Genomic DNA, 63,114 nt, shown 5'->3' with positions numbered 1-63,114 from the left:
TTCCACTTGGGCCTTTAAGAATGAGGCTTCTGTTGAACAGATTTGCAAGGCTGCAACTTGGTCTTCTCTTCATACTTTTTCCAAATTTTACAAATTTGACACTTTTGCTTCTTCGGAGGCTGTTTTTGGGAGAAAGGTTCTTCAGGCAGTGGTTCCTTCCGTATAAAGAGCCTGCCTGTCCCTCCCGTCATCCGTGTACTTTAGCTTTGGTATTGGTATCCCATAAGTAATGGATGATCCGTGGACTGGATACACTTAACAAGAGAAAACATAATTTATGCTTACCTGATAAATTTATTTCTCTTGTAGTGTATCCAGTCCACGGCCCGCCCTGTCACTTTAAGGCAGGTAATTTTTCCATTAAACTACAGTCACCACTGCACCCTATGGTTTTCCTTTCTCTGCATGTTTTCGGTCGAATGACTGGTAATGGCAGTTAGGGGAGGAGCTATATAGCAGCTCTGCTGGGTGAATCCTCTTGCACTTCCTGTTGGGGAGGAGTTAATATCCCATAAGTAATGGATGATCCGTGGACTGGATACACTACAAGAGAAATAAATTTATCAGGTAAGCATAAATTATGTTTTTCTATGATCTTAGCAGAAGTAACTAAGTTCCACTGCTATTCTCACATATGTCTGAGGAGTGAGGTAACTTCAGAGGGAGAATGGCGTGCAGGGTATCCTGCAATAAGGTATGTGCAGTTAAGTTTTTCTAGGGATGGAATTTGCTAGAAAATGCTGCTGATACCGGATTAATGTAAGTTAAAGCCTAAATACAGTGATTTAATAGTGACTAGTATCAGGCTTGCTATCAGAGGTATATACTCTGATTAATGTGCAATATAAAATGTTTGCTGGCATGTTTAATCATTTTTATATATGCTTTGGTGATAAAACTTATTGGGGCCTAGTTTTTTCCACATGGCTGGCTTTTTTTTTGCCTAGAAACAGTTTCCTGAGGCTTTCCACTGTTATAGTATAAAAGTTACAGTTGGTGCAGTTAAATTTACAAACTGTGACATTCAGCTTCCCTCAGCAGTCCCCTGCATGCTATAGGACATCTCTGAAGGGCTCAAAAGGCTTCAAAAGTAGGAGCTGTGGCAGTTGTTATGACTGTTTAAAAAACATATTTTTCGTTTTGTTAATCTGTTTTTAGTATTAAGGGGTTAATCATCCATTTGCAAGTGGGTGCAATGCTCTGCTAACTTGTTACATACACTGTAAAAAATTTGTTAGTTTAAATGCCTTTTTTCACTGTTATTTCAAATTTTGGCAAAATTTGTTTCTCTTAAAGGCACAGTAACGTTTTTTTTATATTGCTTGTTAACTTGATTTAAAGTGTTTTCCAAGCTTGCTAGTCTCATTGCTAGTCTGTATAAACATGTCTGACATAGAGGAAACTCCTTGTTCATTATGTTTAAAAGCCATGGTGGAACCCCATAGGAGAATGTGTACTAAATGTATTGATTTCACTTTAAACAATAAAGATCAGCAGTTATCTTTAAAAGAATTATCACCAGAGGATTCTGACGAGGGGGAAGTTATGCCGACTAACTCTGCCCACGTGTCGGACCCTTTGACTCCCGCTCAAGGGACTCGCGCTAAAATGGCGCCAAGTACATCAGACGCCCATAGCGATTACTTTGCAGGACATGGCGGCAATCATGGACAATACCCTGTCAGCGGTATTAGCCAGACTGCCTGAATTCAGAGGAAAGCGCGATAGCTCTGGGGTTAGACGTAATACAGAGCGCGCAGATGTTTTAAGGCCCATGTCTGATACTGCGTCACAATATGCAGAAGCTGAGGAAGAGCTTCAGTCTGTGGGTGACGTCTCTGACTCAGGGAAACCTGATTCAGATATGTCTACTTTTAAATTTAAGTTTGAGTACCTCCGGGTGTTGCTTGGAGAGGTTTTAGCTGCTCTGAATGACTGTGACACAATTGCAGTGCCAGAGAAATTGTGTAGACTGGATAAATACTACGCGGTGCCGGTGTGTACTGACGTTTTTCCAATACCTAAAAGGTTTACAGAAATTATTACTAAGGAGTGGGACAGACCCGGTGTGCCGTTTCCCCCCCTCCTATTTTTAGAAAAATGTTTCCAATAGACGCCACCACACGGGACTTATGGCAGACGGTCCCTAAGGTGGAGGGAGCAGTTTCTACTTTAGCAAAGCGTACCACTATCCCTGTCGAGGACAGTTGTGCTTTTTCAGATCCAATGGATAAAAAATTAGGTTACCTTAAGAAAATGTTTATTCAACAAGGTTTTATCCTGCAGCCCCTTGCATGCATTGCTCCTGTCACTGCTGCTGCGGCGTTCTGGTTTGAGTCTCTGGAAGAGGCCTTTCAGACAGCTACTCCATTGACTGAAATACTTGACAAGCTTAGAACACTTAAGCTAGCTAATTCTTTTGTTTCTGATGCCATTGTTCATTTGACTAAACTAACGGCTAAGAATTCTGGATTCGCCATCCAGGCGCGTAGGGCGCTATGGCTTAAATCTTGGTCAGCTGACGTGACTTCAAAGTCTAAATTACTTAACATTCCCTTCAAGGGGCAGACCCTATTCGGCCTGGTTTGAAGGAAATTATTGCTGACATTACTGGAGGTAAGGGTCATACCCTTCCTTAGGACAGGGCCAAATCAAGGGCCAAACAGTCTAATTTTCGTGCCTTTCGAAACTTCAAGGCAGGTGCAGCATCAGCTTCCTCTGCTACAAAACAAGAGGGAACTTTTGCGCAATCCAAGCCGGCCTGGAAATCTAACCAGGCCTGGAGCAAAGGCAAGCAGGCCAGAAAGCCTGCTGCTGCCTCTAAGACAGCATGAAGGAACGGCCCCCAATCCGGCAACGGATCTAGTAGGGGGCAGACTTTCTCTCTTCGCCCAGGCGTGGGCAAGAGATGTTCAGGATCCCTGGGCGTTGGAGATCATATCTCAGGGATATCTTCTGGACTTCAAAGCTTCCCCCCCACAAGGGAGATTTCACCTTTCGAGATTATCTGTAAACCAGATAAAGAAAGAGGCATTCTTACACTGTGTTCAAGACCTCCTAATAATGGGAGTGATCCATCCAGTTCCACAGATGGAACAAGGACAGGGATTTTATTCAAATCTGTTTGTGGTTCCCAAAAAAGAGGGAACCTTCAGACCAATTTTGGATCTAAAGATCTTAAACAAATTCCTCAGAGTTCCATCGTTCAAAATGGAAACTATTCGGACAATCCTACCTATGATCCAGGAGGGTCAGTACAGTCCTAAGGTTTGCCTTTCTAGACAGGCATTACCAGTTTGTGGCTCTTCCCTTCGGGTTAGCTACAGCCCCAAGAATTTTTACAAAGGTTCTGGGGTCTCTTCTGGCGGTCCTAAGACCACGGGGCATAGCAGTGGCCCCTTATCTAGACGACATCCTGATACAGGCGTCAAACTTCCAAATTGCCAAATCTCATACGGACATAGTGTTGGCATTTCTGAGGTCGCATGGGTGGAAAGTGAACGAGGGAAAGAGTTCTCTATCACCCCTCACAAGGGTTTCCTTCCTAGGAACTCTGATAGATTCTGTAGAAATGAAAATTTACCTGACGGACTCCAGGTTATCAAAGCTTCTAAATTCCTGCCGTGTTCTTCACTACATTCCGCGCCCTTCGGTGGCTCAGTGCATGGAAGTGATCGGCTTAATGGCAGTGGCGATGGACATAGTGCCATTTGCGCGCCTACATCTAAGACCGCTGCAATTATGCATGCTCAGTCAGTGGAATGGGGATTACACAGATTTGTCCCCTCTGCTAAATCTGGATCAAGAGACCAGAGATTCTCTTCTCTGATGGCTATCTCGGGTCCATCTGTCCAAAGGTATGATCTTTCGCAGGCCAGATTGGACAATTGTAACAACAGATGCCAGCCTTCTAGGTTGGGGTGCAGTCTGGAATTCCCTGAAGGCTCAGGGATCGTGGACTCAGGAGGAGAAACTCCTCCCAATAAATATTCTGGAGTTAAGAGCAATATTCAATGCTCTTCTAGCTTGGCCTCAGTTAGCAACCCTGAGGTTCATCAGATTTCAGTAGGACAACATCACGACTGTGGCTTACATCAACCATCAAGGGGGGACCAGGAGCTCCCTAGCGATGTTAGAAGTCTCCAAGATAATTCGCTGGGCAGAGACTCACTCTTGCCATCTATCAGCGATCCATATCCCAGGTGTAGAGAACTGGGAGGCGGATTTTCTAAGTCGTCAGACTTTTCATCCGGGGGAGTGAGAACTCCATCCGGAGGTGTTTGCTCAATTGGTTCATCGTTGGGGCACACCAGAATTGGATCTCATGGCGTCTCGCCAGAATGCCAAGCTTCCTTGTTATGGATCCAGGTCCAGGGACCCAGAAGCGACGCTGATAGATGCTCTAGCAGCACCGTGGTTCTTCAACCTGGCTTATGTGTTTCCACCGTTTCCTCTGCTCCCTCGACTGATTGCCAAAATCAAACAGGAGAGAGCATCGGTGATCTTGATCGCGCCTGCGTGGCCACGCAGGACCTGGTATGCAGACCTGGTGGACATGTCATCCTTTCCACCTTGGCCTCTGCCTCTGAGACAAGACCTTCTACTACAAGGTCCTTTCAATCATCCAAATCTAATTTCTCTGAGACTGACTGCCTGGAGATTGAACGCTTGATTTTATCAAGGCGTGGCTTCTCCGAGTCAGTCATTGATACCTTAATACAGGCACGAAAGCCTGTAACCAGGAAAATCTACCATAAGATATGGCGCAAATATCTTCATTGGTGTGAATCCAAGAATTACTCATAGAGTAAGGTTAGGATTCCTAGGATATTGTCCTTTCTCCAAGAGGGTTTGGATAAAGGATTATCAGCTAGTTCTTTAAAGGGACAGATTTCTGCTCTGTCTATCCTTTTGCACAAGCGTCTGGCAGAGGTTCCAGACGTCCATGCATTTTGTCAGGCTTTGGTTAGAATTAAGCCTGTGTTTAAACCTGTTGCTCCTCCATGGAGCTTAAACTTGGTTCTTAAGGTTCTTCAAGGAGTTCCGTTTGAACCCCTTCATTCCATTGATATCAAACTTTTATCTTGGAAAGTTCTGTTTTTGATGGCTATTTCCTCGGCTCGTAGAGTCTCTGAGTTATCAGCTTTACAATGTGATTCTCCTTATCCGATTTTCCATACAGATAAAGTAGTTCTGCGTACAAAACCTGAGTTTTTACCTAAGGTAGTTTCCAACAAGAATATCAATCAAGAGATTGTTGTTCCATCATTGTGTCCTAATCCTTCTTCAAAGAAGGAGCGTCTTTTACATAATTTGGACGTAGTCCGTGCTTTAAAGTTTTACTTACAAGCGACTAAAGAGTTTCGTCAAACATCTTCCCTGTTTGTTGTTTACTCTGTACAGAGGAGAGGTCAAAAGGCTTCGGCAACCTCTCTTTCTTTTTGGCTTCGGAGCGTAATACGCTTAGCCTATGAGACTGCTGGACAGCAGCCCCCTGAAAGGATTACAGCTCATTCTACTAGAGCTGTGGCTTCCACCTGGGCCTTTAAAAATGAGGCTTCTGTTGAACAGATTTGCAAAGCGGCGACTTGGTCTTCGCTTCATACCTTTTCAAAATTTTACAAATTTGATACTTTTGCTTCTTCTGAGGCTGTTTTTGGGAGACAGGTTCTACAGGCAGTGGTCCCTTCCGTTTAAGTACCTGCCTTGTCCCTCCCTTCATCCGTGTACTTTAGCTTTGGTATTGGTATCCCACAAGTAATGGATGATCCGTGGACTGGATACACCTAACAAGAGAAAACATAATTTATGCTTACCTGATACATTTATTTCTCTTGTGGTATATCCAGTCCACGGCCCGCCCTGTCCTTTTAAGGCAGGTCTAAATTTTAAACTACAGTCACCACTGCACCCTATGGTTTCTCCTTTCTCGGCTAGTTTCGGTCGACTGACTGGATATGGCAGTTAGGGGAGGAGCTATATAGCAGCTCTGCTGTGGGTGATCCTCTTGCAACTTCCTGTTGGGAAGGAGAATATCCCACAAGTAATGGATGATCTGTGGACTGGATACACCACAAGAGAAATACATTTATCAGGTAAGCATAAATTATGTTTTTATAATGACCGTATCAGATCTGCACTTGTGCTATATGCGGTATGTAAGCTGTATGTCCCTCCTGGTTATGGTCTGTACTGTATGTAAAGTGCGCTAGAGTGTAGTTGTTTTATAATGACCGTATCAGATCAGCACTTGTGCTATGTGCGGTATGTAAGCTGTATGTCCCTCCTGGTTATGGTCTGTACTGTATGTAAAGTGCGCTATAGTGTAGTTGTTTTATAATGACCGTATCAGATCAGCACTTGTGCTATGTGCGGTATGTAAGCTGTAAGTCCCTCCTGGTTATGGTCTGTACTGTATGTAAAGTGCGCTAGAGTGTAGTTGTTTTATAATGACCGTATCAGATCAGCACTTGTGCTATATGCGGTATGTAAGCTGTAAGGACCTCCTGGTTATGGTCTGTACTGTATGTAAAGTGCGCTAGAGTGTAGTTGTTTTATAATGACTTTATCAGATCAGCACTTGTGCTATGTGCGTTATGTAAGCTGTAAGTCCCTGCTGGTTATGGTCTGTACTGTATGTAAAGTGCGCTAGAGTGTAGTTGTTTTATAATGACCGTATTAGATCAGCACTTGTGCTATGTGCGGTATGTAAGCTGTAAGTCCCTGGTTATGGTCTGTACTATATGTAAAGTGCGCTAGAGTGTAGTTGTTTTTATAATGACTTTATCAGATCAGCACTTGTGCTATGTGCGTTATGTAAGCTGTAAGTCCCTGCTGGTTATGGTCTGTACTGTATGTAAAGTGCGCTAGAGTGTAGTTGTTTTATAATGACCGTATTAGATCAGCACTTGTGCTATGTGCGGTATGTAAGCTGTAAGTCCCTGCTGGTTATGGTCTGTACTGTATGTAAAGTGCGCTAGAGTGTAGTTGTTTTTATAATGACAGTATCAGATCAGTACTTGTGCTATGTGCGGTATGTAAGCTGTAAGTCCCTGGTTATGGTCTGTACTGTATGTAAAGTGCGCTATAGTGTAGTTGTTTTATAATGACCGTATCAGATCAGCACTTGTGCTATGTGCGTTATGTAAGCTGTAAGGACCTCCTGGTTATGGTCTGTACTGTATGTAAAGTGCGCTAGAGTGTAGTTGTTTTATAATGACCGTATCAGATCAGCACTTGTGCTATGTGCGGTATGTAAGCTGTAAGTCCCTGGTTATGGTCTGTACTGTATGTAAAGTGCGCTATAGTGTAGTTGTTTAATAATGACCGTATCAGATCAGCACTTGTGCTATGTGCGGTATGTAAGCTGTAAGTCCCTCCTGGTTATGGTCTGTACTGTATTTAAAGTGCGCTAGAGTGTAATTGTTTTATAATGACCGTATCAGATCACTACTTGTGCTATGTGCGCTATGTAAGCTGTAAGTCCCTGGTTATGGTCTGTATTGTATGTAAAGTGCGCTAGAGTGTAGTTGTTTTATAATGACCGTATCAGATCAGCACTTGTGCTATGTGCGGTATGTAAGCTGTAAGTCCCTGGTTATGGTCTGTACTGTATGTAAAGTGCGCTAGAGTGTAGTTGTTTTATAATGACCGTATCAGATCACTACTTGTGCTATGTGCGGTATGTAAGCTGTATGTCCCTGGTTATGGTCTGTACTGTATGTAAAGTGCGCTAGAGTGTAGTTTTATAATGTCCGTATCAGATCAGCACTTGTGCTATGTGCGGTATGTAAGCTGTAAGTCCCTGGTTATGGTCTGTACTGTATGTAAAGTGCGCTAGAGTGTAGTTGTTTTATAATGACCGTATCAGATCAGCACTTGTGCTATGTGCGGTATGTAAGCTGTAAGTCCCTGGTTATGGTCTGTACTGTATGTAAAGTGCGCTAGAGTGTAGTTGTTTTATAATGACCGTATCAGATCACTACTTGTGCTATGTGCGGTATGTAAGCTGTATGTCCCTGGTTATGGTCTGTACTGTATGTAAAGTGCGCTAGAGTGTAGTTGTTTTATAATGTCCGTATCAGATCAGCACTTGTGCTATGTGCGGTATGTAAGCTGTAAGTCCCTGGTTATGGTCTGTACTGTATGTAAAGTGCGCTAGAGTGTAGTTGTTTTATAATGACCGTATCAGATCAGCACTTGTGCTATGTGCGGTATGTAATCTGTAAGTCCCTCCTGGTTATGGTCTGTACTGTATGTAAAGTGCGCTAGAGTGTAGTTGTTTTATAATGACCGTATCAGATCAGCACTTGTGCTATGTGCGGTATGTAAGCTGTAAGTCCCTGGTTATGGTCTGTACTGTATGTAAAGTGCGCTAGAGTGTAGTTGTTTTATAATGACCGTATCAGATCAGTACTTGTGCTTTGTGCTGTATTCAAGCTGTAAGTCCCTCCTGGTTATGGTCTGTACTGTATGTAAAGTGCGCTAGAGTGTAGTTGTTTTATAATGACCATATCAGATCAGCACTTGTGCTATATGCGGTATGTAAGCTGTATGTCCCTCCTGGTTATGGTCCGCACTGTATGTAAAGTGCGCTAGAGTGTAGTTGTTTTCTAATGACCGTATCAGATCAGCACTTGTGCTATGTGTGGTATGTAAGCTGTATGTCCCTCCTGGTTATGGTCTGTACTGTATGTAAAGTGCGCTAGAGTGTAGTTGTTTTATAATGACCGTATCAGATCAGCACTTGTGCTATGTGCGGTATGTAAGCTGTAAGTCCCTCCTGGTTATGGTCTGTACTGTATGTAAAGTGCGCTAGAGTGTAGTTGTTTTATAATGACCGTATCAGATCAGCACTTGTGCTATGTGTGGTATGTAAGCTGTAAGTCCCTGGTTATGTTCTGTACTGTATGTAAAGTGCGCTAGAGTGTAGTTGTTTTATAATGACCGTATCAGATCAGTACTTGTGCTATGTGCGGTATGTAAGCTGTAAGTCCCTCCTGGTTATGGTCTGTACTGTATGTAAAGTGCGCTAGAGTGTAGTTGCTTTATAATGACCGTATCAGATCAGTACTTGTGCTATGTGCGGTATGTAAGCTGTATGTCCCTGGTTATGGTCTGTGCTGTATGTAAAGTGCGCTAGAGTGTAGTTGTTTTATAATGACCGTATCAGATCAGCACTTGTGCTATGTGCGGTATGTAAGCTGTATGTCCCTGGTTATGGTCTGTGCTGTATGTAAAGTGCGCTAGAGTGTAGTTGTTTTATAATGACCGTATCAGATCAGCACTTGTGCTATGTGCGGTATGTAAGCTGTATGTCCCTCCTGGTTATGGTCTGTACTGTATGTAAAGTGCGCTAGAGTGTAGTTGTTTTATAATGACCGTATTAGATCAGCACTTGTGCTATGTGCGGTATGTAAGCTGTAAGTCCCTCCTGGTTATGGTCTGTACTGTATGTAAAGTGCGCTAGAGTGTAGTTGTTTTATAATGACCGTATCAGATCAGCACTTGTGCTATGTGCGGTATGTAAGCTGTAAGTCCCTCCTGGTTATGGTCTGTACTGTATGTAAAGTGCGCTAGAGTGTAGTTGTTTTATAATGACCGTATCAGATCAGCACTTGTGCTATGTGCGGTATGTAAGCTGTAAGTCCCTCCTGGTTATGGTCTGTACTGTATGTAAAGTGCGCTAGAGTGTAGTTGTTTTATAATGACCGTATCAGATCAGCACTTGTGCTATGTGCGGTATGTAAGCTGTAAGTCCCTCCTGGTTATGGTCTGTACTGTATGTAAAGTGCGCTAGAGTGTAGTTGTTTTATAATGACCGTATCAGATCAGCACTTGTGCTATGTGCGGTATGTAAGCTGTAAGTCCCTCCTGGTTATGGTCTGTACTGTATGTAAAGTGCGCTAGAGTGTAGTTGTTTTATAATGACCGTATCAGATCAGCACTTGTGCTATGTGCGGTATGTAAGCTGTAAGTCCCTCCTGGTTATGGTCTGTACTGTATGTAAAGTGCGCTAGAGTGTAGTTGTTTTATAATGACCGTATCAGATCAGCACTTGTGCTATGTGCGGTATGTAAGCTGTATGTCCCTGGTTATGGTCTGTACTGTATGTAAAGTGCGCTAGAGTGTAGTTGTTTTATAATGACCGTATCAGATCACTACTTGTGCTATGTGCGGTATGTAAGCTGTAAGGACCTCCTGGTTATGGTCTGTACTGTATGTAAAGTGCGCTAGAGTGTAGTTGTTTTATAATGACCGTATCAGATCACTACTTGTGCTATGTGCGGTATGTAAGCTGTAAGTCCCTGGTTATGGTCTGTACTGTATGTAAAGTGCGCTAGAGTGTAGTTGTTTTATAATGATAGTCTAAGATCAGCACTTGTGCTATGTGCGGTATGTAAGCTGTAAGTCCCTGCTGGTTATGGTCTGTACTGTATGTAAAGTGCGCTAGAGTGTAGTTGTTTTATAATGACCGTATCAGATCAGTACTTGTGCTATGTGCGGTATGTAAGCTGTATGTCCCTCCTGGTTATGGTCTGTACTGTATGTAAAGTGCGCTAGAGTGTAGTTGTTTTATAATGACCGTATCAGATCAGCACTTGTGCTATGTGCGGTATGTAAGCTGTAAGTCCCTGGTTATGGTCTGTACTGTATGTAAAGTGCGCTAGAGTGTAGTTGTTTTATAATGACCGTATCAGATCAGCACTTGTGCTATGTGTGGTATGTAAAAAGCCAGGATATGGTACTGGTCAGAAATGTCTTCAGGAGTTAAAAGTTGCTGGGGGAAAATAAACGTGTTTTACGTTGGAATGCTGGTGACAAATAAAAGGTGTCACCAGAGTTCAGATGTCCCTGGAAAACTGCTCACTAGCCAGGCTCTAATATGTGACTAATTGACTGATATAGACTGGAATCACATGGGGTATCCTACTCTTAGGTGCGCTGCTCCCTACTATCTACTTGTAGACTGGAATCACATAAGATATTTTACTCTTAGGTGTGCAGCTTTCTATCTACTGGTAGACTGTAATCACATGGGGTATCCTACTCTTAGGTGTGCAGCTCTCTACTATCTACTTGTAGACTGAAATCACATGGGGTATCCTACTCTTAGGTGCGCAGCTCTCTACTATCTACTTGTTGACTAAAATCACATGTGATATCCTTCTCTTAGGTGAGCAGCTCTCTACTATCTACTTGTAGACTGGAATCACATGGGATATCCTACTCTTAGGTGTACAGCTCTCTACTATCTACTTGTAGACTGGAATCACATGGGCTATCCTACTCTTAGGTGCGCAGCTCTCTACTATCTACTTGTTGACTAGAATCACATGGGATATCCTTCTCTTAGGTGTGCAGCTCTCTACTATCTACTTGTGGACTAGAATCACATGGGATATCCTACTCTTAGGTGTGCAGCTCTCTACTATCTACTTGTAGACTGGAATCACATGGGGTATCCTACTCTTAGGTGTTCAGCTCTCTACTATCTACTTGTAGACTGGAATCACATGAAATATACTACTCTTGGGTGTGCTGCTCTTTACTTGTAGAGTGGAACCACACAGTGGCGTCACTAGGGTTGGTGTCACCCGGTGCGGTACGTTATGGTGTCACCCCCCCTCCCCCCAGAAAGCACACACGTACAAACACTCAGACACACTTAAAAACACACTTAGACACCCGCACAGAAACACTCAGTTGCACACACGCACAGAAACACTCAGTTGCACACACGCACAGAAACACTCAGATGCACACACACACATACAAAATATGTATGTAAACTGCACTGCATTATTTATAAAGCTCATGCCTAGAGATGTTCCCTGGCTCAGCAGAACATCAAATGAAAGATAAACAGAGCACTCTAAAAATAAATCACTAAAGAAAAGGTTTAGGCGCGCAAACTATGAAAATTCTGCTCTCTGACTCTGTTCCAAGTCTGTCAGAGCACAGCCCCGGGCCACGTGTCTACCGCTTCTTATGGCCAATCACCTCTGCACTCTGCCCACCCCCAGACCCCCACCTGCCCTCCCCTCCTACCTCTTCAGTGTGAACTTAGTGTACCGTAACTTTAGAGACCGTGTCAGTCATCCCCCTCATGATTTCCCAGTTCCCAATTAGAGAGACAGCACAGCAGTGAGTGACTCCACTGCTCCACATGCCACTGAGCAGTGAGCTCAGATAGGCAGGCAGGTTTAGGCTAGCAGCGCAACTTTGCAAGCCCCACAGAACGCCCACAACATTCATAGTGAAATTGGGCAGTGGAGGAGCAAAGTACAAACAAGCAAAAGCAGCCGGGAAAACTATTTGTGGAAATTGCAGCGCTGGCTCAAAAAAATTAAGTGTCTACAACTTCACAACTTCCCCAGTCCCACTGATGTTCACAAATGCTGGCCCCTCTAATAAAAATATATGCATCTCTACGTTGTATTTCTTTGAATTTCAATAAAATTAAAAAAAAAAATTTTTTTTGGTGGTGTCACCCCCTGGAGGGTGTCACCCAGGTGCGGCCCGCACCCCCCTAGTGATGCCACTGGAACCACATGGGATATCATACTCTTGGGTGTGCAGCCCTCTACTATCTACTTGTAGACTGCAATCACATGGGCTATCCTACACTTAGGTGTGCAGCTCTCTATCTACTGGTAGACTGGAATCTCATGGGGTATCCTACTCTTAGGTGTACAGCTCTCTACTATCTACTTGTAGACCGGAATCACATAAGATATTTTACTCTTAGGTGTGCTGCTCTCTATTATCACCTAGCACAGACTAAGAACATAAACATGCCACCGTCATTTGTACACTGTCACCCTAGCACAGACTGAGCACATAAACAAGTCACTGTCATTTGTACACTGTGGTCCTAGCACCGACTGAGCACATTAATATGTCACTGTCATTAATACACTGTGGCCCTAGCACAGACTGAGCAGATAAACATGTCACTGTCATTCATACACTGTGGCCCTAGCACAGACTGAGCACATAAACATGTCACTGTCATTAGTACACTGTGGCACTAGCAAAGACTGAGCGCATAAACATGTCACTGCCATTAATACACTGTCACCCTAGCATAGACTGAGCACATAAACATGTCACTGTCATTAGTACACTGTGGCCCTAGCACAGACTGAGCGCATAAACATGTCACTGCCATTAATACACTGTCACCCTAGCATAGACTGAGCACATAAACATGTCACTGTCATTAGTACACTGTGGCCCTAGCACAGACTGAGCGCATAAACATGTCACTGCCATTAATACACTGTCACCCTCGCATAGACTGAGCACATAAACATGTCACTGTCATTAGTACACTGTGGCCCTAGCACAGACTGAGCGCATAAACATGTCACTGTCATTAATACACTGTGGCCCTAGCACAGACTGAGCACATACACATGTCACTGTCATTAATACACTGTGGCCCTAGCACAGACTGAGCACATGAACAAGTCGCTGTCATTAGGGCACTGTCACCCTAGCATAGACTTAGCACATAAACATGTCACTGTCAATAGAACTCTGTGGCCCTAGCACAGACTGAGCACATAAACATGTCACTGTCATTAGTACACCGTGGCTCTAGCACAGACTAATCTCAGTGTCACTGTGCTTATCCAGTAATGCTTATTCCTGTTTCTCCTCCAGCTTTATGTTGCCACAGAAGCAGTCCTGATCACCATACTGGGAGCTACGCCGCCTTACCACTGGGAGACTGATGGCCTTGTGAGAAACTTTAACCAAGAGAATGAGACACAAAAACAGTTATCTGGGAGTTCGGGGGCAGCAACCAACCTAAGCCTGAGGAGCCTGCACTTTGATGGCAACTTTACGTCTATTGCATCTGAGGTGGGAGATCTGTAATGTCATAACCTAGTTGTTCCTCCCCTTCACCTGTCCTGCTTCTTATATGCGTAGGGTTCCTCCCCCTTCACCTGTCCTGCTTCTGATATACGTAGGGTTCCTCCCACCTCGCCTGTCCTGCTTCTGATATGCGTAGGGTTCTTCCCCCTTCACCTGTCCTGCTTCTGATATACGTAGGGTTCTTCCCCCTTCACCTGTCCTGCTTCTGATATACGTAGGGTTCCTCCCACCTCGCCTGTCCTGCTTCTGATATGCGTAGGGTTCTTCCCCCTTCACCTGTCCTGCTTCTGATATACGTAGGGTTCCTCCCCTTCACCTGTCCTGCTTCTGATATGCGTAGGGTTCCTCCCCCCTCACCTGTCCTGCTTCTGATATGCGTAGGGTTCCTCCCCCCTCACCTGTCCTGCTTCTGAAATGCGTAGGGTTCCTCCCCCCTCACCTGTCCTGCTTCTGATATGCGTAGGGTTCCTCCCCCCTCACCTGTCCTGCTTCTGATATGCGTAGGGTTCCTCCCCCTTCACCTGTCCTGCTTCTGATATGCGTAGGGTTCCTCCCCCTTCACCTGTCCTGCTTCTGATATGCGTAGGGTTCCTCCCCCCTCACCTGTCCTGCTTCTGATATGCGTAGGGTTCCTCCTCCTTCACCTGTCCTGCTTTTGATATGCGTAGGGTTCCTCCCCCTTCACCTGTCCTGCTTCTAATATGCGTAGGGTTCCTCTTCTTCACCTGTCCTGCTTCTGATATGCGTAGGGTTCCCCCCCTTCACCTGTCCTGCTTCTGATATGCGTAGGGTTCCTCCCCCCTCACCTGTCCTGCTTCTGATATGCGTAGGGTTCCTCACCTTCACCTGTCCTGCTTCTGATATGAGTAGGGTTCTTCCCCCCCCCCCCCTCACCTGTCCTGCTTCTGATATGAGTAGGGTTCTCCCCCCCCCCCTCACCTGTCCTGCTTCTGATATACGTAGGGTTCCTCCCCCTTCACCTGTCCTGCTTCTGATATGCATAGGGTTCCTCCCCCTTCACCTGTCCTGCTTCTGATATGCGTAGGGTTCCTCCCCCTTCACCTGTCCTGCTTCTGATATGCATAGGGTTCCTCCCCCCTCACCTGTCCTGCTTCTGATATGCGTAGGGTTCCTCCTCCTTCACCTGTCCTGCTTTTGATATGCGTAGGGTTCCTCCCCCTTCACCTGTCCTGCTTCTAATATGCGTAGGGTTCCTCTTCTTCACCTGTCCTGCTTCTGATATGCGTAGGGTTCCTCCCCTTCACCTGTCCTGCTTCTGATATGCGTAGGGTTCCTCCCCCTTCACCTGTCCTGCTTCTGATATGCGTAGGGTTCCTCCCCCTTCACCTGTCCTGCTTCTGATATGCGTAGGGTTCCTCCCCCCTCACCTGTCCTGCTTCTGATATGCATAGGGTTCCTCACCTTCACCTGTCCTGCTTCTGATATGAGTAGGGTTCTCCCCCCCCCCTCACCTGTCCTGCTTCTGATATGAGTAGGGTTCTCCCCCCCCCTCACCTGTCCTGCTTCTGATATGCGTAGGGTTCCTCCCCCTTCACCTGTCCTGCTTCTGATATGCATAGGGTTCCTCCCCCTTCACCTGTCCTGCTTCTAATATGCGTAGGGTTGCCACCTTTTACCCAGCTAATTCCTGGACACTATGATGGGGTAGGGCAGGTGGTGTGGCGTGTGGGCGTGGCTTCACAAATTCATGCTAAAATATCTGGGGGGTTTTTATTTTGGTCTGTTATAGATTTCTACCTTTATACTGATGTATGTTTATTACAGAAGAGCCCTTATACTGATGTATGTTTATTACAGAAGAGCCCTTATACTGATGTATGTTTATTACAGAAGACCCTTTATACTGATGTATGTTTATTACAGAAGAGCCCTTATACTGATGTATGTTTATTACAGAAGACCCTTTATACTGATGTATGTTTATTACAGAAGACCCCTTTATACTGATGTATGTTTATTACAGAAGACCCCTTATACTGATGTATGTTTATTACAGAAGACCCCTTATACACTGATGTATGTTTATTACAGAAGACCCCTTATACACTGATGTATGTTTATTACAGAAGAGCCCTTTATACTGATGCATGTTTATTACAGAAGACCCCTTATACTGATGTATGTTTATTACAGAAGACCCCTTATACTGATGCATGTTTATTACAGAAGACCCCTTATACTGATGTATGTTTATTACAGAAGACCCCTTATACTGATGTATGTTTATTACAGAAGACCCCTTTATACTGATGTATGTTTATTACAGAAGAGCCCTTATACTGATGTATGTTTATTACAGAAGACCCTTTATACTGATGTATGTTTATTACAGAAGACCCCTTTATACTGATGTATGTTTATTACAGAAGAGCCCTTATACTGATGTATGTTTATTACAGAAGACCCCTTATACTGATGTATGTTTATTACAGAAGAGCCCTTATACTGATGTATGTTTATTACAGAAGACCCTTTATACTGATGTATGTTTATTACAGAAGACCCTTTATACTGATGTATGTTTATTACAGAAGAGCCCTTATACTGATGTATGTTTATTACAGAAGACCCCTTATACTGATGTATGTTTATTACAGAAGAGCCCTTATACTGATGTATGTTTATTACAGAAGACCCCTTATACTGATGTATGTTTATTACAGAAGACCCCTTATACACTGATGTATGTTTATTACAGAAGACCCCTTTATACTGATGTATGTTTATTACAGAAGACCCCTTATACACTGATGTATGTTTATTACAGAAGACCCCTTATACACTGATGTATGTTTATTACAGAAGAGCCCTTTATACTGATGTATGTTTATTACAGAAGAGCCCTTTATACTGATGTATGTTTATTACAGAAGATCCCTTATACTGATGTATGTTTATTACAGAAGACCCCTTATACTGATGTATGTTTATTACAGAAGACCCCTTATACTGATGTATGTTTATTACAGAAGAGCCCTTATACTGATGTATGTTTATTACAGAAGACCCTTTATACTGATGTATGTTTATTACAGAAGACCCCTTATACTGATGTATGTTTATTACAGAAGACCCTTTATACTGATGTATGTTTATTACAGAAGATCCCTTATACTGATGTATGTTTATTACAGAAGACCCTTTATACTGATGTATGTTTATTACAGAAGACCCTTTATACTGATGTATGTTTATTACAGAAGAGCCCTTATACTGATGTATGTTTATTACAGAAGAGCCCTTTATACTGATGTATGTTTATTACAGAAGATCCCTTTATACTGATGTATGTTTATTACAGAAGATCCCTTTATACTGATGTATGTTTATTACAGAAGATCCCTTATACTGATGTATGTTTATTACAGAAGAGCCCTTTATACTGATGTATGTTTATTACAGAAGACCCCTTATACTGATGTATGTTTATTACAGAAGATCCCTTTATACTGATGTATGTTTATTACAGAAGATCCCTTATACTGATGTATGTTTATTACAGAAGACCCTTATACTGATGTATGTTTATTACAGAAGACCCCTTTATACTGATGTATGTTTATTACAGAAGAGCCCTTATACTGATGTATGTTTATTACAGAAGACCCCTTTATACTGATGTATGTTTATTACAGAAGACCCCTTTATACTGATGTATGTTTATTACAGAAGAGCCCTTTATACTGATGTATGTTTATTACAGAAGAGCCCTTATACTGATGTATGTTTATTACAGAAGACCCTTTATACTGATGTATGTTTATTACAGAAGACCCTTTATACTGATGTATGTTTATTACAGAAGAGCCCTTATACTGATGTATGTTTATTACAGAAGAGCCCTTATACTGATGTATGTTTATTACAGAAGAGCCCTTATACTGATGTATGTTTATTACAGAAGACCCCTTTATACTGATGTATGTTTATTACAGAAGACCCCTTTATACTGATGTATGTTTATTACAGAAGAGCCCTTTATACTGATGTATGTTTATTACAGAAGAGCCCTTTATACTGATGTATGTTTATTACAGATCCCTTATACTGATGTATGTTTATTACAGAAGAGCCCTTTATACTGATGTATGTTTATTACAGAAGAGCCCTTATACTGATGTATGTTTATTACAGAAGATCCCTTATACTGATGTATGTTTATTACAGAAGAGCCCTTATACTGATGTATGTTTATTACAGAAGACCCCTTTATACTGATGTATGTTTATTAGAGAAGACCCTTTATACTGATGTATGTTTATTACAGAAGAGCCCTTTATACTGATGTATGTTTATTACAGAAGATCCCTTTATACTGATGTATGTTTATTACAGAAGACCCCTTTATACTGATGTATGTTTATTACAGAAGAGCCCTTATACTGATGTATGTTTATTACAGAAGACCCCTTTATACTGATGTATGTTTATTACAGAAGACCCCTTATACTGATGTATGTTTATTACAGAAGACCCCTTTATACTGATGTATGTTTATTACAGAAGAGCCCTTTATACTGATGTATGTTTATTACAGAAGAGCCCTTATACTGATGTATGTTTATTACAGAAGATCCCTTATACTGATGTATGTTTATTACAGAAGATCCCTTTATACTGATGTATGTTTATTACAGAAGAGCCCTTATACTGATGTATGTTTATTACAGAAGAGCCCTTATACTGATGTATGTTTATTACAGAAGACCCTTTATACTGATGTATGTTTATTACAGAAGAGCCCTTATACTGATGTATGTTTATTACAGAAGACCCTTTATACTGATGTATGTTTATTACAGAAGACCCCTTTATACTGATGTATGTTTATTACAGAAGACCCCTTATACTGATGTATGTTTATTACAGAAGACCCCTTATACACTGATGTATGTTTATTACAGAAGACCCCTTATACACTGATGTATGTTTATTACAGAAGAGCCCTTTATACTGATGCATGTTTATTACAGAAGACCCCTTATACTGATGTATGTTTATTACAGAAGACCCCTTATACTGATGCATGTTTATTACAGAAGACCCCTTATACTGATGTATGTTTATTACAGAAGACCCCTTATACTGATGTATGTTTATTACAGAAGACCCCTTTATACTGATGTATGTTTATTACAGAAGAGCCCTTTATACTGATGTATGTTTATTACAGAAGACCCTTTATACTGATGTATGTTTATTACAGAAGACCCCTTTATACTGATGTATGTTTATTACAGAAGAGCCCTTATACTGATGTATGTTTATTACAGAAGACCCCTTATACTGATGTATGTTTATTACAGAAGAGCCCTTATACTGATGTATGTTTATTACAGAAGACCCTTTATACTGATGTATGTTTATTACAGAAGACCCTTTATACTGATGTATGTTTATTACAGAAGAGCCCCTTATACTGATGTATGTTTATTACAGAAGACCCCTTATACTGATGTATGTTTATTACAGAAGAGCCCTTATACTGATGTATGTTTATTACAGAAGACCCCTTATACTGATGTATGTTTATTACAGAAGACCCCTTATACACTGATGTATGTTTATTACAGAAGACCCCTTTATACTGATGTATGTTTATTACAGAAGACCCCTTTATACTGATGTATGTTTATTACAGAAGAGCCCTTATACTGATGTATGTTTATTACAGAAGAGCCCTTATACTGATGTATGTTTATTACAGAAGACCCTTTATACTGATGTATGTTTATTACAGAAGACCCCTTATACTGATGTATGTTTATTACAGAAGACCCTTTATACTGATGTATGTTTATTACAGAAGATCCCTTTATACTGATGTATGTTTATTACAGAAGACCCTTATACTGATGTATGTTTATTACAGAAGACCCCTTTATACTGATGTATGTTTATTACAGAAGAGCCCTTTATACTGATGTATGTTTATTACAGAAGAGCCCTTTATACTGATGTATGTTTATTACAGAAGAGCCCTTTATACTGATGTATGTTTATTACAGAAGATCCCTTATACTGATGTATGTTTATTACAGAAGATCCCTTATACTGATGTATGTTTATTACAGAAGACCCTTTATACTGATGTATGTTTATTACAGAAGACCCCTTATACTGATGTATGTTTATTACAGAAGATCCCTTTATACTGATGTATGTTTATTACAGAAGATCCCTTATACTGATGTATGTTTATTACAGAAGACCCCTTATACTGATGTATGTTTATTACAGAAGACCCCTTTATACTGATGTATGTTTATTACAGAAGAGCCCTTATACTGATGTATGTTTATTACAGAAGACCCCTTTATACTGATGTATGTTTATTACAGAAGAGCCCTTATACTGATGTATGTTTATTACAGAAGAGCCCTTTATACTGATGTATGTTTATTACAGAAGAGCCCTTATACTGATGTATGTTTATTACAGAAGATCCCTTTATACTGATGTATGTTTATTACAGAAGACCCTTTATACTGATGTATGTTTATTACAGAAGAGCCCTTATACTGATGTATGTTTATTACAGAAGAGCCCTTATACTGATGTATGTTTATTACAGATCCCTTATACTGATGTATGTTTATTACAGATCCCTTATACTGATGTATGTTTATTACAGAAGAGCCCTTTATACTGATGTATGTTTATTACAGAAGAGCCCTTTATACTGATGTATGTTTATTACAGAAGAGCCCTTATACTGATGTATGTTTATTACAGAAGATCCCTTATACTGATGTATGTTTATTACAGAAGAGCCCTTATACTGATGTATGTTTATTACAGAAGACCCCTTTATACTGATGTATGTTTATTAGAGAAGACCCTTTATACTGATGTATGTTTATTACAGAAGAGCCCTTTATACTGATGTATGTTTATTACAGAAGATCCCTTTATACTGATGTATGTTTATTACAGAAGACCCCTTTATACTGATGTATGTTTATTACAGAAGAGCCCTTATACTGATGTATGTTTATTACAGAAGACCCCTTTATACTGATGTATGTTTATTACAGAAGACCCCTTATACTGATGTATGTTTATTACAGAAGACCCCTTTATACTGATGTATGTTTATTACAGAAGAGCCCTTTATACTGATGTATGTTTATTACAGAAGAGCCCTTATACTGATGTATGTTTATTACAGAAGAGCCCTTTATACTGATGTATGTTTATTACAGAAGATCCCTTTATACTGATGTATGTTTATTACAGAAGAGCCCTTATACTGATGTATGTTTATTACAGAAGACCCCTTTATACTGATGTATGTTTATTACAGAAGAGCCCTTTATACTGATGTATGTTTATTACAGAAGACCCCTTTATACTGATGTATGTTTATTACAGAAGATCCCTTATACTGATGTATGTTTATTACAGAAGACCCCTTTATATTGATGTATGTTTATTACAGAAGATCCCTTATACTGATGTATGTTTATTACAGAAGATCCCTTATACTGATGTATGTTTATTACAGAAGACCCTTTATACTGATGTATATTTATTACAGAAGACCCTTTATACTGATGTATGTTTATTACAGAAGACCCCTTATACTGATGTATGTTTATTACAGAAGATCCCTTATACTGATGTATGTTTATTACAGAAGACCCCTTATACTGATGTATGTTTATTACAGAAGACCCCTTTATACTGATGTATGTTTATTACAGAAGATCCCTTTATACTGATGTATGTTTATTACAGAAGACCCCTTATACTGATGTATGTTTATTACAGAAGACCCCTTATACTGATGTATGTTTATTACAGAAGATCCCTTATACTGATGTATGTTTATTACAGAAGACCCTTTATACTGATGTATGTTTATTAGAGAAGACCCTTTATACTGATGTATGTTTATTACAGAAGAGCCCTTTATACTGATGTATGTTTATTACAGAAGACCCTTTATACTGATGTATGTTTATTACAGAAGAGCCCTTTATACTGATGTATGTTTATTACAGAAGACCCCTTTATACTGATGTATGTTTATTACAGAAGATCCCTTTATACTGATGTATGTTTATTACAGAAGAGCCCTTATACTGATGTATGTTTATTACAGACCCCTTATACTGATGTATGTTTATTACAGAAGAGCCCTTTATACTGATGTATGTTTATTACAGACCCCTTATACTGATGTATGTTTATTACAGACCCCTTATACTGATGTATGTTTATTACAGAAGAGCCCTTTATACTGATGTATGTTTATTACAGAAGACCCCTTATACTGATGTATGTTTATTACAGAAGAGCCCTTATACTGATGTATGTTTATTACAGAAGATCCCTTATACTGATGTATGTTTATTACAGAAGAGCCCTTATACTGATGTATGTTTATTACAGAAGATCCCTTATACTGATGTATGTTTATTACAGAAGACCCTTTATACTGATGTATGTTTATTACAGAAGACCCCTTTATACTGATGTATGTTTATTACAGAAGATCCCTTATACTGATGTATGTTTATTACAGAAGACCCTTTATACTGATGTATGTTTATTACAGAAGACCCCTTATACTGATGTATGTTTATTACAGAAGATCCCTTTATACTGATGTATGTTTATTACAGAAGATCCCTTATACTGATGTATGTTTATTACAGAAGATCCCTTATACTGATGTATGTTTATTACAGAAGATCCCTTATACTGATGTATGTTTATTACAGAAGATCCCTTATACTGATGTATGTTTATTACAGAAGATCCCTTTATACTGATGTATGTTTATTACAGAAGAGCCCTTATACTGATGTATGTTTATTACAGAAGAGCCCTTATACTGATGTATGTTTATTACAGAAGACCCCTTTATACTGATGTATGTTTATTACAGAAGAGCCCTTTATACTGATGTATGTTTATTACAGAAGAGCCCTTATACTGATGTATGTTTATTACAGAAGAGCCCTTATACTGATGTATGTTTATTACAGAAGAGCCCTTATACTGATGTATGTTTATTACAGAAGAGCCCTTATACTGATGTATGTTTATTACAGAAGAGCCCTTTATACTGATGTATGTTTATTACAGAAGAGCCCTTATACTGATGTATGTTTATTACAGAAGAGCCCTTATACTGATGTATGTTTATTACAGAAGATCCCTTTATACTGATGTATGTTTATTACAGAAGATCCCTTATACTGATGTATGTTTATTACAGAAGACCCCTTATACTGATGTATGTTTATTACAGAAGACCCCTTATACTGATGTATGTTTATTACAGAAGACCCCTTATACTGATGTATGTTTATTACAGAAGAGCCCTTTATACTGATGTATGTTTATTACAGAAGAGCCCTTATACTGATGTATGTTTATTACAGAAGATCCCTTTATACTGATGTATGTTTATTACAGAAGACCCCTTTATACTGATGTATGTTTATTACAGAAGATCCCTTATACTGATGTATGTTTATTACAGAAGACCCTTTATACTGATGTATGTTTATTACAGAAGACCCCTTTATACTGATGTATGTTTATTACAGAAGATCCCTTTATACTGATGTATGTTTATTACAGAAGATCCCTTATACTGATGTATGTTTATTACAGAAGACCCCTTTATATTGATGTATGTTTATTACAGAAGAGCCCTTATACTGATGTATGTTTATTACAGAAGATCCCTTATACTGATGTATGTTTATTACAGAAGACCCCTTTATATTGATGTATGTTTATTACAGAAGAGCCCTTATACTGATGTATGTTTATTACAGAAGATCCCTTATACTGATGTATGTTTATTACAGAAGACCCCTTTATATTGATGTATGTTTATTACAGAAGATCCCTTATACTGATGTATGTTTATTACAGAAGACCCCTTTATACTGATGTATGTTTATTACAGAAGAGCCCTTTATACTGATGTATGTTTATTACAGAAGAGCCCTTATACTGATGTATGTTTATTACAGAAGACCCCTTTATACTGATGTATGTTTATTACAGAAGAGCCCTTATACTGATGTATGTTTATTACAGAAGACCCTTTATACTGATGTATGTTTATTACAGAAGACCCCTTTATACTGATGTATGTTTATTACAGAAGATCCCTTATACTGATGTATGTTTATTACAGAAGACCCCTTATACTGATGTATGTTTATTACAGAAGACCCCTTATACACTGATGTATGTTTATTACAGAAGACCCCTTATACACTGATGTATGTTTATTACAGAAGAGCCCTTTATACTGATGCATGTTTATTACAGAAGACCCCTTATACTGATGTATGTTTATTACAGAAGACCCCTTATACTGATGCATGTTTATTACAGAAGACCCCTTATACTGATGTATGTTTATTACAGAAGACCCCTTATACTGATGTATGTTTATTACAGAAGACCCCTTTATACTGATGTATGTTTATTACAGAAGAGCCCTTATACTGATGTATGTTTATTACAGAAGACCCCTTTATACTGATGTATGTTTATTACAGAAGAGCCCTTATACTGATGTATGTTTATTACAGAAGACCCCTTTATACTGATGTATGTTTATTACAGAAGACCCCTTATACTGATGTATGTTTATTACAGAAGACCCTTTATACTGATGTATGTTTATTACAGAAGACCCTTTATACTGATGTATGTTTATTACAGAAGAGCCCTTATACTGATGTATGTTTATTACAGAAGACCCTTTATACTGATGTATGTTTATTACAGAAGACCCCTTTATACTGATGTATGTTTATTACAGAAGATCCCTTATACTGATGTATGTTTATTACAGAAGACCCCTTATACACTGATGTATGTTTATTACAGAAGACCCCTTTATACTGATGTATGTTTATTACAGAAGAGCCCTTATACTGATGTATGTTTATTACAGAAGAGCCCTTATACTGATGTATGTTTATTACAGAAGAGCCCTTATACTGATGTATGTTTATTACAGAAGACCCTTTATACTGATGTATGTTTATTACAGAAGACCCCTTATACTGATGTATGTTTTACAGAAGACCCTTTATACTGATGTATGTTTATTACAGAAGATCCCTTATACTGATGTATGTTTATTACAGAAGACCCTTTATACTGATGTATGTTTATTACAGAAGACCCTTTATACTGATGTATGTTTATTACAGAAGAGCCCTTATACTGATGTATGTTTATTACAGAAGAGCCCTTTATACTGATGTATGTTTATTACAGAAGACCCTTTATACTGATGTATGTTTATTACAGAAGACCCTTATACTGATGTATGTTTATTACAGAAGACCCTTTATACTGATGTATGTTTATTACAGAAGACCCTTTATACTGATGTATGTTTATTACAGAAGACCCCTTTATACTGATGTATGTTTATTACAGAAGAGCCCTTATACTGATGTATGTTTATTACAGAAGACCCCTTTATACTGATGTATGTTTATTACAGAAGACCCCTTTATACTGATGTATGTTTATTACAGAAGACCCTTTATACTGATGTATGTTTATTACAGAAGAGCCCTTTATACTGATGTATGTTTATTACAGAAGACCCCTTTATACTGATGTATGTTTATTACAGAAGACCCTTTATACTGATGTATGTTTATTACAGAAGACCCTTATACTGATGTATGTTTATTACAGAAGATCCCTTATACTGATGTATGTTTATTACAGAAGACCCTTTATACTGATGTATGTTTATTACAGAAGACCCCTTTATACTGATGTATGTTTATTACAGAAGAGCCCTTATACTGATGTATGTTTATTACAGAAGACCCCTTTATACTGATGTATGTTTATTACAGAAGACCCCTTTATACTGATGTATGTTTATTACAGAAGACCCTTTATACTGATGTATGTTTATTACAGAAGAGCCCTTTATACTGATGTATGTTTATTACAGAAGATCCCTTTATACTGATGTATTTTTATTACAGAAGACCCCTTTATACTGATGTATGTTTATTACAGAAGAGCCCTTATACTGATGTATGTTTATTACAGAAGAGCCCTTATACTGATGTATGTTTATTACAGAAGACCCCTTATACTGATGTATGTTTATTACAGAAGACCCCTTATACTGATGTATGTTTATTACAGAAGACCCCTTATACTGATGTATGTTTATTACAGAAGACCCTTTATACTGATGTATGTTTATTACAGAAGAGCCCTTATACTTATGTATGTTTATTACAGAAGACCCCTTTATACTGATGTATGTTTATTACAGAAGACCCTTTATACTGATGTATGTTTATTACACAAGAGCCCTTATACTGATGTATGTTTATTACAGAAGATCCCTTATAGTGATGTATGTTTATTACAGAAGACCCCTTATACTGATGTATGTTTATTACAGAAGACCCCTTTATACTGATGTATGTTTATTACAGAAGACCCCTTATACTGATGTATGTTTATTACAGAAGACCCTTTATACTGATGTATGTTTATTACAGAAGACCCCTTTATACTGATGTATGTTTATTACAGAAGAGCCCTTATACTGATGTATGTTTATTACAGAAGACCCCTTTATACTGATGTATGTTTATTACAGAAGACCCTTTATACTGATGTATGTTTATTACACAAGAGCCCTTATACTGATGTATGTTTATTACAGAAGATCCCTTATAGTGATGTATGTTTATTACAGAAGAGCCCTTTATACTGATGTATGTTTATTGCAGAAGACCCCTTTATACTGATGTATGTTTATTGCAGAAGAGCCCTTTATACTGATGTATGTTTATTACAGAAGACCCCTTTATACTGATGTATGTTTATTACAGAAGATCCCTTTATACTGATGTATGTTTATTACAGAAGACCCCTTATACTGATGTATGTTTATTACAGAAGACCCCTTTATACTGATGTATGTTTATTACAGAAGACCCCTTTATACTGATGTATGTTTATTACAGAAGACCCCTTTATACTGATGTATGTTTATTACAGAAGATCCCTTTATACTGATGTATGTTTATTACAGAAGAGCCCTTTATACTGATGTATGTTTATTACAGAAGACCCCTTTATACTGATGTATGTTTATTACAGAAGATCCCTTTATACTGATGTATGTTTATTACAGAAGATCCCTTTATACTGATGTATGTTTATTACAGAAGACCCCTTATACTGATGTATGTTTATTACAGAAGACCCCTTTATACTGATGTATGTTTATTACAGAAGACCCCTTATACTGATGTATGTTTATTACAGAAGACCCCTTATACTGATGTATGTTTATTACAGAAGAGCCCTTTATACTGATGTATGTTTATTACAGAAGAGCCCTTATACTGATGTATGTTTATTACAGAAGAGCCCTTATACTGATGTATGTTTATTACAGAAGAGCTCTTATACTGATGTATGTTTATTACAGAAGAGCCCTTTATACTGATGTATGTTTATTACAGAAGACCCCTTATACTGATGTATGTTTATTACAGAAGACCCCTTATACTGATGTATGTTTATTACAGAAGACCCCTTTATACTGATATATGTTTATTACAGAAGAGCCCTTTATACTGATGTATGTTTATTACAGAAGAGCCCTTATACTGATGTATGTTTATTACAGAAGACCCCTTTATACTGATGTGTGTTTATTACAGAAGACCCCTTTATACTGATGTGTGTTTATTACAGAAGACCCCTTTATACTGATGTATGTTTATTACAGAAGACCCCTTTATACTGATGTATGTTTATTACAGAAGACCCCTTTATACTGATGTATGTTTATTACAGAAGACCCCTTTATACTGATGTATGTTTTTTACAGAAGACCCCTTTATACTGATGTATGTTTTTTACAGAAGATCCCTTATACTGATGTATGTTTATTACAGAAGACCCCTTATACTGATGTATGTTTATTACAGAAGAGCCCTTATACTGATGTATGTTTATTACAGAAGGCCTTTATACTGATGTATGTTTATTACAGAAGATCCCTTATACTGATGTATGTTTATTACAGAAGAGCCCTTATACTGATGTATGTTTATTACAGAAGGCCTTTATACTGATGTATGTTTATTACAGAAGATCCCTTATACTGATGTATGTTTATTACAGAAGATCCCTTATACTGATGTATGTTTATTACAGAAGACCCTTATACTGATGTATGTTTATTACATCAATTTGTTTGTGCTAAACAATACAAAGGTTTGCTAACTTGCAATTGCAGAAAGTCATAGAAATCAGTAGTTAATGAGACAGCAAACTAGACATATCTATGTTTGCCTGCATAGCGATTAAAGCTAAAGTCATTTTACCTTTATTTGTATTTCTCTTGTAAGGTGTATCCAGTCCACGGATCATCCATTACTTGTGGGATATTCTCCTTCCCAACAGGAAGCTGCAAGAGGATCACCCACAGCAGAGCTGCTATATAGCTCCTCCTCTAACTGCCACTACCAGTCATTCTCTTGCAGCTCTCGATAAGAAAGGATGTAGCTAGAGAGATGTGGTGTGTTTATGTAGTTTATCTTCAATCAAAAGTTTGTTATTTTCAAATGGTACCGGAGTTGTACTATTTTAGCCTCAGGCAGAAAGTAGAAGAAAAGTCTGCCTGTGGTCTTTGATGATCTTAGCAGGTTGTATCTAAGATCCATTGCTGTTCTCACACATAACTGAAGAGAGGTAACTTCAGCTGGGGGAATGGCGTGCAGGGTCTCCTGCTATGAGGTATGTGCAGTTAAAATGTTTCTAGAGAAATGAATATGATAGAAAATGCTGTTAATACCGGATTTATTTAAGGTAAGCCTTATTACAGTGATTTAATAACGACTAGTATCATGCTTGCTGTAAAAGGTAATATTCTTATTACTTTCTCACATTACTGAAAAATAAAACGTTTGCTGGAAGTGTTTGAACATTTTTTTTATACATATTGGTGATAAAAATTTATTGGGGCCCAGTTTTTTTCCACATGGCTGGCTAGATTTTGCCTAGGGATAGTTTTGTTAGGCCCTCTCACTGTGAATACAGGTTGGGTGGGGCCTATTTTCGCGCCTAAATGCCCATTATATTTTGCAGCTTGAGACATCCAGTTTCCCTGAAGGAGTCCCCTGAACACTTAGGACCTCTCTAAAGGGTTTTTGTGCCTTTCAAAGTCGTTATATGGGCAGGTAGGGCCACAGCAGAGCTGTGAAAAACGTTTATCGTTTTTTTTGTTCCGGTTTTGAAACTAAGGGGTTAATCATCCATTTGCAAGTGGTTGCAATGCTCTGTTAGTCTATTATACACCCTGTAAAAATGTCGTAAGATTTACTGCTTTTTATCACTGTTTTTCAATTTCTGACAAAATTTGTTTCTCTTAAAGGCACAGTACAGTTTTTATTTTTTGCTTGTTTACATTTATCAAAGTGTTTTCCAAGCTTGCTGGTCTCATTGCTAGTCTGTTTAAACATGTCTGATATAGTGAAAACTCCTTGTTCATTAGGTTTAGAAGCCATTGTGGAACCCCCTCTTAGAATGTGTACCAAATGTACTGATTTTACTTTAAGTTATAAAGATCATATTCTGTCTTTAAAAGATTTATCACCAGAGGAAACTGACAAGGGGGAAATTATGCCGACTAACTCGCCCCACGTGTCAGAACCTTTGACTCCCGCTCAAGGGACTCCAGCTCAAGAGGCGCCAAGTACATCTAGCGCGCCCATGGCGTTTACTTTACAAGACATGGCGGCAGTTATGGATCATACCCTTACAGCGGTATTGTCCAAACTACCAGGGTTACAAGGAAAGGAAAAAATACAGAGCTCTCTGACGCTTTAGTAGCTATATCTGATATCCCCTCACAATATGCAGAAGCTGAGGCAGGAGAGCTTCTTTCTGTGGGTGATTTTTCTGACTCAGTGAAGATGCTTCAACCTGATTCTGATATGTCAACATTTAAATTTAAGCTTGAACACCTCCGTGTGTTGCTCAGGGAGGTTTTAGCTACTCTGGATGACTGTGACACCATTATAGTGCCAGAGAAATTGTGTAGATTGGATAAATACTATGCAGTGCCTGTTTACACTGATGTTTTTCCAATACCTAAAAGGTTTTCGGAAATAATTACTAAGGAATGGGATAGACCAGGTCTACCGTTCTCTCCCCCTCCTATTTTTAAGAAAATGTTTCCAATAGATGCCACTACACGGGACTTATGGCAAACGGTCCCTAAGGTGGAGGGAGCAGTTTCTACCCTAGCTAAGCGTACAACTATCCCCGTCGAGGACAGTTGTGCTTTCCTAGATCCAATGGATAAAAAGTTAGAGGGTTACCTTAAGAAAAATTTTATTCAACAAGGTTTTATTCTCCAGCCTCTTGCATGCATTGCCCCAGTCACTGCTGCTGCGGCCTTCTGGTTTGAGTCTCTGGAAGAGGCCTTACAGGTAGAAACTCCATTGGATGATATACTTGACAAGCTTAAAGCGCTTAAGCTAGCCAATTCATTTGTTTCTGACGCCGTTGTTCATTTAACTAAACTAACGGCTAAGAACTCAGGTTTTGCTATTCAGGCGCGTAGAACGCTATGGCTTAAATCCTGGTCAGCTGACGTTACTTCAAAGTCTAAACTTCTCAATATTCCCTTCAAGGGGCAGACCCTATTCGGGCCTGGACTGAAGGAGATCATTTCTGATATTGCTGGAGGAAAAGGTCATGCCCTTCCTTAGGATAGGTCTAACAAATTAAGGACCAAACAAACTAATTTCCGTGCCTTTCGAAACTTTAAGACGAGCGCGGCATCATCTTCCTCTAATACAAAACAAGAGGGAAATTTTGCCCAGTCCAAGCCGGTCTGGAGACCTAACCAGGCTTGGAACAAAGGTAAACAGGCCAAGAAGCCTGCTGCTGCCTCTAAGACAGCATGAAAGATTGGCCCCCGATCCAGTAACGGATCTAGTAGGGGGCAGACTTTCTCTCTTCGCCCAGGCTTGGGCAAGAGACGTCCAGGATCCCTGGGCGTTGGAAATTGTGTCCCAGGGATATCTTCTGGACTTCAAAGCTTCTTCCCCAAAAGGAAGATTTCACCTTTCACAATTATCTGCAGACCAGATAAAGAGAGAGGCATTCTTAAATTGTGTTCAAGACCTCCTAGTTATGGGAGTGATCCACCCAGTTCCAAGGGAGGAACAGGGGCAAGGATTCTATTCAAATCTATTTGTGGTTCCCAAGAAAGAGGGAACCTTCAGACCAATCTTAGATCTCAAGATCCTAAACAAACTTCTCAGGGTCCCATCTTTCAAGATGGAGACTATTCGAACCATCCTACCTATGATCCAGGAGGGTCAATACATGACTACCGTGGACTTAAAGGATGCTTATCTTCACATTCCGATACACAAAGATCATCATCGGTTTCTCAGGTTCGCCTTCCTAGACAGGCATTACCAGTTTGTGGCTCTTCCCTTTGGGTTAGCTACGGCACCAAGAATCTTTACAAAGGTTCTGGGGTCACTTCTGGCGGTCCTAAGGCCGCGGGGCATAGCAGTAGCCCCTTACTTAGATGACATTCTGATAGGCGTCGAATTTCCAAATTGCCAAGTCCCATACGGACATTGTTCTGGCATTCCTGAGGTCTCATGGGTGGAAAGTGAACGAAGAGTTCTCTATCCCCTCTCACAAGAGTTTCCTTCCTGGGAACTCTGATAGATTCTGTAGAAATGAGGATTTACCTGACAGAGGCCAGGTTGTCAACTTCTAAATTCCTGCCGTGTTCTTTATTCTACTTCTCGCCCTTCGGTGGCTCAGTGTATGGAAGTAATCGGCTTAATAGTAGCGGCAATGGACATAGTGCCGTTTGCCCCCCTACATCTCAGACCGCTGCAACTCTGCATGCTCAGTCAGTGGAATGGGGATTACACAGATTTGTCCCCTCTACTAAATCTGGATCAAGAGACCAGGGATTCTCTTCTCTGGTGGCTATCTCGAGTCCATCTGTCCAAAAGTATGACCTTCCGCAGGCCAGATAGGACAATAGTAACAACAGATGCCAACCTTCTGGGCTGGGGGGCAGTCTGGAACTCCCTGAAGGCTCAGGGGTCATGGACTCAGGAGGAGGCTCTCCTTCCGATAAACATTCTGGAACTAAGAGCGATATTCAATGCTCTTCAGGCTTGGCCTCAGCTAGCGGCAGTGAGGTTCTGTAATGTCCCTTTAAGACATTCCACTTCCACCTTTTCACCTGCCTATAAAACCTCACTTCCTGAGATCTACTTTGCTTGATTATTTTGTTTGTTCTGATTGGAATACTTCACAGAAATCAAGTCACTCCTGCTATCATCTCAAACTGAGTGATATTGAACTTTTGCTTATTTGAATTTAACCCTCAAAAAGGAACTTTCTAACTAATTGCTGCTTTCTACTAAAGACACTTAATCTGCACAGCCATCTGAATCCATTTCATAGATTGCCTGTCAGTCTCTCTTCTAAAGTGCAGCTCCACCACAGTATTACAGAGGATTTTCTCACAACTCCAGCTGCAGCTGATTCATTCACCTGCTTCGCTAGGACTTCAACTCACCTTCCTTCCGGAAGCTACAGAACAATCTCTCAGCCTGACCAGTACTGCAACTAGCCACTCAGCTCTCAGGAAGAACTCCGGTCTCACTCCGTCATTACAGCGTTCCATGCTGCAAGGGAAAGCCAAGCACAGGCTACCGCAAGTATAACTCTGCTAATCAGATTCTCTCAAGTTGTTTCTAGTTCATATTATCAACCATACTTACTCAGTCTTTATATTAACAATTAATCTTATGCTAAAGAACTCTATTTTTGATCTAGCTATCCATATTTGCCTCTGTGAATTTATCAGACTTGCACACTTGTTTGTCTGAATAGAATCATATTTGTCTAGCAGCATTTCCTGTGAGTTCACTCTTAGCAAAACGCTTGAAGCATATTGCCAGGTTATAATTTGTATCTCTTGGCGTTTGCAACTAGCAACACACTACAATTCTAAAAGATACAATTTATCTTACATAATAATCAAGCCATAAATATAAATATGGACTCCCAAGCCATAAAAACAGAGTTTGAAACCTTAAACCAAAAAGTTGATTATTTGGCAAGAGCGCTCACAGACTTACAAGCTGAGAACACTGCTTTAAAAAATGTTTATAAGGCCAATTATAGATTATAGAGCTCTGAATGCAGTAACCATTAAAAACCGGTATCCACTTCCACTCATCCCTGAACTCCTTGAGCGCCTTAACGTTGCGTCTATATTTACTAAATTAGACCTCAAGGTGGCGTATAATTTGATCAGGATTAAAGATGGGGATGAGTGGAAGACTGCGTTCAGAACCCGCTACGGGCTATTTGAATACAGAGTCATGCCCTTTGGCCTGTGCAATGCCCCAGGTACTTTCCAATATTTCATAAATGAAATATTTAAAGATCTCATTGATATATGCGTAATAATATACTTAGACGATATACTGATTTACTCCAGAACAACATCTGAACACATAAAACATGTTAGGTGGGTGTTGACACGTTTACGCGAACATAGATTGTTCGCTAAATTAGAGAAGTGTTTATTCCACGTGCATGAGATAAAGTTTCTTGGGTATATCATCACACCAGATAGGATTCAAATGGATCCAGAAAAATTATCTGCAATAAAAGATTGGCCACAACCTAAAACAGTGAGAGCTGTGCAACGCTTTTTGGGTTTTGCCAACTTTTATCGCAAATTTATATTCAACTTCTCAGCTATTGTGAAACCTCTGACCAATCTAACAAAAACAAATACAAAGTTCTTTTGGTCAACAGAAGCCGGTGCATCTTTTAAACTCTTGAAAGAGAAATTTTCATCAGCACCCATCTTGTCAATCCCTGATCATACTTGTGAATTTATAGTAGAAACAGATGCATCAGACATTGGCATAGGAGCAATCCTTTCCCAAAGAACTAGTACAGATACTACGCTTCATCCAGTTGCCTACTATTCAAGAGTTTTGCAACCTGCAGAACTAAATTATACGATTGGCGACAAGGAACTGTTGGCCATTAAGACTGCTTTAGAAGTCTGGAGACATATCTTAGAAGGTACTAACAGACCATTCACAATATACACTGATCATAAAAATCTTCAATATTTACGCCAGAGTAGAACCCTCTCGTCACGACAGGTCCGTTGGGCATTATTCCTTGACAGGTTTAACTTTGTAATAACATACAGACCAGGACCTTTAAATTCTAGAGCTGATGCTCTTTCACGTGTATATGAACAAAATCAAAAGACAGAACATAACATGTGTCTCATACCTCCAGACAAAATTATAGGTAACCTCACACCATTTGAAAACGATATCCTCAAAGCTCTTCAAACTGATGACATACCAGACATCCCACAACTACAAAAAGACAAAACAGGACTTTATACTTACCATGACAAGCTCTATATACCTACACTACTTAGGACTTATATCTTGCAACAGTTCCATGATAACCCCCTTTCTGGACACCAAGGTATATATAAGACTAAGGAAGCAATTCAGAGATATTTTTGGTGGCCTAAGATGGCAGATGCCATTCAACAGTACATAGTATCATGTACAGTCTGTGCTAGAAATAAAACTCAGAAACTAAAGCCCATTGGACTACTCACACCTTTACCAATTCCGGATATTCCTTGGACAATAATTTCAATGGATTTTATAGTGGAATTGCCAGTATCTCAAAACCATAACACCATTATGGTGGTGGTCGACCATCTCACAAAATTAGCACATTTTGTTCCCCTACCGTCTTTGCCATCTGCAACTGACACTGCAGACGCATTCATAAAACATATAGTACGTCTCCATGGAATCCCTCAATCCATCATAACAGACCGAGGGACTCAGTTCACTTCACATTTTTGGAAAGCTTTATGTTCAGTTCTACGTATACGACCTAGATTAACAACTTCTTACCATCCTCAGGCTAATGGTTTAACCGAACGAATTAACGGGATTTTAGAACAGTATCTTCGTTGCTATATAACACATTTGCAAGACAATTGGTACTCTCTTCTCCCTCTAGCTGAATATTCATACAACAACTCAATATCAGCCTCGACTAAAGTCAGTCCATTCTATGCTACCTATGGTTACCACCCACAAAGCATTCCACTTTCGCGTATAGGTTCTACTTCACCAGCAGCCACTTCATATCTCATCAATCTCCAGGACTCTCTTATCTTACTAAAGGAACATCTACAGGTTGCCAAAGCCTCGCAGAAACATTACTACGATTTAAGACACAGAGATAGTCCGAATTACAAATTAGGTGATTTGGTATGGCTATCCACGAAATATCTGAAATTATCTGTTCCTTCAAGGAAGTTGGCTAACCAATACATTGGCCCCTTTCCTATAAAGAAGATACTCAATCCAACCTCTGTGACCCTACAACTGCCACCTAGATACAAGGTGCATCCCACGTTTCATGTGTCTTTGCTGAAACCATATACATCCAGCACCTTTAGGGGCAGGCCGAAAGAACCACCTCCGCCCATTCACTTGGATGACCATGACGAATTTGAGTTGGATTCTATACTCGACTCCCGTATGTACCGTGGTCATTTGGAGTACCTCATCCGTTGGAAGGGCTACGGTCCTGAGGAGGATTCCTGGGTACCAAGGTCTCATGTTCATGCTACCCGTCTCTTGGATGCTTTCCATAGGCGTTATCCTGCTAAGCCTGCATCCTCGGAGCGGATGCTTTGAGGGGGGGGATCTGTAATGTCCCTTTAAGACATTCCACTTCCACCTTTTCACCTGCCTATAAAACCTCACTTCCTGAGATCTACTTTGCTTGATTATTTTGTTTGTTCTGATTGGAATACTTCACAGAAATCAAGTCACTCCTGCTATCATCTCAAACTGAGTGATATTGAACTTTTGCTTATTTGAATTTAACCCTCAAAAAGGAACTTTCTAACTAATTGCTGCTTTCTACTAAAGACACTTAATCTGCACAGCCATCTGAATCCATTTCATAGATTGCCTGTCAGTCTCTCTTCTAAAGTGCAGCTCCACCACAGTATTACAGAGGATTTTCTCACAACTCCAGCTGCAGCTGATTCATTCACCTGCTTCGCTAGGACTTCAACTCACCTTCCTTCCGGAAGCTACAGAACAATCTCTCAGCCTGACCAGTACTGCAACTAGCCACTCAGCTCTCAGGAAGAACTCCGGTCTCACTCCGTCATTACAGCGTTCCATGCTGCAAGGGAAAGCCAAGCACAGGCTACCGCAAGTATAACTCTGCTAATCAGATTCTCTCAAGTTGTTTCTAGTTCATATTATCAACCATACTTACTCAGTCTTTATATTAACAATTAATCTTATGCTAAAGAACTCTATTTTTGATCTAGCTATCCATATTTGCCTCTGTGAATTTATCAGACTTGCACACTTGTTTGTCTGAATAGAATCATATTTGTCTAGCAGCATTTCCTGTGAGTTCACTCTTAGCAAAACGCTTGAAGCATATTGCCAGGTTATAATTTGTATCTCTTGGCGTTTTCAACTAGCAACACACTACAATTCTAAAAGATACAATTTATCTTACAGGTTCATCAGATTTCAGTCGGACAACATTACGACTGTAGCTTACATCAACCATCAAGGGGGAACAAGGAGTTCCCTAGCGATGTTGGAGGTTTCAAAGATAATTCGTTGGGCAGAGATTCACTCTTGCCACCTATCCGCTATCCATATCCCAGGAGTAGAGAACTGGGAGGCGGATTTTCTAAGTCGACAGACTTTTCATCCGGGGGAGTGGGAGCTCCATCCGGAGGTGTTTGCACAGTTGATTCAACGTTGGGGCAAACCAGAACACAATCTTGACGTGGTTTGTGGTTTTAAAGTTTTATTTACAAGCTACTAAAGATTTTCGTCAAACATCTGCATTGTTTGTTGTCTACTCTGGACAGAGGAGAGGCCAAAAGGCTTCGGCAACTTCTCTTTCTTTTTGGCTAAGGAGTATAATACGCTTAGCTTATGAGACTGAAAGGATTACAGCTCATTCTACTAGAGCGGTAGCTTCCACATGGGCTTTTAAGAATGAGGCTTCTGTTGAACAGATTTGTAAGGCGGCGACTTGGTCTTCGCTTCATACTTTTTCAAAATTCTATAAATTTGATACTTTTGCTTCTTCGGAGGCTATTTTTGGGAGAAAAGTTTTGCAGGCAGTGGTGCCTTCCATTTAAGCACCTGCCTTGTCCCTCTCTTCATCCGTGTCCTATAGCTTTGGTATTGGTGTCCCACAAGTAATGGATGATCCGTGGACTGGATACACCTTACAAGAGAAAACAAAATTTATGCTTACCTGATAAATTTATTTCTCTTGTGGTGTATCCAGTCCACGGCCCGCCCTGTCATTTTAAGGCAGGTGTGTTTTATTTTTAAACTACAGTCGCCACTGCACCCTATGGTTTCTCCTTTCTCTTGCTTGTCTTCGGTCGAATGCCTGGTAGTGGCAGAGGAGGAGCTATATAGACCGCTCTGCTGTGGGTGATCCTCTTGCAGCTTCCTGTTGGGAAGGAGAATATCCCACAAGTAATGGATGATCCGTGGACTGGATACACCACAAGAGAAATAAATTTATCAGGTAAGCATACATTTTGTTTTCCTATACCAATCAGAGATTTGTATTTACCTTAATATGCAGTTGTTGTTGTTGTTTTTTTAGTTTACTGTCACTTTAAAGGGACAGTCTAGCCAAAAATAAACTTTTATGGTTAAGATAGGGCATGTAATTTAAAACACGTTTCCAATTTACTTTTATCATCAAATTTGCTTTGTTCTCTTGGCATTCTGGGTAGGCTCATGTGCTAATTTCTAAGCCCATCTCTTATCTCAGTGCATTTTGACAGTTTTTCAGCGCTGGTTCATGTGTGCGCCTTATAGATAACATTGTGCTCACTCCCGTGGAGTTATTCATCAGTCAGCACTGATTGGCTAAATTGCAAGTCTGTCAAAAGAACTGAAATAAGGGGGCAGTCTGCAGAAGCTTAGGTACAGGTAATCACAGAGGTAAAATGTGTATTAATATAACTGTGTTATCCAAAACTAGGGAATGGGTAATAAAGGGATTATCCAAATGTTTTATTGTTAAAAAAAAAAAAAATATTGAGTAGACTATCCCTTTAAGAGCAAACATATTGCTTTCATGTCATTATCATTTTATATATATATATATATATATATATATATATATATATATATATATATATATATATATATATGTATTTATACACAGTGGAAAATAATCATACAATTAAGAGTGTGATTATTACACACCCTGAAAATAATGTACACAAAGCTTTAACCTTGTGTGATAGATTTGCTGTCAAGTGAGATGGTGCTTTGCCTTATCAGATGAGAACTCCAGCTTCAGCATGTCAGTCGCTTGCAAGCTATCTGACCTGCAGGCGCAACAGTTGTAAAAACTAATAAAGGGCAGCCTCACATTTCCCGTCAACTAAACTTCCCTTTTTATAGCCATGTGCGCCGGCATGGAAAGAAGAGTGTGCGCATGTTTACTGGGAGCGGTGACTGGCAGGGAGGGAAGAAGTTGCAAAAGGAGGAAAGAAATCTGTGATATTGGGAGGATTTTCCGGTACACGGGACATACCTCCCAATTCCGGAGCTTTCCCTGTAATACCAGGATGGGTGGCAACCCTAGCTATGCGCCCCCCACCCCAGATGGTTCCCTTATGTTGGAATAATTCTTAGTATTCTCAGTATATGTTAATCCAGCAGGGGATTAAATGGTACATTTTATAGCACACAATTGGGTGGGGTTTGGTTCTTTCTCTGCCTTTTCCTGTCCCCACTTTTATTTTTTCCATTTCCACAAATTTGTTACACGAAACTAATGTTTCCTCTTCCCCTTACAAGTGGTTGCTAGTGGGCAGCTCAGCGTATGAAGTCAGTGCAGCCAGCTCTGTATTTTTCGGGGGAGTGCTGATTGGCGTCATCTCGTTTGGACAATTGTCAGACCGTTTTGGGAGGAAACCTGTGTATGTGACAGGTGAGTGTGTCATACAGGTGTATCTCCTTGGGTTGGGTATATATTAGATCAGTTCTTTAGTTAAAGTATTGATTTATGAGGACTAAAGGAAGGGTATGAGTCATGTGCCTACAGGTAGTGTAAAATAAATGTGTACCAATGGAGGCATGGTCATTGGTTAAGTATCTGGTGAGTGGTGAGCTTTCGATAAGTATCTAAAGAGTGATCAGTGCTTGAGAAATCCCAGGGAGGGTTGGATTAAATGCAACATGAGTATGTGGAGGGAGTTGAGCGTCAGTTGAGTATGCGGGGAGGGGCTGGTGTAAGATTAGTATGTGAGGAGGGGCGAGTGTTATATTAGTATGTGAGGAGGGGCGAGTGGTATATTAGTATGTGAGGAGGGGCGAGTGGTATATTAGTATGTGAGGAGGGGCGAGTGGTATATTAGTATGTGAGGAGGGGCGAGTGTTAGATTAGTATGTGGGGAGGGGCGAGTGTTAGATTAGTATCTGAGGAGGAGCGAGTGGTATATTAGTATGTGAGGAGGGGCGAGTGGTATATTAGTATGTGGGGAGGGGCGAGTGTTAGATTAGTATCTGAGGAGGAGCGAGTGGTATATTAGTATGTGAGGAGGAGCGAGTGGTATATTAGTATGTGAGGAGGGGCGAGTGTTAGATTAGTATGTGAGGAGGGGCGAGTGTTATTAGTATATGAGGAGGGGCGAGTGTTATTAGTATATGAGGAGGGGCGAGTGTTATATTAGTATGTGAGGAGGGGCGAGTGTTATTAGTATATGAGGAGGGGCGAGTGTTATTAGTATATGAGGAGGGGCGAGTGTTATTAGTATGTGAGGAGGGGCGAGTGTTAGATTAGTATGTGAGGAGGGGCGAGTGGTATATTAGTATGTGAGGAGGGGCGAGTGTTAGATTAGTATGTGAGGAGGGGCGAGTGTTAGATTAGTATTTGAGGAGGGGCGAGTGGTATATTAGTATGTGAGGAGGGGCGAGTGGTATATTAGTATGTGAGGAGGGGCGAGTGTTAGATTAGTATGTGAGGAGGGGCGAGTGTTATTAGTATGTGAGGAGGGGCGAGTGTTATTAGTATATGAGGAGGGGCGAGTGTTATTAGTATATGAGGAGGGGCGAGTGTTATTAGTATATGAGGAGGGGCGAGTGTTATATTAGTATGTGAGGAGGGGCGAGTGTTAGATTAGTATGTGAGGAGGGGCGAGTGTTAGATTAGTATGTGAGGAGGGGCGAGTGTTAGATTAGTATGTGAGGAGGGGCGAGTGTTAGATTAGTATGTGAGGAGGGGCGAGTGTTAGATTAGTATGTGAGGAGGGGCGAGTGGTATATTAGTATGTGAGGAGGGGCGAGTGTTATATTAGTATGTGAGGAGGGGCAAGTGTTAGATTAGTATGTGAGGAGGAGCGAGTGTTAGATTAGTATGTGAGGAGGGGCGAGTGTTAGATTAGTATGTGAGGAGGGGCGAGTGTTAGATTAGTATGTGAGGAGGGGCGAGTGTTAGCTTAGTATGTGAGGAGGGGCGAGTGTTAGATTAGTATGTGAGGAGGGGCGAGTGTTAGCTTAGTATGTGAGGGGCAAGTGTTTGATTAGTATGTGAGGAGGGGCGAGTGTTAGCTTAGTATGTGAGGAGGGGCGTTTGTTTGATTAGTACACGGGGAGGGAAGAGTGTTGGATTAGTACACGGGGAGGGGCGAGTGTTGGATTAGTACACGGGGAGGGGCGAGTGTTGGATTAGTACACGGGGAGGGGCAAGTGTTGGATTAGTACATGGGGAGGGGCGAGTGTTGGATTAGTACACGGAGAGGGGCGAGTGTTGGATTAGTACACGGGGAGGGGCGAGTGTTGGATTAGTACACGGGGAGGGGCGAGTGTTGGATTAGTACACGGGGAGGGGCGAGTGTTGGATTAGTACACGGGGAGGGGGCGAATGTTGGATTAGTACACGGGGAGGGGCGAGTGTTGGATTAGTACACGGGGAGGGGCGAGTATTGGATTAGTACACGGGGAGGGGCGAGTGTTGGATTAGTACACGGGGAGGGGCGAGTATTGGATTAGTACACGGGGAGGGGCGAGTGTTAGATTAGTACACAAGGAGGAGAGACCGTGGGTGATGGGGAGCCCTTGCTCTTTCCTGTGTGGTCTGCATGACTGCCAGAGTCTTCTCACTGCATTCTTCTCTGGCATTTGAGGGTTACAGGACCCTCTAGATACCACAAGAGTAATGAACAGTAGTAACACTAGTGTGAGCTCAGGTGGGTTGTGTAGCTGCACTGGGGCCAGTGACTGTTAGCTAGTGGCTGAGCGTACAGAGCCCGCCCTCACCTACCCCTAGCTAAATAAAGGTTCTTCACCTCTAGAGGATGTTATTTAGCATTTTGGGCTCATATGGGAAACAAGAGGTTAATTACTAGAGCTCTGAGGTCACTATAACCGTATGCTGGCGGCTCTGACACATAATAATGTTACTGAGAGATGGAATGTATGACTTAACCCTTGCATAGCTGTCATCTTTACAAGGCAAATAGCTGTGTTACTAGTGTAGCAATGTGCTCTGCATGTGATGAGCACAACAGGCAAAATGTGTATACAATGGTCACTGATTAACCGCTAATAAGCGCCTCTCTCTACAGGTCTAGCGCTGGATGTCCTTTTCTCTCTGCTCAACGCTCTGTCTCCATCTCTCTCCCTTTTCCTCGTCACTCGGTTCATTGTCGGAGTTATGAATGGAGGAATGTCTCTCGTGGCCTTTGTGCTGCTTAATGAATACATCGGGTCGGCGTACTGGGCAATCGCTGGTAAATTACCTACCCATTTCATGCATTCAGTTACTGCTCGCTGTCCTGTTATATCCTCACACACTGCTCCCTGTCCTGTTATATCCTCACACACTGCTCTCTGTCCTGTTATACCCTCACACACTGCTGTCTGTCCTGTTATACCCTCACACACTGCTGTCTGTCCTGTTATACCTTCACACACTGCTCCCTGTCCTGTTTTACCCTCACACACTGCTCCCTGTCCTGTTTTACCCTCACCTCACACACTTCTCCCTGTCCTGTTATAACCTCACATACTGCTCCCTGTCCTGTTATAACCTCACATACTGCTCCCTGTCCTGTTATACCCTCACACACTGCTCCCTGTCCTGTTATACCCTCACACACTGCTACCTGTCCTGTTATACCCTCACATACTGCTCTCTGTCCTGTTATACCCTCACATACTGCTCTCTGTCCTGTTATACCCTCACACACAGCTCCCTGTCCTGTTATACCCTCACACACTGCTCACTGTCCTGTTATACCCTCACACACTGCTCACTGTCCTGTTATACCCTCACACACTGCTCCCTGTCCTGTTTTACCCACACACACTGCTCCCTGTACTGTTATACCCTCACACACTGCTGCCTGTCCTGTTATACCCTCACACACTGCTCCCTGTCCTGTTACATCCTCACACACTGCTCTCTGTCCTGTTATACCCTCACACACTGCCCCCTGTCCTGTTATAGCCTCACACACTGCTCCCTGTCCTGTTATACCCTCACACAATGTTCCCTGTCCTGTTATATCCTCACACACTGCTCCCTGTCCTGTTATACCCTCACACACTGCTCTCTGTCCTGTTATATCCTCACACACTGCCCCCTGTCCTGTTATACCCTCACACACTGCTCCCTGTCCTATTATACCCTCACACATTGCTCCCTGTCCTGTTATACCCTCACACACTGCTCACTGTCCTGTTATACCCTCACACACTGCTCCCTGTCCTGTTATACCCTCACACACTGCTCCCTGTCCTGTTATACACTCACACATTGCTCCCTGTCCTGTTATACCCTCACACACTGCTCACTGTCCTGTTATACCCTCACACACTACTCCCTGTCATGTTATATCCTCACACACTGCCCCCTGTCCTGTTATACCCTCACACACTGCTCCCTGTCCTGTTATACCCTCACACACTGCTCCCTGTCCTGTTATACCCTCACACACTGCTCCCTGTCCTGTTATACCCTCACACACTGCTCCCTGTCCTGTTATACCCTCACACACTTCTCCCTGTCCTGTTATACCCTCACACACTTCTCCCTGTCCTGTTATACCCTCACACACTGCTCCCTGTCCTGTTATACCCTCACACACTGCCTGTCCTGTTATACCCTCACACACTGCTCACTGTCCTGTTATAACCTCACACACTGCTCCCTGTCCTGTTATACCCTCACACACTTCTCCCTGTCCTGTTATACCCTCACACACTGCCTGTCCTGTTATACCCTCACACACTTCTCCCTGTCCTGTTATACCCTCACACACTGCCTGTCCTGTTGTACCCTCACATACTGCTCACTGTCCTGTTATACCCTCACACACTGCTCCCTGTCCTGTTATACCCTCACACACTGCTCCCTGTCCTGTTATAACCTCACACACTGCTCCCTGTCCTGTTTTACCCTCACACACTGCTCCCTGTCCTGTTTTACCCTCACCTCACACACTTCTCCCTGTCCTGTTATAACCTCACATACTGCTCCCTGTCCTGTTATAACCTCACATACTGCTCCCTGTCCTGTTATACCCTCACACACTGCTCCCTGTCCTGTTATACCCTCACACACTGCTCCCTGTCCTGTTATACCCTCACACACTGCTCCCTGTCACGTTATACCCTCACACACTGCTCCCTGTCCTGTTATACCCTCACACACTGCTACCTGTCCTGTTATACCCTCACATACTGCTCTCTGTCCTGTTATACCCTCACATACTGCTCTCTGTCCTGTTATACCCTCACACACAGCTCCCTGTCCTGTTATACCCTCACACACTGCTCACTGTCCTGTTATACCCTCACACACTGCTCACTGTCCTGTTATACCCTCACACACTGCTCACTGTCCTGTTATACCCTCACACACTGCTCACTGTCCTGTTTTACCCACACACACTGCTCCCTGTACTGTTATACCCTCACACACTGCTCCCTGTCCTGTTACATCCTCACACACTGCTCTCTGTCCTGTTATACCCTCACACACTGCCCCCTGTCCTGTTATAGCCTCACACACTGCTCCCTGTCCTGTTATACCCTCACACAATGTTCCCTGTCCTGTTATATCCTCACACACTGCTCCCTGTCCTGTTATACCCTCACACACTGCTCCCTGTCCTGTTATACCCTCACACACTGCTCTCTGTCCTGTTATATACTCACACACTGCCCCCTGTCCTGTTATACCCTCACACACTGCTCCCTGTCCTGTTATACCCTCACACACTGCTCCCTGTCCTGTTATACACTCACACATTGCTCCCTGTCCTGTTATACCCTCACACACTGCTCACTGTCCTGTTATACCCTCACACACTGCTCCCTGTCCTGTTATACCCTCACACACTGCTCCCTGTCCTGTTATACACTCACACATTGCTCCCTGTCCTGTTATACCCTCACACACTACTCCCTGTCATGTTATATCCTCACACACTGCCCCCTGTCCTGTTATACCCTCACACACTGCTCCCTGTCCTGTTATACCCTCACACACTGCCTGTCCTGTTATACCCTCACACACTGCTCACTGTCCTGTTATACCCTCACACACTGCTCCCTGTCCTGTTATACCCTCACACACTGCTCACTGTCCTGTTATAACCTCACACACTGCTCCCTGTCCTGTTATACCCTCACACACTTCTCCCTGTCCTGTTATACCCTCACACACTGCCTGTCCTGTTATACCCTCACACACTGCCTGTCCTGTTGTACCCTCACATACTGCTCACTGTCCTGTTATACCCTCACACACTGCTCCCTGTCCTGTTATACCCTCACACACTGCTCCCTGTCCTGTTATACCCTCACACACTGCTCACTGTCCTGTTATACCCTCACACACTGCTCCCTGTCCTGTTATACCCTCACACACTGCTCCCTGTCTTGTTATACCCTCACACACTGCTCCCTGTCCTGTTATATCCTCACACACTGCTCCCTGTCCTGTTATACCCTCACACACAGCTCCCTGTCCTGTAATACCCTCACACACTGCTTCCTTTCCTGTTATACCCTCACACACTGCTCCTTGTCCTGTTATACCCTCACACACTGCTCACTGTCCTGTTATACCCTCACACACTGCTCCCTGTCCTGTTATACCCTCACACACTGCTCCCTGTCCTGTTATACCCTCACACACTGCTCACTGTCCTGTTATACCCTCACACACTTCTCCCTGTCCTGTTATACCCTCACACACTGCCTGTCCTGTTATACCCTCACACACTTCTCCCTGTCCTGTTATACCCTCACACACTGCCTGTCCTGTTGTACCCTCACATACTGCTCACTGTCCTGTTATACCCTCACACACTGCCCCCTGTCCTGTTATACCCTCACACACTGCTCCCTGTCCTGTTATATCCTCACACACTGCTCCCTGTCCTGTTATACCCTCACACACTGCTCACTGTCCTGTTATACCCTCACACACTGTTCCCTGTCCTGTTATACCCTCACACACTGCTCCCTGTCCTGTTATACCCTCACACACTGTTCCCTGTCCTGTTATACCCTCACACACTGCTCCCTGTCCTGTTATACCCTCACACACTGCTCCCTGTCCTGTTATACCCTCACACACTGCTCCCTGTCCTGTTATACCCTCACATGCCGCACCCTTGGATATGTAATGTATGTGATGTCTCATTTTGCTCACCCTATTCCCTCAGGCTCGATCGGAGGTCTGTGTTTTGCTCTGGGCATCTCTCAGTTTGCCCTCATTGGATATTTTATCCGTTCCTGGAGACTGCTGGCTCTGCTGGTGAATGTGCAGGGTGCATGCGTGTTCCTGCTGTCACTGTGAGTACTGTGTGTAGTTTATTTGTGAGAAGAGCACTATCAGTGTCATATGATAAGCTAGCTTATGGGAGGAGCGCTATCTGTGTCATGTGATCAACTAGCTTATGGGGACAGTGCTATCTGTGTCATGTGATCAGCTAGCTTATGGGGAGAGCACTATCTGTGTCATGTGATCAGCTATCTTATGGGGACAGTGCTATCTATGTCATGTGACCAGCTAGCTTATGGGAAGAGCACTATCTATGTCATGTGATCAGCTAGCTTATGGGAAGAGCGCTATCTGTGTCATGTGATCAGCTAGTTTATGGGGAGAGCACTATCTGTGTCATGTGATCAGCTAGTTTATGGGGAGAGCGCTATCTGTGTCATGTGATCAGCTAGTTTATGGGGAGAGCGCTATCTGTGTCATGTGATCAGCTAGTTTATGGGGAGAGCGCTATCTATGTCATGTGATCAGCTAGCTTTATGGGGAGAGCGCTATCTGTGTCATGTGATCAGCTAGTTTATGGGGAGAGCACTATCTGTGTCATGTGATCAGCTGGCTTATGGGGAGAGCACTATCTGTGTCATGTGATCAGCTAGTTTATGGGGAGAGCACTATCTGTGTCATGTGATCAGCTAGTTTATGGGGAGAGCGCTATCTGTGTCATGTGATCAGCTAGTTTATGGGGAGAGCACTATCTGTGTCATGTGATCAGCTAGCTTATGGGAGGAGCGCTATCTGTGTCATGTGATCAACTAGCTTATGGGAGGAGCGCTATCTGTGTCATGTGATCAACTAGCTTATGGGAAGAGCGCTATTTGTGTCATGTGATCAGCTAGCTTATGGGAAGAGCGCTATTTGTGTCATGTGATCAGCTAGCTTATGGGAAGAGCGCTATCTATCATGTGATCAGCTAGTTTATGGGGAGAGCACTATCTGTCATGTGATCAGCTAGCTTATGGGAAGAGCACTATCTGTGTCAAGTGATCAGCTAGCTTATGGGAGGAGCACTATCTATGTCATGTGATCAGCTAGTTTATGGGAAGAGCACTATCTGTCATGTGATCAGCTAGCTTATGGGAAGAGCACTATCTGGTTCATGTGATCAGCTAGCTTATGGGAAGAGCACTATCTGTGTCATGTGATCAGCTAGCTTATGGGAAGAGCACTATCTATGTCATGTGATCAGCTATCTTATGGGAAGAGCACTATCTGTGTCATGTGATCAGCTAGCTTATGGGTGAGAGCGCTATCTGTCATGTTATCAGCTAACTTATGGGGAGAGCACTATCTATGTTATGTGATCAGCTAGCTTATGGGAATAGCACTATCTGTGTCATGTGATCAGCTAGCTTATGGGAAGAGCACTATCTATGTCATGTGATCAGCTAGCTTATGGGAATAGCGCTATCTGTGTCATGTGATCAGCTAGTTTATGGGTGAGAGCGCTATCTGTCATGTTATCAGCTAACTTATGGGGAGAGCACTATCTATGTTATGTGATCAGCTAGTTTATGGGAATAGCACTATCTGTGTCATGTGATCAGCTAGCTTATGGGATTAGCACTATCTGTGTCATGTGATCAGCTAGTTTATGGGAATAGCACTATCTGTGTCATGTGATCAGCTAGCTTATGGGAAGAGCACTATCTGTGTCATGTGATCAGCTAGCTTATGGGAAGAGCACTATCTGTGTCATGTGATCAGCTATCTTATGGGAAGAGTGTTGTTTGTGTCATGTGATCAGATAGCTTATGGGAAGATTACTATCTGTGTCATGTGATCAGCTAGCTTATGGGGACAGTGCTATCTGTGTCATGTGACCAGCTAGCTTATGGGGACAGTGCTATCTGTGTCATGTGACCAGCTAGCTTATGGGGAGAGCACTATCTGTGTCATGTGATCAGCTAGCTTATGGGAAGAGCACTATCTATGTCATGTGATCAGCTATCTTATGGGGAGAGCACTATCTGTGTCATGTGACCAGCTAGCTTATGGGGAGAGCACTATCTGTCATGTGATCAGCTAGCTTATGGGAAGAGCACTATCTGTGTCATGTGATCAGCTAGCTTATGGGAAGAGTGTTGTGTGTGTCATGTGATCAGCTAGCTTATGGGGACAGTGCTATCTGTGTCATGTGACCAGCTAGCTTATGGGGAGAGCACTAGCTGTGTCATGTGATCAGCTATCTTATGGGAATAGCACTATCTGTGTCATGTGATCAGCTATCTTATGGGAAGAGCACTATCTGTGGCATGTGATCAGCTAGCTTATGGGAAGAGCACTATCTGTCATGTGATCAGCTATCTTATGGGAAGAGCACTATCTGTGTCATGTGATCAGCTAGCTTATGGGAAGAGCACTGTCTGTGTCATGTGATCAGCTAGTTTATGGGAAGAACATTGTCTGTGTCATGTGATCAGCTAGTTTATGGGAAGAACACTGTCTGTGTCGTGATCAGCTAGCTTATGGGAAGAGCACTATCTATGTCATGTGATCAGCTAGCTTATGGGAAGAGCACTATCTGTGTCATGTGATCAGCTAGCTTATGGGAAGAGCACTATCTGTGTCATGTGATCAGCTAGCTTATGGGAAGAGTGTTGTTTGTGTCATGTGATCAGCTAGTTTATGGGAAGAGCACTATCTATGTCATGTGATCAGCTAGCTTATGGGAAGAGCACTATCTGTGTCATGTGATCAGCTAGCTTATGGGAAGAGTGTTGTTTGTGTCATGTGATCAGCTAGTTTATGGGAAGAGCACTATCTATGTCATGTGATCAGCTAGCTTATGGGAAGAGCACTATCTATGTCATGTGATCAGCTGGCTTATGGGAAGAGCACTATCTATGTCATGTGATCAGCTAGTTTATGGGAAGAGCACTATCTATGTCATGTGATCAGCTAGTTTATGGGAAGAGCACTATCTATGTCATGTGATCAGCTGGCTTATGGGAAGAGCACTATCTATGTCATGTGATCAGCTAGTTTATGGGAAGAGCACTATCTATGTTATGTGATCAGCTGGCTTATGGGAAGAGCACTATCTGTGTCATGTGATCAGCTAGCTTATGGGAAGAGCACTATCTATGTCATGTGATCAGCTGGCTTATGGGAAGAGCACTATCTGTGTCATGTGATCAGCTAGCTTATGGGAAGAGCACTATCTGTGTCATGTGATCAGCTAGCTTATGGGAAGAGCACTATCTATGTCATGTGATCAGCTGGCTTATGGGAAGAGCACTATCTATGTCATGTGATCAGCTAGCTTATGGGAAGAGCACTATCTATGTCATGTGATCAGCTGGCTTATGGGAAGAGCACTGTCTGTGTCATGTGATCAGCTAGCTTATGGGAAGAGCACTATCTATGTCATGTGATCAGCTGGCTTATGGGAAGAGCACTATCTATGTCATGTGATCAGCTGGCTTATGGGGAGAGCACTATCTATGTCATGTGATCAGCTGGCTTATGGGAAGAGCACTATCTGTGTCATGTGATCAGCTAACTTATGGGGAGAGCGTTGTGTGTGTCATGTGATCAGCTAGTTTATGGGGAGAGCGTGATCTGTGTCATGTGATCAGTTAGCTTATGGGAAGAGCTCTTTCTATGTCATGTGATCAGCTAGCTTATGGGAAGAGCACTATCTATGTCATGTGATCAGCTGGCTTATGGGAAGAGCACTATCTGTGTCATGTGATCAGCTGGCTTATGGGGAGAGCGGTATCTGTGTCATGTGATCAGCTAGCTTATGGGGAGAGCGTTGTGTGTGTCGTGTGATCAGCTAGTTTATGGGGAGAGCGCAATCTGTGTCATGTGATCAGTTAGCTTATGGGAAGAGCTCTGTCTATGTCATGTGATCAGCTAGCTTATTGGAAGAGCACTTTGTGGGTGATGTGATCAATTAGCTTATGGAAAGAGCGCTGTCTTTTAAAATGGAAAAATTCTCACCCTGACCTACAAAGCCCTCACGAATGCTGCCCCACCCTACCTGTCCTAACTCATCAACAAATATACTCCAGCCCGCCCCCCTAAGATCCAACAATGACCTTCTCCTTGTGTACTCCTCCTCTCATGCTAGACTACAGGACTTCTCTCGTGTGGCGCCAACCCTCTGGAACGCACTTCCTCGAGCTGTCAGACTTTCACCTAACCTCTCCTCCTTTTAAACGTTCCCCTAAGACCTTTTTGTTCAGGAAAGCTTTTAATCCGACTCATTAACAAATGAATTTCACTCATCTGTCTCCTCACCAATATCATTCTCACCTTTGCAGTCCCCACCTCCTGTTTCCCATCCTCTTACCCATCTAGATTGTAAGTTCCCATGGGAATAGGGCTCTCAATTCCCCCTGTATTTGTCTGTAAAATTTTGTCTTTCATTGTATTGTTTCTCCGTTGTACTTTTATCTTTGTACTCATGGGCAGCGCTGCACTTATAAATAAATAATAATAATCTGTGCCATGTGATCAGCTAGCTTATGGGAAGAGCGCTGTATGTGTCATGTGATCAGATAGCTTATGGGAAGAGTTCTATCTGTAATCTGTGTTATGGGATCAGCTAGCTTATGGGAAGAGCGCTGTTTGTGTCATGTGATCAGATAGCTTATGGGAAGAGTTCTATCTGTAATCTGTGTTATGGGATCAGCTAGCTTATGGGAAGAGCGCTGTTTGTGTCATGTGATCAGATAGCTTATGGGAAGAGCGCTGTATGTGTCGTGATCAGCTAGCTTATGGGAAGAGCGCTGTTTGTGTCATGTGATCAGATAGCTTATGGGAAGAGCGCTGTTTGTGTCATGTGATCAGATAGCTTATGGGAAGAGCGCTGTTTGTGTCATGTGATCAGATAGCTTATGGGAAGAGCGCTGTTTGTGTCATGTGATCAGATAGCTTATGGGAAGAGCGCTGTTTGTGTCATGTGATCAGATAGCTTATGGGAAGAGCGCTGTTTGTGTCATGTGATCAGATAGCTTATGGGAAGAGTTCTATCTGTAATCTGTGTTATGGGATCAGCTAGCTTATGGGAAGAGCGCTGTATGTCATGTGATCAGATAGCTTATGGGAAGAGTTCTATCTGTAATCTGTGTTATGGGATCTGCTATGTTATGTGAAGAGCGCTGTATGTATGTCATGTGATCAGCTAGCTTATGGGAAGAGTTCTATCTTTGTTACGTGATCTGCTAGCTTATGGGAAGAACGCTGTATGTGTCATGTGATCAGCTAGCTTATGGGAAGAGCGCTGTATGTGTCATGTGATCAGATAGCTTATGGGAAGAGTTCTATCTGTAATCTGTGTTATGTGATCTGCTATCTTATGTGAAGAGCGCTGTATGTATGTCATGTGATCAGCTAGCTTATGGGAAGAGCGTTATCTGTGTTATGTGATCTGCTAGCGTATGTGAAGAGCGCTGTATGTATATCATGTGATCAGCTAGCTTATGGGAAGAACGCTGTGTGTGTCATGTGATCAGCTAGCTTATGGGAAGAGCGTTATCTGTGTTATGTGATCTGCTAGCGTATGTGAAGAGCGCTGTATGTATATCATGTGATCAGCTAGCTTATAGGAAGAACGCTGTGTGTGTTACGTGATCTGCTAGCTTATGTGAAGAGTGCTGTCTGTGCCATGTGATCAGGTAGCTTATGGGAAGAGTGTGGTGTGTGTCATGTGATCAATTAGCTTATGGAAGGAGCTCTCTCTGTTTCATTTGATCTGCTAGCTTATGGGAGGAGCACTATGTCATGTGATCAGCTAGCTTATGAGAAGAGCGCTGTGTGTGTCATGTGATCAGCTTGCTTATAGAGATCACTATGTGTGTCGTGATCATCTTACTTATAGAGAGCACTATGTGTCACCTGATAACCTCACTTATGGAAAGAGGCGAGAGCGCTGGGTGTCAGGTGATTAGTTTGCTTACAGAGAGACAGTCGAGAGCGCTGGGTGTCAGGTGATCAGTTTGCTTATGGAAAGAGAAGAGAGCGCTGAGTGTCATGTGATCAGTTTGCTTATAGAGAGAGGCGAGAGCGCTGGGTGTCAGGTTATTAGTTTGCTTACAGATAGAGAGTGGAGAGCGCTGGGTGTCAGGTGATCAGTTTGCTTATGGAAAGAGAAGAGAGCGCTGAGTGTCATGTGATCAGTTTGCTTATGGAGAGAGGCGAGAGCACAGTGTCAGGTGATCAGTTTGCTTATGGAAAGAGATGAGAGCGCTTCATGTCAGGTAATCAGTTTGCTTATGGAAAGAGATGACAGCGCTGCATGTCAGGTAATCAATTTGCTTATGGAGAGAGGCGAGAGCGCTGGGTGTCAGGTGATCAGTTTGCTTATGGAAAGAGGCAAGAGCGCTGGGTGTCAGGTAATCAGTTTGCTTACAGAGAGAGGCGAGAGCGCTGAGTGTCATGTGATCAGTTTGCTTATGGATACAGGCGAGAGCGCTGAGTGTGATGTGAACAGTTTGCTTATAGAGAGAGGCGAGAGCACTAGGTGTCAGGTGATCAGTTTGCTTATAGAGAGAGGCGAGAGCACTGCGTGTCAGGTGATCAGTTTGCTTATGGAAAGAGGCGAGAGCGCTGCATGTCAGGTGATCAGTTTGCTTATAGAGAGAGGCGAGAGCGCTAGGTGTCAGGTGATCAGTTTGCTTATAGAGAGAGGCGAGAGCGCTGCATGTCAAGTGATCAGTTTGCTTATAGAGAGAGGCGAGAGCACTGCGTGTCAGGTGATCAGTTTGCTTATGGAAAGAGGCGAGAGCGCTGCATGTCAGGTGATCAGTTTGCTTATAGAGAGAGGCGAGAGCGCTGGGTGTCAGTTGATCAGTTTGCTTATGGAGAGGGTAGAGCACTGTTTGCTATTGAAAGTACACTTTTTTTATATGCATAATATGTCAGCTGTGAGTGTACCCATCTGTAGAGTCAGTTACTAACCAGTAACATGTGGAATTGCGAGCACACCTGCCTGTAATGACATGATATACAGGGCCCCCCATCACTGTATCACTATTTATAGGTGTATCCCAGAATCGCCGCGCTGGCTGTACGCTCAGGGACGGCTCCATGAAGCAAAAAATTCTCTGCTCTCTATTGGCCGCAGAAACTGCCGAAAAATGAGCTCTTTTTCCCTTTCTCCAAAGCAAAGAGACAGCGTAAGCCACGGTAACATCCTCACTATATTCCGGCACAAAGCTCTGCAGCGTCGCACTCTCATCATGATGTGGGTTTGGTAAGTTGCACGTGAGCACCTCATGTTTCTATATTACTAAGTAAATGCATAAGCCGGGCGATGGGTGACCCACCCTTCAATTGTTTATGGGGACATAAAATAGTGATTTAACAGTTATTGTAATAAGAGAGTTGTATTATTTTATTAGTGTTGCACCTCATTCCTTCCCTGGTAACGTAAAATAAATTAGTCCAGCAACCTCTATCTCCCCTGGCAGTTTTTTCATATTGACGTGAGATGTTAGTACACGAGACCACTGGGTTATAGTGTTACTGATGGTTATGACAGCTGTGACGTGAGATGTACAGGAGACCACTGGGTTATAGTGTTACTGATGGTTATGACAGCTGTGACGTGAGATGTACAGGAGACCACTGGGTTATAGTGTTACTGATGGTTATGTCAGCTGTGACGTGAGATGTACAGGAGACCACTGGGTTATAGTGTTACTGATGGTTATGACAGCTGTGACGTGAGATGTACAGGAGACCACTGGGTTATAGTGTTACTGATGGTTATGTCAGCTGTGACGTGAGATGTTAGTACAGGAGACCACTGGGTTATAGTGTTACTGTTGGTTATTACAGCTGTGACGTGAGATGTACAGGAGACCACTGGGTTATAGTGTTACTGATGGTTATGTCAGCTGTGACGTGAGATGTACAGGAGACCACTGGGTTATAGTGTTACTGATGGTTATGTCAGCTGTGACGTGAGATGTTAGTACAGGAGACCACTGGGTTATAGTGTTACTGATGGTTATGACAGCTGTGACGTGAGATGTTAGTACAGGAGACCACTGGGTTATAGTGTTACTGATGGTTATGTCAGCTGTGACGTGAGATGTACAGGAGACCACTGGGTTATAGTGTTACTGATGGTTATGTCAGCTGTGACGTGAGATGTACAGGAGACCACTGGGTTATAGTGTTACTGATGGTTATGACAGCTGTGACGTGAGATGTTAGTACAGGAGACCACTGGGTTATAGTGTTACTGATGGTTGTGACAGCTGTGACGTGAGATGTACAGGAGACCACTGGGTTATAGTGTTACTGATGGTTATGACAGCTGTGACGTGAGATGTTAGTACAGGAGACCACTGGGTTATAGTGTTACTGATGGTTATGTCAGCTGTGACGTTATATATTAGTACAGGAGACCACTGGGTTATAGTGTTACTGATGGTTATGTCAGCTGTGACGTGAGATGTACAGGAGACCACTGGGTTATAGTGTTACTGATGGTTATGTCAGCTGTGACGTGAGATGTTAGTACAGGAGACCACTGGGTTATAGTGTTACTGATGGTTATGACAGCTGTGACGTGAGATGTACAGGAGACCACTGGGTTATAGTGTTACTGATGGTTATGTCAGCTGTGACGTGAGATGTTAGTACAGGAGACCACTGGGTTATAGTGTTACTGATGGTTATGACAGCTGTGACGTGAGATGTTAGTACAGGAGACCACTGGGTTATAGTGTTACTGATGGTTATGTCAGCTGTGACGTGAGATGTTAGTACAGGAGACCACTGGGTTATAGTGTTACTGATGGTTATGACAGCTGTGACGTGAGATGTACAGGAGACCACTGGGTTATAGTGTTACTGATGGTTATGTCAGCTGTGACGTGAGATGTTAGTACAGGAGACTACTGGGTTATAGTGTTACTGATGGTTATGTCAGCTGTGACGTGAGATGTACAGGAGACCACTGGGTTATAGTGTTACTGATGGTTATGACAGCTGTGACGTGAGATGTACAGGAGACCACTGGGTTATAGTGTTACTGATGGTTATGACAGCTGTGACGTGAGATGTACAGGAGACCACTGGGTTATAGTGTTACTGATGGTTATGACAGCTGTGACGTGAGATGTACAGGTGACCACTGGGTTATAGTGTTACTGATGGTTATGTCAGCTGTGACGTGAGATGTACAGGAGACCACTGGGTTATAGTGTTACTGATGGTTATGTCAGCTGTGACGTGAGATGTTAGTACAGGAGACCACTGGGTTATAGTGTTACAGATGGTTATGTCAGCTGTGACGTGAGATGTACAGGAGACCACTGGGTTATAGTGTTACTGATGGTTATGTCAGCTGTGACGTGAGATGTTAGTACAGGAGACCACTGGGTTATAGTGTTACTGATGGTTATGTCAGCTGTGACGTGAGATGTTAGTACAGGAGACCACTGGGTTATAGTGTTACTGATGGTTATTTCAGCTGTGACGTGAGATGTACAGGAGACCACTGGGTTATAGTGTTACTGATGGTTATGTCAGCTGTGACGTGAGATGTACAGGAGACCACTGGGTTATAGTGTTACAGATGGTTATGTCAGCTGTGACGTGAGATGTTAGTACAGGAGACCACTGGGTTATAGTGTTACTGATGGTTATGTCAGCTGTGACGTGAGATGTACAGGAGACCACTGGGTTATAGTGTTACTGATGGTTATGACAGCTGTGACGTGAGATGTTAGTACAGGAGACCACTGGGTTATAGTGTTACTGATGGTTATGACAGCTGTGACGTGAGATGTACAGAAGACCACTGGGTTATAGTGTTACTGATGGTTATGACAGCTGTGACGTGAGATGTACAGGAGACCACTGGGTTATAGTGTTACTGATGGTTATGTCAGCTGTGACGTGAGATGTACAGAAGACCACTGGGTTATAGTGTTACTGATGGTTGTGACAGCTGTGACGTGAGATGTACAGGAGACCACTGGGTTATAGTGTTACTGATGGTTATGTCAGCTGTGACGTGAGATGTTAGTACAGGAGACCACTGGGTTATAGTGTTACAGATGGTTATGTCAGCTGTGACGTGAGATGTTAGTACAGGAGACCACTGGGTTATAGTGTTACTGATGGTTATTTCAGCTGTGACGTGAGATGTACAGGAGACCACTGGGTTATAGTGTTACTGATGGTTATGTCAGCTGTGACGTGAGATGTACAGGAGACCACTGGGTTATAGTGTTACTGATGGTTATGTCAGCTGTGACGTGAGATGTTAGTACAGGAGACCACTGGGTTATAGTGTTACTGATGGTTATGACAGCTGTGACGTGAGATGTACAGGAGACCACTGGGTTATAGTGTTACTGATGGTTATGTCAGCTGTGACGTGAGATGTACAGGAGACCACTGGGTTATAGTGTTACTGTTGGTTATGACAGCTGTGACGTGAGATGTTAGTACAGGAGACCACTGGGTTATAGTGTTACTGATGGTTATGTCAGCTGTGACGTGAGATGTACAGGAGACCCCTGGGTTATAGTGTTACTGATGGTTATGTCAGCTGTGACGTGAGATGTACAGGAGACCACTGGGTTATAGTGTTACAGATGGTTATGACAGCTGTGACGTGAGATGTTAGTACAGGAGACCACTGGGTTATAGTGTTACTGATGGTTATGTCAGCTGTGACGTGAGATGTTAGTACAGGAGACCACTGGGTTATAGTGTTACTGATGGTTATGACAGCTGTGACGTGAGATGTTAGTACAGGAGACCACTGGGTTATAGTGTTACTGATGGTTATGACAGCTGTGACGTGAGATGTTAGTACAGGAGACCACTGGGTTATAGTGTTACTGATGGTTATGTCACCTGTGACGTGAGATGTTAGTACAGGAGACCACTGGGTTATAGTGTTACTGATGGTTATGTCAGCTGTGACGTGAGATGTTAGTACAGGAGACCACTGGGTTATAGTGTTACTGATGGTTATGTCACCTGTGACGTGAGATGTTAGTACAGGAGACCACTGGGTTATAGTGTTACTGATGGTTATGACAGCTGTGACGTGAGATGTACAGAAGACCACTGGGTTATAGTGTTACTGATGGTTATGTCAGCTGTGACGTGAGATGTTAGTACAGGAGACCACTGGGTTATAGTGTTACTGATGGTTATGTCAGCTGTGACGTGAGATGTTAGTACAGGAGACCACTGGGTTATAGTGTTACTGATGGTTATGACAGCTGTGACGTGAGATGTACAGAAGACCACTGGGTTATAGTGTTACTGATGGTTATGTCAGCTGTGACGTGAGATGTTAGTACAGGAGACCACTGGGTTATAGTGTTACTGATGGTTATGTCAGCTGTGACGTGAGATGTACAGGAGACCACTGGGTTATAGTGTTACTGATGGTTATGTCAGCTGTGACGTGAGATGTTAGTACAGGAGACCACTGGGTTATAGTGTTACTGATGGTTATGTCAGCTGTGACGTGAGATGTACAGGAGACCACTGGGTTATAGTGTTACTGATGGTTATGACAGCTGTGACGTGAGATGTACAGGAGACCACTGGGTTATAGTGTTACTGATGGTTATGTCAGCTGTGACGTGAGATGTACAGGAGACCACTGGGTTATAGTGTTACTGATGGTTATGACAGCTGTGACGTGAGATGTTAGTACAGGAGACCACTGGGTTATAGTGTTACTGATGGTTATGTCAGCTGTGACGTGAGATGTTAGTACAGGAGACCACTGGGTTATAGTGTTACTGATGGTTATGTCAGCTGTGACGTGAGATGTTAGTACAGGAGACCACTGGGTTATAGTGTTACTGATGGTTATGACAGCTGTGACGTGAGATGTACAGGAGACCACTGGGTTATAGTGTTACTGATGGTTATGTCAGCTGTGACGTGAGATGTACAGGAGACCACTGGGTTATAGTGTTACTGATGGTTATGACAGCTGTGACGTGAGATGTTAGTACAGGAGACCACTGGGTTATAGTGTTACTGATGGTTATGACAGCTGTGACGTGAGATGTTAGTACAGGAGACCACTGGGTTATAGTGTTACTGATGGTTATGACAGCTGTGACGTGAGATGTACAGGAGACCACTGGGTTATAGTGTTACTGATGGTTGTCAGCTGTGACGTGAGATGTTAGTACAGGAGACCACTGGGTTATAGTGTTACTGATGGTTATGACAGCTGTGACGTGAGATGTTAGTACAGGAGACCACTGGGTTATAGTGTTACTGATGGTTATGACAGCTGTGACGTGAGATGTTAGTACAGGAGACCACTGGGTTATAGTGTTACTGATGGTTATGACAGCTGTGACGTGAGATGTTAGTACAGGAGACCACTGGGTTATAGTGTTACTGATGGTTATGACAGCTGTGACGTGAGATGTTAGTACAGGAGACCACTGGGTTATAGTGTTACTGATGGTTATGACAGCTGTGACGTGAGATATTAGTACAGGAGACCACTAGGTTATAGTGTTACTGATGGTTATGACAGCTGTGACGTGAGATATTAGTACAGGAGACCACTGGGTTATAGTGTTACTGATGGTTATGACAGCTGTGACGTGAGATGTTAGTACAGGAGACCACTGGGTTATAGTGTTACTGATGGTTATGACAGCTGTGACGTGAGATGTTCGTACAGGAGATGTGACAAAACCAATCTCGCCATTGTACATTGGAGGGCCTGTTATGGAACATTCTTTGGGCTGGAGGTACATGGGCTTAAGGATACCCAGAGACTGCATGGAAATATGGAATGTTATATGCTGGACACCCCATGTACTTTCATAACTCTGTCTTATGTCTATGTCACCCTGTATCCATAAATACAGGATGGGTACAGGGTGTGAGTGCCCCTTGTGGGAGCAATTGTGACTCTATAAGCCAAGTGGGCATAAAAGACTTTATAGCTAATAAGAACTGTTCCTATATTCAGTAATAAGATGTATTCTATGTATGTTTCAGATCTGATTGTGTCTCAGGAGTCTGTCTGGGTAAACTGATTGTGTCCTTGTGTGATTATGTTAACTAGACTGCCCAACATCAGATTGTCTGAGTAAACGTTCTTCCCTAGTTAATTAACTTAATATGTTAATCTGTTTTACCTGTCAATAGACAATTGTTAGAGGTTTGATGCATTGTTCATATGTCTGCTTTACTGTTAAACCAATGCCCTTTGTAACCTGAAGCCAGGGTGTATAAATCTGTGTGCTGCCTTCAAATAAAGTAGACATTCTGTTTTAAACCTGAAACTGGCTGGGTTGTGAATTGCTGATTCCCTATGCAGGACATTGTTCATCTGGTATTAACCCTTGGTACACAGTTGGTACCGTAACATTGGTGGCAGCGACGGAATGAACCTTATCGCCCAGAAGAGCAACTACACAAGCCAGTAACCTCAGGAAGAGGGGGATTATTACAATACTGACTAAGATGGAAAAGAGAAAAGTAAATTTTGCAGCTTTTAAAAACTTCCTGGAAACAGAAGGAGAGATTGATGGGTACCTTGCGGATTTTGAGAGGCAATGTGCACTACACAAGGTACCCGCAGAGGACTGGGTCACGATATTATCTGGAAAATTATCCGGCCGGGCCAGAGAGGCTTTTCGGGCCATTCCAGATGAGGAAGTCAGGGATTATAATACTGTAAAAGAGGCTCTGCTCTCCAGGTATGCGGTTACACCGGAGGCATACCAGAGGCGGTTCAGAGACACTGTTAAATTAGCTGGAGATTCCTACCTTGAGTGGGCATGTAAGGTGCACCGCACAGCAGCTCACTGGATAGCGGGGTGCCAAGCCATATCTGGGGAAGAGGTGCTGCAGCTATTCCTGTTGGAACATTGCTTCGACAAGTTACCCGCTGGAGTTCGAGAGTGGGTTCGGGACCGTAAACCCTCCACCCTGCAGGAAGCGGCTCGCTTGGCAGATGAGTATACGGATGCCCGCAAACTGGACACTGCTACCACTAAGCCCCCTGCTAGAGTGGAGTACAGACCCCCAGTCACCCCAGCAGCTGCCAGTTACCAAACCCCGGCGCACCGCTATACCACACGGCCTCCGGCCACGAACTACCCTCAGAGAGCCCTGTTCAATTTGCGGTGCTACTCACAAACTATTCGGTGCTTTAGATGTAAGCAACTAGGGCACAAAAGACCAGAGTGTCCCCTAAACGCAGCGAACCAAGCGCAGTCCTGGAGAAGACCCGCCGGCGGAATCCCACGTAATCCTCAGCCTGCGGCCCGCTACGTAGAGGCGCAAGAATGCTGGAGCATCCTACATGAGGCAGACCTTGTGCAAGCTGCCCACCGGAATAACCGGCAACTGGTTAAAGTGAATGGGAAGAAGGTCAGTGGTCTACGGGATACTGGTGCTACCATGACCTTGCTTCAAAAGAACTTGGTGTCTGAGAAACAGTACACTGGAGACACTGTGGCTGTGAGGGTAGCAGGGGGCGATGTGTTCAGCCTACCTGTTGCCAGGGTACATTTGGATTGGGGAGTGGGCGCTAGACCTGTGAATGTGGGGGTCAAGAAGGACTTACCTGCTGATGTTCTTCTTGGAAATGACTTGGCCCCCCTTGTTTCTGCCTACGCTCCTATGGGTCCCGCTGATGTTAAATCTGTGACTACCCGTGCCCAGATCCATGCAGCAGAGACTGACCCACCTGCTGCTAAGCCCCAGGACGATGAGCTCAGTAAATCTCTATCCGCTATTGATATGTGGAGGTCCCGTTACAATGCGCTGATGAAGGAGAAGAGGAGCGCAGAGGAAAAAGCACGTTTAGAACGTGAATCTCTGCTAGACAAGCTGCACCGACAGACTGCAGAAAACACCAGCTTGAGAGTGGGACATGAAACCTTAAAGACAAACTTAGCGACACTTGAGGAGAAGCTGACGCTGGCTCATAGTGAGGTGCAGCAACTCAAGGGCACCCTATGTCAGTATGAAGGGATTGTGGATACCTATAAAGAGCAGGTACAGAAAACTCGTAAAGAAGCTGATGGGATTTTGAAGGACTGTTTGGCCCTGGTCTGGGCACTGAGGAATTTGAACCCTTGTTTGTATGGACAGGAATTCTCTCTCATAACGGGAATCCAGATGGATTGTCCCAGCAAACTGACATGCCAACCAGGCGCTCTGGTGGTATATGGCACATTATATACCCTGGACAGCCGAGCATGACAAACCAGAGGGAGAGGAGTTTGATGGTCCTGGCTTGTTATGGGAGTCCTTTGCAGAGCCTGACTTTGGGAGCCCAGACTCCATTCCCCAGCGGCAGGCTGCGTTAAAAGGGGTAGGGACAGTTGGTCCTGTCCCCCAGCAACACGGCTGTTTAGCCAAAGGGAAGACGATTGGTCTCCCCCTCCAGCAGCACAGCTATGTATCCAAAGGGGAGACAGTCGGTCTCCCCCTCCAGCAACCAGGCTCCCACCAGGCTACTTCCATGGTAGTGCTGGCACCCGGGCAGAGTACAGCTGGTCTCTGCCCACCTCGCAACCCACCAATTCAGCGTACCAGTCCCCCACACAGCTGTGGTGAGGTACCTGGACATGGACAAGTTTTCCCCGTACTCAGGTGTAGTAACCATTTATTGTGGGTGGGCTGTACTACTAATTGTGTTTTATGGGTGGGTTGCTGGACTAACCAGGGCACTGACCGGCAGGAGGTCAGATACCCTGTTAGTCTGTTTGGAAAAGGGGAGAGATGTGACAAAACCAATCTCGCCATTGTACATTGGAGGGCCTGTTATGGAACATTCTTTGGGCTGGAGGTACATGGGCTTAAGGATACCCAGAGACTGCATGGAAATATGGAATGTTATATGCTGGACACCCCATGTACTTTCATAACTCTGTCTTATGTCTATGTCACCCTGTATCCATAAATACAGGATGGGTACAGGGTGTGAGTGCCCCTTGTGGGAGCAATTGTGACTCTATAAGCCAAGTGGGCATAAAAGACTTTATAGCTAATAAGAACTGTTCCTATATTCAGTAATAAGATGTATTCTATGTATGTTTCAGATCTGATTGTGTCTCAGGAGTCTGTCTGGGTAAACTGATTGTGTCCTTGTGTGATTATGTTAACTAGACTGCCCAACATCAGATTGTCTGAGTAAACGTTCTTCCCTAGTTAATTAACTTAATATGTTAATCTGTTTTACCTGTCAATAGACAATTGTTAGAGGTTTGATGCATTGTTCATATGTCTGCTTTACTGTTAAACCAATGCCCTTTGTAACCTGAAGCCAGGGTGTATAAATCTGTGTGCTGCCTTCAAATAAAGTAGACATTCTGTTTTAAACCTGAAACTGGCTGGGTTGTGAATTGCTGATTCCCTATGCAGGACATTGTTCATCTGGTATTAACCCTTGGTACACAGTTGGTACCGTAACAGGAGACCACTGGGTTATAGTGTTACTGATGGTTATGACAGCTGTGACGTGAGATGTTAGTACAGGAGACCACTGGGTTATAGTGTTACTGATGGTTATGACAGCTGTGACGTGAGATGTTAGTACAGGAGACCACTGGGTTATAGTGTTACTGATGGTTATGACAGCTGTGACGTGAGATGTTCGTACAGGAGACCACTGGGTTATAGTGTTACTGATGGTTATGACAGCTGTGACGTGAGATGTTAGTACAGGAGACCACTGGGTTATAGTGTTACTGATGGTTATGACAGCTGTGACATGAGATGTTAGTACAGGAGACCACTGGGTTATAGTGTTACTGATGGTTATGTCAGCTGTGACGTGAGATGTACAGGAGACCACTGGGTTATAGTGTTACTGATGGTTATGACAGCTGTGACGTGAGATGTACAGGAGACCACTGGGTTATAGTGTTACTGATGGTTATGTCAGCTGTGACGTGAGATGTTAGTACAGGAGACCACTGGGTTATAGTGTTACTGATGGTTATGACAGCTGTGACGTGAGATGTTAGTACAGGAGACCACTGGGTTATAGTGTTACTGATGGTTATTTCAGCTGTGACGTGAGATGTTAGTACAGGAGACCACTGGGTTATAGTGTTACTGATGGTTATGTCAGCTGTGACGTGAGATGTACAGGAGACCACTGGGTTATAGTGTTACTGATGGTTATGACAGCTGTGACGTGAGATGTACAGGAGACCACTGGGTTATAGTGTTACTGATGGTTATGTCAGCTGTGACGTGAGATGTACAGGAGACCACTGGGTTATAGTGTTA

The 63,114-nt window shown here is 42.4% G+C and overlaps 1 protein-coding gene across 1 annotated transcript; it reads left to right on the top strand.

The window, feature by feature from the left end:
* Positions 1-13,665: 13,665 nt before the first annotated feature.
* On the top strand, positions 13,666-53,099 carry SLC22A15 (solute carrier family 22 member 15; the record flags this gene model as incomplete). The annotated part of the gene is made up of 5 exons (XM_053696520.1): positions 13,666-13,872; positions 38,898-39,030; positions 41,666-41,830; positions 45,779-45,908; positions 52,883-53,099. Coding segments are annotated over 5 exons (852 nt in total), but the record flags the coding sequence as incomplete, so codon positions are not given.
* Between the last annotated feature and the right edge of the window lie 10,015 nt (positions 53,100-63,114).

Source organism: Bombina bombina, unplaced genomic scaffold (genome assembly GCF_027579735.1).
Source record: "Bombina bombina isolate aBomBom1 unplaced genomic scaffold, aBomBom1.pri scaffold_1415, whole genome shotgun sequence".
NCBI lineage: Eukaryota > Metazoa > Chordata > Amphibia > Anura > Bombinatoridae > Bombina > Bombina bombina.
This window is presented reverse-complemented; position numbering and strand designations above follow the sequence as displayed.